Source organism: Mustela putorius, unplaced genomic scaffold (assembly GCF_011764305.1).
Source record: "Mustela putorius furo isolate JIRA1106 unplaced genomic scaffold, ASM1176430v1.1 tig00000224_pilon_pilon_pilon, whole genome shotgun sequence".
Taxonomy (NCBI): Eukaryota; Metazoa; Chordata; class Mammalia; order Carnivora; family Mustelidae; genus Mustela; species Mustela putorius.
The window spans coordinates 27048058-27120146 of NW_025421321.1; the positions used below are offsets into that span (position 1 = coordinate 27048058).

Consider the following 72089-nt stretch of genomic DNA (forward strand, 5'->3'; position numbering starts at 1 on the left):
ATGGCCAGATTTTTAAGATTCCATGCCATATGAGTCTTTTTCTTTGGGTTGAGCCTTGTTACCATTAATTAGTGACTTCACTTGGGAGTAAATGGGTATCAACCATCTGACTTCCATTTGTCAAGAGATTTCTGATTAAAAAACCAAAAAACAAAAACAAAAAATGAATACATGGTAAATTCTGGACTACCTGTGCTCCCCAAGGGTTTGGCATATGACTAAGCAAATACACTAGCCCAACGGATCCACCTTTCTAAATGAATGGGCCTGGCTCCAGAAAACACAAATCTTATAAGGTTGCCTGGACTGCCAGCTGCCTCGATTTTAGCACAACGATTTAATGTATTTTAAATAAATGTAACATAAGGAAAAAATGCTTTGTACAAATTGGTCATCTGTTGTTTTTCTGGCTGGCACCATGATTTATGTAATATATCAGTAGAACGACATCTCTCTATCTGTCTCTTGGATAACAAAGTACATATGCAAGTTTCTTTATAGTGTTTTAACCCCCTGATGACTAGAAAGGTCCTACTGACTATTTCTTAAACAGCATCTATGTATGTTAAAGATGCTGTCAAATAATTCAAGTATTTTATGTTTTGTCTATTCTACTCCCTTTATCCTGGATACCATCATATTCCTCACACTCAAGGCTGCAGGATTGTTTTTCTCATTGTGTACAAAAGTCAGCACTCAAGACTTGGGTGATATTCATCTCTACTCAAACTAACATCAACTAAATTGTTATAATATCCCAAATTAGTCTTTATTGATTTAGTGCTCATTATAAGGGCCACATGTGTATATTTACTTTCCATTCCTTCTTTTCTCCTCAAGGAAAAAATAGAAATAATATATTCCTCCAGTTTAGTGAAGCATAATGCAATTCTTGTTTTTGGTAGAGTACCAACACCAGGGATGACATCAGCACAAATCACTGGAGCATGAAATAGAACAATTTTTTTTTAACCTATTTTGGATCATACACATATATTGTGAAAATCTTAAGAAAACTTGGAGCCCTCTCCCCAGAGCAATGTATATTTGCTCTTACATAAAATTTTGCATACAATTTCAAGAGGTTCACAAGCCAGAAGAACATAACAATATGATTTTGTATGTCTTTCAAAGATAAAGCATTGTTTTAGCTCTCTAATTAATCCCACAGGAATAACATGGTGGATTTGTGTTGTAGCTTGCTTGTAACAATTGTTTCTGGGCTAGTTAGCTTTTTTTGGAGCTAATGAGGAAGGGGGTCATAGGTTCAATTCATTTAGGGGTCAGTTGGTTGTCATACAAAGAAAAGGCCTTTGCCATATTGCTGGCCCACCATCTTGCAAATTTATGCATTTTTCTCACCAGTGAGAGAATGGATGGCTAAGAACAAATGACCATTTCTTTTGGAAGGAAAACTCACAAGTGTTTTCCTTACTTTGAGGATATCAATAATTATGTAATTACTGGAAATGGCAATGTGTTATAGAAAGAAAATGAGGGTCAAGAGACCAGAACAAAAGTCTGCCATAAACTAGCTAACTCTGTGACTTTCAGCAAGTTATTTGGCTTTTTTATGTCTGTGTCTTCATTAAATAGGAGGATTAGACTACATAATTGAAATATTTCAACTAAAAAACTCTAATACTAAGGATCATTGTATGTGAAGGAATAAGAACTGCATATAGTAGCAAAAATGAAAGTGCATGCAAATGGGGAATCCCTGACAGTAGTCAAATGATTCCACAGTAATACGAAGTTCCCTGAATTGAAGCACTCATATCACTGTCATTGATTATGGGAAAACCTAATTCACAACAAATGTGACATACTGATTTACTTCTATAGTTAACCTACATGAATTTGCCTATATATATAAACAACATTTTATATATATATATATATATATATATATATAGAGAGAGAGAGAGAGAGAGAGAGGTCCATGCTCCTAGCTCCTAAGGAAGAAAATACACATGCACCAATAAGTTTACAAAGGAGGAGAATGTAATTCTTTAAATATCTAAAACCTCATTGGCTGAGTAGAAAGGGGCAGGAGGAGATCCTAAAAGGAACCCATCTTGTCCACAGTTAGAAAAACCAGACAGTTTCTTTGTATAGGCTGATGAAGCAAAGTACAAATTAAAGCATTTAATTACTAAACTCACACGGCTCATGGTTAAAACACTACCTATGTTTAAAACCTCTCTGTATTTCTCTTTTTAGATATAACACACACACACACACACACACACACGCACACCTAAAATGAATAGACACTTAAGTCATGTTTCATGGTTTGGGGTTTCTTTTTTTTTCTTTTTTGCAACACCAAAAGATGCCCCTATTTTTATTTTTTTTATAGTCTGCTAATTTGGCTACGGAGCTAATGCCCATTTAAGGGAATATGGTGTGGGACGACTGTGCAGCAATATTAAGTGAGAAAGCCATATGTTTCTTAGCCCCACCATACTGCCTGCGACTGCCCTCACCCCTTGTGGGTTAGCTTTTTCATCCAATAGGCCAGCAGTGGGTGGGATGCCTTTTTTACAGGTGTTTGGTGGAGATCACACACAAAATAAAGATTTCTAAGGGGAGTGAGGTGTGTAAAACATCCAGAAATAGCAACTTCTTTTCACTTAAGATGCAATCCACAGAGGTCTGCTTCAGACTCTTAATTTATGGTATTATCTGTATATATAATAACTGACTGATAGCTGACACAGTGCCCAGAATATTCGGAGCTGTTTTCGATCATGGTATAGTCTAGGAAAGTATTAGAAGCAAACTTACTGCTCCACGAGGTTCAGTGACCAAAACTGAAAATGCATTTTATCAACCAAGTGTTTCCTGTTAAATTCCAAGGGTACACTTGCCGGCGAAGGGATTAAAAAGTAGTAAGTCATTAAATACGTCCACGATACAAAAATGCCTTTTTATAAATTGTCAGTGTAGTCTCCTATAATTTGCCATTTTGGGGTACCATTTAAATAGAGCGGCAAGGGGGCAGAAACGTACAATAAAGTCAAGAGGGCCCTCAACTAAGCAGAAGGTTAAACACGGGCCCTGACAGCTCCCATCATCTGAAATTATATTATCGTGGTTTCCTTGGGCTCGAGAGAATTCTCTTCTACTGACTCATTTGCTGCCCAAATTAAAGTGTAGGTGCACACAGCCTCAAAGAGGAAATCAAACAAGAGAGAGGGTATAAAAACAATACAACTGGAGAAGCACGAGGTTTATATTTTTATGCTAATGTGCTGGTAAGAAAAGGCCTCCATTTGGGGAGCAATAAAGAAAGGGGTGGGGGGAAGGCTGTGAGCAGATCTCAGTAAAAAACACAGAGCCTTTCTATGCAGATGGGGGATTTAAAAGAAGTAAAATGATAACCACATAGTCAAGAGACTAGAAAAGAGACCTTGATGTTTGATAGTTGTAATAACCTGCAGAGTGCTCTAATGGCTCGGGGATCAGGTGCAGAGCTCCAGCAATAACGAGAGCTGAATAATTATCTCGGCCGTATCTGTATCACCAAAGTCCCAGCGTATGAGCTATATAAGGAGGCTTCTGCTGCCTCTCCAAGATTTCCTGAAATGTTAAATCACTGATTTGGGAGCACTTCCAGCATTAGTACTGCCCAGTTAGAAAGAAATAAAGCCCAGAATTCTCCTGTGACAGTTCTAATGTCTTTGTTAATTATGAATTATGGGTAAACATGCAGACTCACAGAGGTCATGGCTGTCAGCAACAATAGTTTTCAAGAAGGATTTTTACGAGGGTCTTTTTCACTCCACCATAATGTCCATTTTATATACATAAACAGAGCCAGGCATACAAAAAATGGTGTTTGCTTTTTAGGGGAGCTGTATTTTTTTTTCTCTTTTTTTCCTCTCTTCCTCCTCCCCTTGTGTGGAGGCATGTAGCCACAGCCAAAGCAAAGCGGTTCCTAACTAGAGTTCTCCTCCGTGACTGACAACAGCTGTACCATTCCAAGGACTAGACAGAAAGTGTCGCCGGGGCTGAGGCTGGGTTAATGATCAGACACTGAAAACCACCTCTTTCTTGTTAATCGAGGAAGCGGGCAGTTGGGTAACCCATCAGCAGTGGTCACCTTTCACATACAATGGAGAAACAAAAGCTGCATACGGTATGCTTGATTAACCTCTCTTAAATGGCAATGCTAATCTCAAATCTATCCCAAGAGTGTATATAAACAGGATTAAAATTATATTATGTGTGGATCCAGCCCAACAAAAGCAACTGGCACAAAATCATTTTAATTAGGGGGTAGCGGCTGTAACTCATGCAACTTTGGCATTAATTCTTTTTGTCCCATCAAAGAACTTCAGGGCTTTACTGTAAGACAGCGTGAATGTGGAATAAAGGAGATGTTCGGTGAGGATTAGTCAGTCACTATCATGCCTCAGCTTCACACATAACGTGTTGAGATATCAGTGGTAGCTTAGACAGAACAACCAGATCAAAAGTTGATTAGAATATTCAGAAAACCTGTGACAACCTTTGTCCCTACCTTTTTCTAGGTAGACAACATATCTAGAAGAACGAGCTGGCAAATTTTACCATGCTGACCTTCAAATGTCAGAATATGGTAGTATTAGAGCTCACCTTGGAGGCTATTTTCTTTGCACAGAGCAAACTGAGAAACTACGTTAGCCTCTGGGTGCAGGAGAACCAGATCTCAGGGCCAGGCCCCCTTCACTTCTCTTTCGTCCATGAAAATGACATTTTCTCGACATGGGGCCTACGAGCCATCTCCAGGTTCTAGCTCAGAACGACGTCACAAGGCAACCTCCCACTGACCTTTCTTGGCGAAGGTCTTTTGTTTATTGGAAGTGATTTTTAAGATGAAGGCCAAGCAAGGTTAATCACACCCCAGGTCATAGAAGAGAAGATTCATTATAAAGACACTTTCTCTTCAGTTTTCCAGGGAACACAGAAATGACATGGAAGAAAAAGACCCAGAGAGCTTCAGGTAACTCCAATTTCTAGAAGATGGTTCTGTCCAGTCCAAGTGCTTCCCAACAATGAAATCTCACTGTACACCTCTGAGTTATCTGCCAGCCCTTACACTTTAAAAAACATCATCCTGTTTCAAATCTGTTTCCTAGTAGAAATAGTAGTTAAGAGTGGCTTGATCTTTCTCAGCCAATTCAGAAGGAAACATCAAGAAGAGTCCTCCAGATGTCTTTCTCATTTCCAAACTCCCCCATCCCAACATTCCCAAGACCTAGACGGGCCCCGTGTTTCTCTCTGCCCTTGCTAGAGAAAGCGCAGTTAGAGGCATGGCACATTTCTCTTATTAAGAATTCAGAAGAAATTTAGGAAACTAGTATGTATTAAAATTTTACTATCCACCTTGGAAGAGGCCCTGCTTTCCCATGTACCTCTAGCACAAGACTCCTCAACCCTGGGGAGCTCGGATATAGCACTTGTACCCAGGGCCTCCCCCCATCCCCCCACTAGGATACTGATGCCACTCCTTATGCAGTCAACACATATTTATTACTATTATTATGGTTATCATTATTATGATTAACTTAACTATATAACGTGAATTAACCAACCAGGATGAAAAAGGGGAATCTGTCACTGGCTTTAACTGAAAATTTCTAAAATAGAGAGAAAGATAGAGTTTTCTAACTTTGAGAACAATGACTTGTAGAAAATCTGACCATAAATATCTGCAAGTTCGGGGGGGTGGGGTAGTGCTTAGTAAATAAACTGGATTGTTCTGAAAGATAGGCCAAAATGTAAAAGTGGGAAGCAAGAGAAAAGTGAGTTCCATGATGTGCAAACTAAGTGAGAGTCGAGGCAAAGTCTGAGTGACACTGGAGAAATGCGACTTGGCTTCGTGGAGAAACTGCATGGGCAGTAAAGAAGGTAGTGATGAGACAAAAAGCCAGCATAGCAGATAAAATGAGCTACTTTGCTAGCTGATTTTTGGATAAGGAAAGAGAAATTGTTTTACTGAGTCAATAAACCAATTCTCATTTCATAATTTCTTAATTCTGTTTGGGTTAAGAAACCAAATCCTGTCTCCTAGGGGCAGAAAAATTTTTACAGTGCTTTAAAAATAAACCTTGCTATATGTTAAAAAAGAATTTTTTTTTTTTAAAGTTTTAAACAAAGTCAGCTTATGCACCAGACTACCAGGACTCAGAGAGGCTCAGATGTCAGGAGGAAAAAAGTAGGGTTGATCTGGAGTCTGGCCATGGCTATCATGAGGGATGCGATTTGATCCACTCAAAAGTCTCCTTAAATCAAGCTTCTATTTTCTCTCTACTCTCATTTTCACTTTTGCCTTTCAATGTTGCCTGAATCTCTTCCAAGTGTCCTTTGCCATGGCAACACCTGCAGGTGAAGGCCCGGCTCCTCGCCGCCAGCCTCGTCAGTCAGGAAGAGACAACTAATCATCACACAAGGAGTGGAGCGTAATCTCCAAGACACCCACGAACAATTTGAGTACGAGGGTGTCCCTGAAGCATCCTCTTCTCACAGGTGTTTAACCTGTTTAGCCATATATCAGGAAAAGGGAACGTAAACAAAGACCTTTTCTTTCCCTGGTGTTTACATTTTATCATCTCCCCCAAAGTGATGCATTCTCTAAATTTGTATTAACTGTCCCCATGGTGTCTACTCTTTACGCAGCATGTCGGAGCGTTCCCAAAGTGGAGAAGGAGCTTGCTCTCTCTCTGCTTGCCCTCCTGCTCTTACACCTTCCAGCCCATGTGGGTCTGTGGCCAGCTCTAAGGCTGTCCCTTGGATGTCAAGCGACAATGGCCAGGACCAAAGTGTACAACATCCCTGACTTCTGGGCCTCTGCCAATCATTCCCCACTTCTGAAAAAAAACTCTTAAGCAGAGATGTTTTCAGTCAAATCACCTATGCTTCCCACTCATGCCATGCGTAAAAGCAGAATGTTATTCACTTCTGTTTGATGTCACAGCCTTTCAATGTAGGCTCTTAAAGCACTTCATGAACCTTGTCTAGGTGCCAAGTACTGCCTTTCTTCCCCTTATCCCAAGGGACAAACAGGCACACTAGAATCAAGAACCTGACCTAGTGTCTGCCTCAAATGAGTCAACACCAAGGCTAGAAAGAGCTCTGAAGAGCAGATGTTCCAGCCACCCACTTACCCAGCCTGTCTTTGTTAGCTATTATTTCTACAAAGCTTTCTGTACCTTGGCAGGTCAAGGAGACTACACGTGACAAAGTAGTGTCATCACTTGGTGAGACTTATTGCGAGGTGTTCGGTGTGATATAAAATCTGTGTAAACTTGCTATTCCTTTTTCTTTACAAAGTCGACATAGTATTCTCTAAACTTTGCAATAGATGGAGCTGACACTTATCGGACTGGGCAAGACAATTGCAGGACCTGAGCTTTATGTAAAGCCTCCAGATCTAAACTCACAATAGAAAATCTCCATGTCTAATTGTTTGCTCTCAAGAGCTCCCTTCTATGAACAGAGATGTCGGTAATATTACATTCATCCCTCCATCAAATGTCAAATCAAAACTTTCAAGAGGAAATTTTGGAAACCTCTGGGGCTAACGATCAGGAAGTTAGTAGCCAGCAACCAGCAGTCATAAATCTCATGAATCATCTCGATGGTCCAAAGAGTGTCCCCAATGACCAAAGACTCCCCTCCGCTCTATCATCAGTGTCCACGAATCCAGTTTGACTACCTTCTCCCAGCTTTCTTAAGTAATACATTCCCTTTGAGGGGGTGATCATACTACCTCCTTTTTAAGGTTGTTACAATTATCCCATAGATTAACACATTGCTTAGGAAAATTTCTGGTCCACAGTGATCTTTCAATAAATGCTTATTTAGGGGAAAGAGGAATTAGGGAGAAGGAGATAACATAAAACATCTCTGATAAAGATGACATTACTCACTTGAGGACACAGTAGTATAACCAAGACTATAATTAAAGTTTCCAGACCTCCTATACACAGTCTGACCACGACCACAGGATACAAGTGCCCAAATGAATTACAAAAACAGCCACATGGGAGATAGCAGTATAAACACAGTCCAGGTTAAGAGAAAATTTAAATTTTGAATTTAAAATTCTCCTTTCGTCAGTCAGATCCCAGCAGCCGCTGCAGTGTCTCTTGTCTTTTCCGACTCTCCTTGCTCTCTCCGTTCATATCCGGAAACATGGCCTCTGCTGTGGTGGTCTCTGGAGGCTTCATCAAAGTGCTGGATGACATGAAGGAGTGAAAGTCATCAACACCGGTGGAGGTGAAGAAGTGCAAGGAGCTGGTGTTGTTCTGCCTGAGCGAGGACAAGAACATTATCCTGGAGCAGGGCAAGGAGATCCTGGTAGGTGATCTGGGCCAAACTGTAGAAGACAACATCTATGCCACCTGTCCGGACAGTCCAGATAAGGAGTGCCACTCTGCGCCCTCTGATGCAATCTGTAAGACCAACGAGACAAGCAGGAGGACCCAGTGTTTATCTTCTGCGTCTGAACCCCTTAAGAGCACAGAAATCTATGTCAGCTCCAAGAACACCATCAGGAAGAAGCTGACAAGGATCAAGCATGAATTATAACCAAACTACTACAAGAAGGTCAAGGACCACTGTACCCCAAGCAGAACAGCTGAAGGAGAGGGAGCAGACAATGCCATCGTCTCCCTGGAGGGCAAGTCTCTGTGAGACCCCCACCAGTCCATGCCCGGAGCATCTGGCAGCCCCAGACCTAACCTTGGGGATTGCAGACTTTCCCCTTCCTGCCAGACTAGAGGGGCTGGGGGGATCCCAGCAGGGGGAGGACAATCCCTTCACACCAGTTGCCAAACAGCCCCCCACCCCCTGGACCTTTTTCTTGCCTCTCTCCCTGGCAGTTCTGGCCTTCCCAAACTGCTTTTGATCTGATTCCTCTTGGGTTGAAGTAGGCCTGTTGCTCCCAGGCACCTCAGTTTTGCGGGGGGTGTTGTGTTTTTTAATGACACCCAAACACCCCACCTATTCCTCCCCTTTCCCATGCTACCAAATTCTTCCCACAGTAGCTGCTCTGTGCTTATGTGTTTTGTTCTGTATATAAATGGAATGTCGTAGAGCTGACTCCTTCCTTGGGCTATTTCCCCTCTGCTTTTCCCCTGGCTGCTGCCACTGATGGAAGCAGGAATAGGAAGGGAACGTCAATTAAAAATAAATAAATAAATAAATAAAGGAACACACATAATGATACAGACTCATTAATGGGAAAATAAATAAATAAGTTGGTTTAGTTTCCCAATGTATGTAATTATGCTGTATATTAGGATAAAAAATAAATTAAAAATGAGTTTAAAAAAATATATATATATACACACACCCACGCAGACATACACATAGAAGTTCCAATACTTTCTCATATCCAAGGATCATCTTGCACTCCCCACTGAGGAGATACCTAGCATTTTCCACCTAGAATTGTAGTTTCGATTCCACATGTCTACTTCTAGGCTGTGTGCTAGTGGAGGACAGGAGCAAAGCTGTGTGTGAAACTTTAGATTTATGTGTCATTGCCTGACATCATGTGAATACTTAAGAAATACACAATGAGTATTTCTTGTCTTCAAAAAGAATGTCTCATTAGGGTGGAAAGGAAGAAAGGGTGGTAGTAAGCGTCAGCTTTCATGGAAATCTGAGCTGATTCCAAAAGCCCCAGCTGAAAAGGAACTCAGGCCTCCATATTTCCCAGAGTTCCAACTACAGTGACTTATACATAAAAGATGCTCATTCAAAAATATGTTGATCTCTGCATCTGAGGGGAATGTACGCATGGCAATTGTTTTTTTTAGAAACCTGACTCATAAGATTTTAGATTAAGAGATGAAGATCACTAAAGTAGAGGTTGGGAATTATTTTAAGTTGCTCTATGGAAGCAGAACCCCTTGTCCAGAGCTATGAACACCGGCATTAAAAATCATAAGCTAAGGGGCACCTGGATGGCTCAGTCAGTTAAGCGTCTGCCTTTGGTTCAGGTCGTATCTCGGGGTCCTGGGATCAAGCCCCACATTGGGTTTCCTGCTCATGAAGGATTCTGTTTCTCTCTCTGGCCCTCCCTCCTTTGTGCTTGCTTGCTTGCTTTCTCTCTCTCTCAAATAAATCTTAATTTAAAATATCATAAGCTAAGAAGACATCAGTCATACAGAAAAAAACCATGGCTAATTCCATAAAACACAGCAACTTATTGTTAATATTTATCCTGTTGGAAAGAATTTAGATCCACCATTTTAGTTACACTAACACTGACAGATGAAAGATACAATACGCCAAAGTATTTTCTTGGTAAACAGAGAAGGACTAGAAAGTTTTGAACCCTAAGCTATAATTCCTTTACATTTCTACAAACTAGATTTGTCTAGTACTGAAAGTTAAATGTTCAAAACTGGAGCTTTACTTTAGTAACCGCTTAATTTTTCACAGTAATGCCTCTTCATGGATGTAAAATGGATGGATTTCACTTTAAAAAATACTTCTTTTTTCTTGTAGTTTTTTTTTTCTAACTGTAATTATTTTCGTGTCAGAAATATAATTGTACTCCATATTGAAAGCTAACCCAGTGGGGAAATAATTTTGCACAATTACAGAAAGTTTTAATAAAAGACTGATAAGTAAAGTTTTGAATTTTTAATGCATTCTGCAGGCGGTTGAGTGCCTTTTGCCATCTCTGTCACTTATCATTAAAGCTGTGTGAAAGGGAGACCCACCTGTTATACTTGACTTGATTGGCAAAAGTGTACCCTGACGAATAAAAGTGAAACAGACAAAAGTCAAAATGAAAGAAAAAAAATTAAAACCAGTCACAATTTCATAGCTAATTTAACATTAATGCCTCCCCTTCACCCAGAAAAATTTCTTTGTATTTAATATTCTGTTCTTACCTACTTATTAGCCTACCATTGTGAGTGTTAAATTCCTGTATAGCACACAGCAATAATTCATTTCTGTAAAAGCACATCCCATTTCTAGGGCATGCTTTTTGGCTTAATTTGAAAAAATTACCCTCGTTTGACAGAGAAAACACTTTAAACACGCATAACCTACACATTTATGTGCAAGCGAAATCCAAAGAGTGTAATCTATCTAAGCTTTCTGTGATGAAGGCATCATGAGAGCCATCCTGTGAGCTGCACTGAATTTGCTCCAAGGCTACAATTTGAAGTCTTCCTACTGGTGTATCTTGCTAATGTTTGTTTGTTTGTTTACCCTAGATGCTGCCAGACCCTAAACAACCCACCGAAATCTTCCTCCATTTCTTCAGGTCAGTGTCCAGTGAGCGGCAACAGCCTGATGGTCTGGGAGGGCTGAGGGCTGTGGATGGAGCCCCGCGGCCCCTCTTCACACTGGCACGGGCAGTCTCGTGGCAAACATCAAACTGTCACTTGGTTTCATGTGTCTGTTGTCTAATAAGTTTATTTTGGATCAGACTGATTCGCCAGCATATGCTCAAGATAAAATGTTCAAATGATGCAAAGTGGGATTTTCAAATTACGATCCTGAGCACTTTTTTTTTTCCCTTATCCACTTACATGTAATCTAAAAATAAATACCCAGGCTCCACCAGGATGTGACAACTTCAGCAAACAAAATTGAAAATAGCTGCCTTACAATCGTCTCTCCCTCCAAACGAAACAGGGGAAAATATACCTTTAGAGAAAAATACAGCGCCTGCTAAGGAACAGACGAGCTACTCACAGCAGGTTTGTGAAGAGAGGCACAAGGACATAAACAGCTCAGGATGGGTATCAAGCAAGAAAAAAACCAGCCAGCAATCACTGTGCTGAATCCCGGAAGGGGCGCGGGGAAGTGGTCACAGGTGATTGTCATGTGTGATAATTATTATTACTGTACACCTGCTCCTCCGCACTAATTAACTTTGGATATGCAAATCAGTCCTATTGCATCATGCCCCTGCTCTCCTCCCCTACAGATAAGAAGATGTTCAGCTGCTGGATTTAATTAGGATAATGAACGCCAGGCCCACGGTGGCTTGGCAGGGGAGGTGGGGGGGGAGCTGTGACTGACCTTTTCTCCCCAAACGTTGACATTTTCTAAGGCTTCTGAACACTCGAAGTCACCTCCATGGCTGGGACATTGATAGGAGCGGATTGATGAGGTGTCATTAGAGGAGAGACGCTATGGCCCCAGTGTTTGCTGGGAGAATACAGCAGGTGTTCTGACAAGGACACACACCATCACTGTTATTTGGCAAACAATTCTCTTGATTCACTAAAGTCAAGCATGCCAGCATTTCTTTATAAAAGAAAACAAGGCTGTTTTTCATAACCACCCAAAGGAGAGGTCATCACTAAATTACATTTCTGAATTACTTTTCATTTAGCATCAATATATTTAAAAGGTTTCTATTATTCCTCTCCCCTCATCCTCCTCCCTCTGCTCCCCTCCAGTCCCCGCCCACCTCGCCCTGCCCAGATTTCTCGTGGCATGTAAGCCGAAAACATTGCGTGACGGTAAGTTAAAAAGGGTTAAGTTTGTTCATATTAATCCCTACAATTCCCCTCCTGTAATATAAGGTAAGACAAGGGCTTCTGTGATTAAATGGAAAGAGGGCAGAGCAGTGTCTTCTTGTTTGGATATCTGGTCTGCTTGTTTATCAAAAAATTGTTTTCAATTATATATATATATATGTATATATACATATATATATATACATATATATATAGCCTTATTTGAATTTCAAATTCAAAGACATGCATACAAAATAATACTGAGGAACATAGACTGTAATACAATTCTGTTTCTCTCTCTCTCTCTCTCTCCCTCTGATCATTTACTCGGCTTTAACTTTTTAGCCATCTGTGTGTAGAGCCTTTCCTGTATTTTCCGTTCTGACAATGGAGTTTTATGTAGTCATAAAATAATACCATATTAGATCTCTCCTTTTTTCCTGCTCTCTTCTTACTGTGTTAAATTATAATAGAAGAATAACTTTAGGAAACCAGCCAATTTCACAAAGAGGCAAAATAAAAGCCCCTTGGTGTAGCTGAAAAATCAACCTGATCAGAGCCCAAGAAGGCAATGCTAATCCCATTTCTAAAGTAGAGCAGAAAGTTTCAAAAATTAACCAGGATTTAAAGGAGAAATAATAGAGGATCATTCTGTTTCTATAATCTTGATAGGTTGCACGTTGCATGAGGTTTCATCTAAGAAATCAGAGTTTTGTGATAGGTTACTTTTTTAAAAAAATATATATCCAGATGATCTATCTACTCTTTATCTCTGAAAAAAATCTCATTAATATCATAGGGCAAATATCATAATTACTGTGATACCATGTTGGTAGGTTAGAGATATTTAAATGGATCCTTTCTCCAGTATTTAAAAAAAAAAAAAAATTAGGTAGCCAAACTGGAGAATTCTCAGATAATAGAGACTCTCATCATCTAATATAAAGGAAAATAACAAGTGCATACAAAGGAAAAGACTAGTATCCTTTTTTTCTATGAAGTGTTACAAAATGTTGGAATTAAGTAGTCAGTGTTTGTCTCCTGTACCAATAGTTACTTGAATGCTATAGGTTACAGCTGGTTGCAATAGTCGTTTTTTTCTGATCACATCCTTTCATAATGAGATTTCAGCATACACCAACAGTTAACATTTGGCAAGGTACAGCTTTTAGAGATTATACACAGGGACTATTAACATGGAGCTAAACGCATCCCATAAAATGAGGGCGAACATCCTAAGTTTGCTTATGTGTGTGTATTTCTTTCTTTTTCCAGATCAATCACTTCGCCATTTGCTTCTTAATCACAATTTTACTTAGACTAGTTCTGCGAGTACTAGTATGGGTCCTTTTTCCTTCTTGCTCCTTCCTTTTCTCCCATGCGTTTCTCTTAAGCTTCGTACCTTCGGTCACAAGGCTCCCATAGTTGTATCTAGAACCATTTTGGGCAGCTCTGTCTCCTTCTTGTTTCAGTATTCATTTCTCTGTGAAAGCTTGTGCTGCTGATTTCATTAAGAATATTCACAAGTATGTTGGCATTTTTATTACCATCTTTATTTGTTGTCAATCTCAGTACTAGAGAATAAGAGCTGCTGAACCAAGAACCTAGAGGCAGCATTTTGGGGGAGGCAGCGTCTGACCATGGAGAGAAAAGCAGGGGCATTTCCGACTTTGTCCTTCCCTGGCTCAGACAACTCCAGCCCCAGACTCCTGAGACATGGGGCACTGGCTCTTTCACCCCTCCAGTGCTTGGTGTCAAAGGCAGAAAAGGTCAACACTGCCCCAGCCTCATGGCACGAAATTATGGTGGAAATTCACATCTAGATAAAAGATCTAATAAAATCAGAATTTATGGAATTAGGATTCAAAAGTCAGACTCACTAGTCACAACATTAATTTGGAAGATAAACTCTTTATTCCTCAGTCAGTTTCATCTTGCTGGCTGTGTGTCTTTGGGCAAGTTCTTTTCCTGAGGGTCATCATTTCATTTCTAAAATGAGGATAATAGTAGTACCCCACAGATTTCTAGTGAAGATTAAATGGGATAATAAGTTACATAAGTTTGTAATGCTCAGCTCATAATATATGTAAAAAACCACTGCCACTGTGTCTAATAACACACTGGCAAATGTATACAGTACCATATATGATTATATATATGTGTATATATATTCATACATATATATAATATGTATATAGAATGTTAAACTAAATAAAGTGTTATTTCTCCGAACTGCTTACCTAGTGTATATATCTCATCAGGGAATTTTCAGCATATTTCAGCTATTGTTTGTAAAATCCTTTTGCACCTCTATTTGGACATAAAACTCTGTGTATTTCAGTTTGAATGGGAGAAATAAATACTTATTTAAACATAACTACCTCTTTTTTCTATTCAAGAGATTATAGTAGCTAGAAAGTTGGATATAAATAGAAAAATGGAATACTAGGACCCTGTGACCTTTGCACATGTATTTTATCTGAATTTCAGAGCATATTCTTAAATTCTTTAATTTGAGAACTTGTGAACGTATCTACAGAACTTCATGAGTAGAAATCTTTGGGTATTCTAGACACTCTTCATATATAATTTAAGCTCAGTAACACAACCTATTATTTGCTTCGATTTTTATTTTCACTATCTGACCAAGTAAAGCAGAAACCAATGGCTTTTCTGACTTAACTTATTTTGTTTTTTTATTATTATCTTTTATTTTATTATGTTATGTTAGTCACCATATAGTACATTATTTTAAGCTGCAAATATGTTGTCCACTTTTGAGCCTATGCAGTTAACCTGAAATCTGTCACACAATGAAATTAAGCATTGCTTATTTTAAAGTGGAGGCAGCATGAATTAAAGAGAGTCAGAAGCCCTGGGCTCTCTCGTCCTGGCTTAGCTCTGAACACACTGCATGGCCTCTTGTGAATCACTTTGCCTTGATGATTCACATCCTGCTCATCCTCGAGGTAAGCTGACTCTGTCAGGGTTTCGCAGTCTTTACTGTGCGTACTCATCACATCGGGATTCTGATACAAGGAAGAGTCTTAGCAGCAGGCCTGGGGTGGGCCAGTGATTGTGCATTTTTAAACAAACTCCCAGGTGAGGCCAGGGCTCCTGGTCCACAGACTCCACTCTAAAAAACAAAGAGCTGGGTACATTCTTGGACAAATGCTGCATAGTTAAGGACTTCTCTATGTGTGTTCACAAAAAAACATGTCACGATGGCCTCAAAGAGGGATCCAGCACAATCCCTTACATGAGGCTAGTAGTGTATTCCCAAGCAGCGGTGTATTCCCATCCTCTTAGTCATCACGGCATTTCTGAGAGGAGCCTAAACTCAGAAAAGTTGAATCGCTGTCTCGAGATCACACAGTCATATTGCCAATACGTAGGAAACCCAGGAGCCTTGTCTCCAGCCAGCCGTGTTCACATAACCATGACGCCTTCCATGGTCCCCTTTGTGTCCACCAGGCCCCAGAAGACACGAGGCCTAACAACGCCTGATGACCTCATTCAGTATCATCCACAGCCCCGCACTTACGTATTTCCTTTAAGATACCTAAATATTGATAAAATCTAGTGGTTACCTGTTAGAGCCAACTTAAGACTTCCATTTTCTTCCACATCCTTCCATTATTCTAATGCTGCCTTCTCTTCACCAACTTCAGAAAAGCCTCTCTGGCCAGCATGTACATTTCCAGTTTCAATTGCTACAGTACACGAGTTCTAGATCTTAAAGGCCAAAAAGCATCTATTTGACTAAAGAGCTATAAGGCAGCCATAAAAATTATGGATCACAGAAATAAGCAATTAGTGTTATCTTCAATTGCTTTATTGGCAGTATTCACTCGTTAGAATAGAGGCAGCCGTAAAACAGATTGCAACATACTGTATAACAGCATATGGGATTTTACATTATAATGCTAGTCTCTGCCAAGAAGTCATATTTTCATTTGAATGCATGGAACAGATTATCACAGGGTTTCCAGCATTAGAAGTGGATGACCCTCACTTTTTTCTGTAGTTGTTGTGGAAAGGCAAATCCTGAGGTTACGCCTAAATGAAAATACACACAACGGCGAATCGGCCTCTGCTCCGTGCCTGCATCCTGGGCCCCTGGAAACTGGGCATGGCATGGAGCTCCGGCAGATAATAAAGTCAATCTCTAGCGTGGTGGATGGAGGGAGAGTTGAGGGTTTGCCAGTCTTCCAAACCAGCTGGCTCCAGTTCTGGAGGAAACGGCTCACCCGCCCATCTCATCACAGCTGAAGTGTCACAAAAGGCACCACGCGCACAGGGTTCGGAGATAAAACAATAGGAATAATAATACGAAGTAGAACAGGCTCTCTGCTGAACGTTGGGAGATGTTCTCCAGACGTCCACTCTGCCATTTTACAAAACGTGTGTGAGCATGTTTATACGTAGCAGATAATGTATGTACAGACCTTCAAATACATAGACCCTGGAATGTGTTTTAGCAGGCCAGCCTCTCAGGAATCACCCACAGGCCAATAGTCAAAGAGTTTCCCCAGCCCTTTGCACACTTGACAGGGTCCAATATGGCACACCTGGAAATGCGGCTCAATGCCCACTCTCCTGTTTCAAGTTGGAAAAGGAGTAGGGAAAAGTACATCGAGCAGATTCTCTTTCCAAGATCAGCCTGTGATATAGCAAATGAAAGGCTTTGAAAGGCAGGATTGCTGAAAAGGAAGCTTGTGTGGTTTCAAATTAGAAGTCATATTGTTGCACTCACAGTTGATCAAATAAATATTAATCACCAAATGTATTTATGTCACTTCTCACGCAATTGCAATATATTTCAAATGTGTTTTTAAATGGTGGATAAAACACACTGGGAGGGCAAAAAAAAAAAATCTCCTTTTACAGAACCTCAGATACTAGGCAGCTAGAGGCATATGTAGTAATTTACCAGAACAAAGGAATATGTTTGAATTCGTTTCTGTGTGTTTTCTGCTATTTATTCAAATCTAGTATAATCCAAATAATTTGATAGTCTTCAGAATCTAAGTACAATGATGTCATGTTAAAAGTAAACTTTAATCTGACATGTTAAAATGAATTAGTGCATTCACGAAATTTTTTCTAGTCTCAAGTCTGTAGAAATTATACAACTGTAGAAAAATTAATTGTAACGAAAATTCTCATAATTTTTGACAAAGATTATCCTCAATGATTACAAATGCAGTTAAATGCAACCAAATGATGCAAAAAAAAAGTATTGAAAAGCTGCAGCTTTTGATATCCTTTGGTTACTTGAACTAACATCTTCAGTTCTTAATTTCCATATCTGTATGTTTAAGGACTCCTCCCTTTCTTCATAAAGGGAATTGGTGAAAAGATGATTAGACTAAAAATGCAAGCGTGTTACAACCTAATCTTGCCTATGCTATGTAGTAGCCTGTGTATTGATCCACCGTTTAAATTCTGTGTCAGCTGTCATGGATTCATCTGGAACATTGCATAATGACCATAACACCTAGAGCCTCCTTCTAATCTGAGCTTACAGATTTTTTGAGGTACTTCTCACGTGATTAGAGTAATTTCTCATGAATGAGCACCTTGTCTTCTTTTTAGAGTAAGAAAAGTTGGTAGTTTTCCAGGAGCCAAACTAGGGGGGGCCTTTGACAAACTGAACATGAAAACAAGAACCAAGACAGTGGCTAGTTTATGCTTTTAGAAAATGCATGCTGACAGACTGAGGGTGTTTCACCAATGTAGAACGTACAGTGAAACATCTGCCTTTTGGTTCAACAGTATTTTCCTCAATAGCCCACCAATTTTCTTAATTTGGCAGCTGTGGTCTTGTGATTGAGGCGACCTTATTATATAGAAATGTTGAGAAGCAAGCTGTTCCTTGGGTCTGTAAAGTAGAAAACTCAAGGGATTACATATTTTTAAAATGTCAGTGAACATGTGAGTGTGTGTGTGTGTGTGTGTGTGTGTGTGTGTTTCACCAAAGAGGGTCTCACTGAGTCAGACAACAGTGACACCAAAAGTTAATGGAGAAATGTTTTTTAATATATTTATCTTGTTATGTAGCCATGTTACTTAATTCAGCATTGTACAAAACAAACCAACGATGAATAATATCTTGCTATATAATGACTAGTTTTTCCTCTCCTTGCAATAAAGTAAAGCATTTAAGAAAAAAAAAAAAAAACCCACAAGCATCTCAAATAGCCTCTGCTTTGCTGCAAAAAATAGACTGTGATGAGAGTAACTCTTCCAATCAATTATGCAGCATGGTTTTAAGTGAGGAAAAATTTCAACATACGTATCACTTCAAAATATATACAGCATGTATCTATATGTACAAACTGCGTAAATTTTGAAGGGCTACGAAGCATATATTTTGCTACACCAAAGCTCTGACTGTTAAATTGATTGCAAGAAAACTATAATTTCTTTTGCTGAAAAACTTGAGCAATATGAATCTTACTGGGATTATTTAAACTCAGTGGTGTGTGTATACATCTATATGTGTGTGGGTATAAACAACAGGATTTCTACAAATTCTCTTCAGTAGGCTCAGAAGCAACTCCTCTAACTAAAATATTGCTCTGAAATTGTTTCCTTTCAAAATGACTATAGTAAATGAACATACTTCGAATTCCACAGTCGATACATATGGACTCTGAACCTGAGCCCCATAGGGGAGTCACTTAATGTCATTCACTCCCTTTATATACATGCAGGGTTAGTGAATGGTCTCCCTTTAAGAGCGCCCTCTAAAAGAATGATCTGCCACATTAGCCAGAGCAATGTGACTTCGACTTTTATATATATATATATAAATTTTTTTTTTTAATTTTGGCTGAATTCAAGAATGAGTCTGTAGGCTAAAAGAATTGATCTGTCACAAAGCAACAGATTGCAGTTAGAGACTGCCAACAAATCATAAGCAACAGTAGGTAATGACTAATTGTAACAGGAATGAGGGAACAGAGGGTGAGGATTGTTTCAGAAAAGGTAACGGGAAAAAATGATCTTTCCCAAAAGAAATCAAACATTTTTGTTTTGATATTTGTTGTTAAATCAAAGAACAAGCCCAGACCTCTGGTCTTCTCAATAGTTCTTACTGATGCTGATCAATTTGACAATTTCTAAGAGATTTGTGATTTTCCATCACAGGTTGTTTTTTCTGTTCTCTTATTCCTGTTAATATTATTCTAAGATGCACTTTTGAGGTTTCTCAATGAATTGCTATTTTAACACACTCTTTGGAGCTACACAGTCTAAGACTTACAGAAAACCTTAACCATGACTTTCACTTTGTGGTAATGAATATACAACATGATCTTAAAAAAAGGATTGGGGGGAGGAAAGGGATTTATGAAGATTTACAAGGTCCAAGAAATAGAATGGCAAGAACAATCATATCCATCTTTTTTATTGATTAGAATGTTGCAATTTTTAATTATCTATTCAATCTTACTTCCTCAGATTTTCACAAAATACTTCTTTCTAATTATCAATGTACACAAACATAAATTTGTTTACAGCAGAAACTTAACCTTTTAAAGCTTTAATTTATGAAATTACTTGGAGCTTGAGGTGCTTAAAGAAATTAAACTTTGCACTAAGTTCAAATGCTTTGGGGACATTCTGTAACAACAATTAAGATTTTTTATGTAGTTGAAACAAGAATTTTGTGGCTGGCTGTGACTGCAGAAATTACAAAGCATATTAGGTCAAGTATAATATATTTTTAAATGTTATCTATTTTGTTTAACCTTAAGTTTTTATTTTCAACCAACAAAGGGCAACAAGATTGCCCATATACATATTCCAAATGTAAAAATAACAAATTCCTTAATTGATGTTGTAGACTAGTTACCCCAATCGTTAGGTGATTTAACCTATTTATCTCACTGATACTCTAATTCCTATTTTATCTGATACCTTAATTATCTGATACCTTAAATATCTGATATCTTAATTCCTATTTTACACAGATACTGTAATTCCTAAATCCTCTGCTTTCTACATCGTATCTAGAATTCATGTCTATTTAATAACTAGATCTGATAGTCTTTGCCTCCGCCTTACTCAAAGAAGAAATAAATAAAGGAAGCTAAGAACTACCCTTCTTGCTTAAGTCAACATTGATAGATGTCCCCAAATTGTTTCTCAACAAACCCAACTCTTCCTTTGCTGGAAAAGAAAAGAGCTGTTTCAGAATGTCAAATTCCAAAACAATTAGCCATTAAAGTAGAGACGTAGAAAAGAGAAAGTAGTATTTGCAGAAACAAATATCAGAACCAAATTCAATGGGAGGAGGATGAAAAATAATGCACAATGAGCTCTAGATCATTGAAGCAGCACGTCTGAGGGAAGAGAAGGAGCTAACGGCACAGGAGATGCCCTAAGGACAGCAGGAACCTTGTGAGAGGGGCCAGAAACAAAAAAAAAAAAAAAAAAAAAAAAAGAATAGTAACAGGAAAAATTTAAAGCTCTGAAAAAGAAAAGTAAACCCTTATCAGAAACCCATAAAACACCAGTAGAAAATCAGAACTATACTTTGCTAAATTTTAAGTATTTCCCTCTAATGTTCCTCTTTCATGCTCTGATTCTTTAATACTGATAAATAGCTCAGTCTAAATCCAAGCTGGTAGGGGTCAATAGGCTTGGAATTTCCCATCTCTACGCATAATTGGTACGCACCTAAACCATTCTTCTGTTTCCAAGTATTAGGATATTTGGGGGGGAAAAAAAACATGTATATTGATAAATGAAAGTCCCCTAAAGGTATTCATATTTACCATCAAACTGTTTGAATCTCTCCCAAGGGGTAAAGTACAGATGACTTCATGCTCCAGATTTCAACCCATTATCACCTATATTCTTTACATGCAAACACAGAGCAAGGGCCCAGCCACTCGACAGTGGTAACCCAACTCCGGCCACACTCAGACTTCAGGCGGTGCTTAGGGACTGCTATAGCACACAGAACCAAATGCCAGGGTTACAAAGGGCACTCAGTTCACCAGGTACAACAGAAATACCACCAGTAATTTTCAAGGACTGATGAAACACCCCCCAAGGTGAACTCCTTCAATCATTTATTCATTTGTTCGTACATGAATCATTTGTTTATTTGTTCGTTCAGGAAATATCTAACAAACATCTACCTACCGTGTCCCTGGTACCGTACAATGCTATAGCCTTGTGTCTTAACATTGTAAATACTATACATATATTAGGGAAAATAATATCGTCTGCAACAATACCAATCATAAAACTTGAATTACCACCTCTTTTTCCCACATTCTGAGTATGCCTGGGCTTTCATGTGGGACATGTTTATAACTACTTGATACATTTGAGTCATTTCAGGTAGATCTCTACTTACACAGAAATACTTCATTTAATAGTCAAGCTATAACATAAGCTTACGTGAAACATTGTCCTCTTAAAATAAAATATTCCTGGAAATACTTCACCTTAATATGAGTGAAATCACCTCTCAGCCCCTCCACCAAAGGAAAGAAAGCCTAGCATGAAAACACCGGAATACTGGGTTAGAGTAAGGCACTGAAAAGGGGAGACAGAGGTACAGGAAAACAGACATGGCACCCCCATTTCATGATGGTGTCCAGGACTAGCTTCACTTCTGCTCCAGGATGAGTATTTCAAAGTAATTCAGAATTGAGTGAGTTGATTATTCATCTTATTTGTCTTGCCCAAGTTACTATGTGAGATTTCCCATAATTTCATTCTATAATTCGAAGTGCAATCCTTCCAATTGATGAATTTATAGATTTCAGCCAAAATGAATAATTTCTGCTTCTGTTTTCTGTTTGTATCACCAAACTGCAGGCTCAGATTAGACACTGCCCTACATATGCCCTTCTTTCTATTTTCTCTAAGTTTGCTATTATTTTTTTGAGGTGTTTTAACCAGAACTGCATATTCTATTACATACAGATTCAAGTTCATATGTACAAATATATATCACATATTTCCAATATATATTAAAATCACTATTCATATATATATATACATATATATATGTATATATATATATATATATCTACAGCAGAATGTTTTCCTCACAAAATTAACTTAGAGTAATCTTAAGAGTTTGGTCAACATCATTATTCCATGTGTTAAAATAAATAGGTAACTGATATACTTTCTATCAATAATAACTACAAGCACAATTTGTGGCAGATTTTGACTAATAAACTCAAAAATTACAAATACTTGGCAGAAACCTGACTACAGTGATTATTTGATGTAAATTAAGAGTTAGTACTTTAGCTAGTTTTTTTTTTTTCCCTAAATGAGCTTGTTTGTAAATGTTGGTAGTTGATTTAATAATTGTTTTAAGAAATGACCATTTCTTTGGAAGGCCCATGTGGAAAGAAAGCAAATCTCAGATTTAATCACTCTAGGCCAAAATTCAAACTTTCCTTTGGGCTGTGTAGACTCAGACAGGATCATGGCATAATTGAGCATTTACTGGGAAAAATTTTCCAACCAACCCCCAACTGTTCCCTTTTACCATCTCAGAAATCACCAACTCTGATTTTAAGGACAGAGAAAAGTGGATGAGGGCCCCCAGGTTGCTATTGATAGTAATTCTCACAGGATTCTTAGGCGCATCCTCGGTTTTTTCAGAGGGGACCATGGCTCTTGTACCAAATTTTGTGTGCCTGTGGTTCCTTCCAGTTTACACCATGGCACATTCGACTTCTCTGTGGAGCTGTCCTTAGCCACGGCGACCTCGGTTCCTGCAGGTGACAGTATGGCTTTCTGCTGATTTATTAAAAATCTCCCGTGTTATGGCTCCCGTGTACTCTCTGGAGTGCGATCATGTGACCAGTATAATCACAATCTGTCTCCCTGCTAACATTTCTCTACTTTGGTTATTTGTTTGATAAAGTGAGGAGCTTCCCTTTTGTTGCCCTTCATCAGAGCTTAATGTCTTTACTTTGGGATCAATATACTTTATGAATAATTTTATTTCCTTCTATTTTTATGGTCTTTTCTCCTCATTATCATACTGAGTTTATTAGCTGGTGCTGTCAGTATCTCTACCCTGTCATATGTTCCTGAGGTACAGTAAATATCACTTGTGTTGTAATTAATATGCACACCCTCTGCAGTAATTAAAGTACAGACCCCTTCAACCAGCTGAGCTTCCTACACTAATTCCACCTTATCTTCATAATGAACTTATTGTAATCTGAAACTACTACTGAATATTGTTCAGTAAGGCTGGAAGAATGAAATCTAACGAGATGCAATAATATTTGTGAACATGTTAATATAAAAAATGAATTTAATTAGTCTAAATCTAATTAAATTTCCCATACAATTAAAAGCCTCCCCTTCCTTCCATTTTTAAAATCTAACAAATGCCACATTATTGCCCTTTCAGTTATTTCTACAGAGTAGAAGAGTGGACAAGGGATTGTTTTTCCCCTAGAAGATACACACACAGGAAAGCTCACAGGAACCAGACATTGGACAGTGACATAGTAGGGAAATAACTGAGTCCCCCTGAGGAATTACTATCTAAAATAGAAGACTTACAAGATTTAGACAAATCAAAAATCTGACCTTTCTTAAAAAACAAAAACAAAAAAACTCGAGCAAAATAGTTTCTCAAACTTATCAAAAAAAATCTGTGAACCAAAAAACAAGTCTTAAAAATGCCTAATGCCACACGCACTAATGCAAGGGGCACTGAGGCACAGTCCCTGTCCCCAGGGAGCTTATATGTTCATGAAAGAAAGACCTATTTCAATCCTGTAAATATTTATTGGGCATCTTCTAGAAATAATGGAGACAATAGGTGTCACAGAATGTCTACACAGGATGGAAAAGGAAAAGTCTGGCACTAAACTCACACCTTGAAGAACAGGGGAGAGAACATTCTGGGCAGGACACTAGCTGCTGCTGTACAGATTCAGTTTTGCTGGAGAAAAAAGAGTCTGTGTAAGTCAGGAAAAAAAATAGACACAAAAAACTAAATCAAGATACATAATTGGCACAAAGGAGAAGCATGGTGAGGAACTGCATGCACATTTAATAGTACACTTACGCTGTCAGGAAACATGTCAGCGAGAAAAGTGCATGCTGGAAGGACAGAGCTGCACTAGGCAGACAGCTGGCAAACAAGCCCTAAAACTGGGTGACGGGTCAGGCATGACCACAACAGTGCCAACCAGTGGGATTATTTCAAGGAGGAAAGATGTTACCAAAAGGGTAGAGCCCTGCTTCTTTAATTATTCACAGGAATGACTTGGATCTTGGAAGAAAAGAAATCATTCCAAGACTGTAGATGAAACTAAATTAGCAGGCAGCACGGCATTAAGTACCAGTAAACACACACACACACACACACACACACACAGAAAGAGAGAGAGATAAATGTATCATCTTGAGAATTTAGAAGTGGTTTAGTGGTCAAAACACTTGTCACTGAGGACAATACATTTATTCCCACAGTTGTTTTCTTGTTTTTGTTTTTGTTTTTTTAACTACCCTAGCTGATGAGAGATTTATAAGACATGTTACCTAAAGGATCACTTGGAAGGAAGTTACCAAGTTATGTCATCCTTCCAGAAGTAGAATCTAAACTCTACCCTTTCTTGGCACCCGTTCTGGCACGCTCAGGGCAATGATGGATGGGCTCCCCAAGAAAAAGCACCATCTCCCATTCTACTGGACTTGAAATGAATTCAGTTGAAAAAGAATAAGAAGCATTTAGAGCAGCATCAATATGACATTCTCTGCAAAATTATCAGGGCCTTGCTTTTAGGCATGAAATGTCCCTTGGCCAGAGTACCTATCCCTGTGCCTAAGGGATACCACTACCATTGCTAACACCACATAGGATTCTTCCACTGCCCTGCCCCAATTTGGTCTAAAGCGTCTCCCTTGAAATGGCCCTTTTTTCCCTTAATGCAGTAAGTACACAGAAGTTTGAAAACCTAGAATCTTCTCTGGCTATCCCCTAATATAATACAATGAAGACAATTTAAATTGTATGTAAATTACAGCAGTCAGAAGGCAAAGAGTTCTGAGTAGAAATAGGATAATCTAGGAAGTTATCCCAAAAAGCAAACTTCTGAGAACTCTTTGCAACAAAGAGCTTCAGTGATGAAAACAAATAATATGTTGAAATGTATTGCTACAGCTATGCATTGCAAATCAAAGGACCTAAAATAAAGTGAGGCATTCTCTAGAAGAGTGCTCACTATATTTTAAGGAAGATTTAAATGTGCTTCAAAAGGGCAGCATGGAGAAAATGAAATGATACTGATACCAGGAATAAATTACAAAGAAAATCTGGGCTGTTTTGCTGTTAAAAAATAAAACTAAAACATGTTGACATCTACCTGATAGCAAATATGTTCACGTTGAACCTGACCATCAAAGGGAACCTACGTCTATGTAGAAGGAAATCTGATAAGAATGACTAGAGCTCCTAGAAGATATACTTTTAAAATTCCTGACTGAGAAAGTTTTGGTTATGCCCCTGAAAATCGGTGAATCCAGAATGTCAACCCCTTTTTAGAGAAGTCAAGAGAAGTCAAGAAGTGGGTGTCTGTGTCTGTGTATGTATGCGTTTGGATATATGAGAAAGCAAAAACTGGAACTCAGGAAAGGAAGTAACATGACATTTCCTTCAGTATGCTCTTCCAAACTATTAACTGAAGATCTGATCATTTATCTTAATTTAGGCTTCTTCATCTTCAAGCTCTGTGTTCTGTTCATTGTAGGAGTGAACCTGATGCTGAAGGATAGTCTCAACGGGCAGGAAAAGTTCTAAAAATTTTAAGCAAGTGTTGCTCATAAGTCTGGATTTCTGAAAATTGTTCATGTGAAGGATGGGCTTGGCTTTGTAGCAAATATTTTGTGACTCATGATTTATTTTGTATACTCAGCATAGCTTGGGAGCAATGCTAATGTTTATGGATTATTGCGCTAACTTGGAAATTATAGTGTAGTATTTGTAATTCAATAGGAGCTTTCTTAGAAAGCAGATGTACTTATATTTGCACATTGGTGAAGTTAGTGACAAAGTGTAGGAACCAAAGCAGTAGACAGATGTCAACTCCATGCAGGATTTTTGCACCTGTGATGTGTGTGTATGTCGGAGGGGGGGGGTCAATTTCAAACTTCCATTTGGTGATATACTCTTGATTCAGTAACAGCTTGTAGGCATGTTGTGTTCATAAGGAAGTGTCAGTAAGAAAGGTTTCGTCATGAGCCTCCTGGTGTCTTCTCTAGCTCCTTTCATCAGTGTGTTTATGTACTGGACCATCAATCCCTTAACATCACCCAGCTGAAACAAAGAATCAAACATGACAACTTAATGATAAACAAGTGGAAAACAGAACATGCTAGGATGCTTACCTGAAAAACTTCCTTGAAGGAAACCACTGATGATGAAAAGAAAGTTTATATATTCTTTAATCATTTAATACTACTGACATCGGTATAAAACACAAACAGCAAATTCCTCCTTCCTTTATTTCCACAGCTACTGTAGTGAGTTTGGTAATGTACATAAAACCTCTTAATCTACTGAAAGTTAGAATTGTCATCATTTTCTTCTGTAGTTATCACTTTTCTTTGGTCCTAAAAGCCCTAATTGTATTACAAGATGTCAAAGCAAAACCCCAAACTCCAATTTGCCTTCCTTTCTTTCTAGGCTTAACTGAATGGGATCCTGAAATTAAATTTCCCTGGTTTGCAAAACTCTCCTCTCAAATTAACACAGAAGTGATTAAAGGCATTTTTAGGTATAAGCATACCTATTTTTAGGTATAGGTATATCTCAGCTACTGTTTTAATATGAAAATGACTTAGAAATTGGTAGATATAACAACTATTGTTGGTATGAACTAGGGCATGTCTCGTAGTATGGATAGCTCAGGTAGAATCCATCTTGAATACTCTTATTCTTCCAACTCTCTTTGTGTCTAGCTTCTGTGTCAAATAAAGACTTAGGCCCAAATGCTCACTGGATGCCTAGCGTGTGTGTTTGTGGCAGCTAAATAACCTCTGGAGAAATGGTATAGTTAAAATATAGAGGGGCACCTGGGTGGCTCAGTGGGTTAAAGCCTCTGCCTTTGGCTCAGGTCATGATCCCAGGGTGCTGGGATCGAGCCCTGCATCGGGCTCTCTTCTCAGCAGGGAGCCTGCTTCCTCATCTCTCTCCCTCTGCCTGCCTCTCTGCCTACTTGTGATCTCTGTCTGTCATATAAAAAATAAAATCTTAAAAATAAAAATAACACGTAGAAAAATTATTCTCCTGTATGTATTCAGCATTAAGACAGATATTCATTGGCTTACCTGCTTGGCCCCTTTCCGCCAACATCCCTGCCAAGCCGTGGGCCCATGTTGTAAGCTCTGGCGAGTTGCAGCACCCCCAGCCAGCTTCCAGCACCTTGAGCTGGTCTGTCACCAGGGGCCAGAACTTGGCCCAGGAGCCATGGTGATGAGGTCTGCTGCGGAGCTGCAGTGAGGGCCACACAGTGCAGTTCTAGGACATCTCCAGCCATGGCACCGTGGCCACAATACAAGCTTAGCATAGCTATCCTCTTCCAGGAGGACTGCAAGCATGTCCATAGCCTGGCCAGTCACAGGTAGGAGATGACTGGTCACCCTTCTGCAGTTTGCACCCAGAGTCTGTGGCATTCTGCAAGAACACAGCCCAGATGGTGGTGATAGGCACTGCAGGCTACGTGTTGATGCTGGAGCTAAGCAACCACTAGAGCAGGTGGTCAGCGCGGCTAGTGTGGTCCTCCTCCAGGACCACAAGGGCTTCACATATTAGGGCCACCAGTGGCTGAGCTCTCATTCTCTGGTTTCCAGCCCTATGTGCTGGTTCAGTGTCTGCCATCAGCTGCTGTCATATCCGTCATGCTCCATTTCAAGTGATGCCTTGGGAGCCTTGTAGCCTTTTGCACCAGTCATGGCTATGGCCTCTTCAACCACCAGTGCTAAGAGCCCTTTGCTGGCCAAGTGCATCCTTCAGCTGCAACAACCCCTTGGCCACCGAGGGGCTGTGCTCCTGGGCGAAGGTGCTCAAGAGGTCACCGTGCCAGTCTTTCCTGTGCAGCCATTCACCAGGAAGAGCCACGTTTCTGGCAGGAAGCGGCAGCTAATGCTCACCTCAAGTGGCAGGAGGTCCACGGGTGGAGCAGGCCTGCCCCGAGGGCGAGATGGTGATGCTCACGCAGCCCCGCAGTGAGTGAGCCCTGCTGGCTGAACAGTTCCTCTCCGGCATCATGCGCTGCCTCTTCTTCCCGACACCTTCCTTGGATATGCAGCCCACTCTGTGTGGTGCGAACTCTGGCTCCACGTTTGCCTACGCGATGGCGGTGCAAACGGCGGGCACAAGGCGGGCACGGTGGGAGGAGCCAGCAAGGAGGTGTAACCTACACACTGCGCACCCACGGTGCGGGATGTGTGTGACCTCGTGCTGCCTGCCTTCTGGGTGGCGTCACCGGACCTGGTGCAGGTCCCTGACATACAAGGCGATCACGCCTTGCACACTGCCTCTGGGGAGCAGTTTAAGGTGTTCAAGGTGAGCCCAAGTGAGCGCCGAGTTCAAGGTCAAGACCGACCACAAGGACTGTTGCCTGCCCAAAATGGCACTGGCTGCTTTTGCCAGTGTGGCCGATAAGGCCTATACGAAGACCTTCCAGGCCTGCCTCACCAACCTGAATGCCATCTGTGTCTTCTCTGTACCTAGTCCGTGCTTGCAGAACCACTATTCCTGCATCTGGAAGGAGAACATCAGCGTCATTTCCTTCTACATGTTCACACGTCGGAGTCCAGTCTTTTACCCGATTTTCCCAGTCGGAATCTGAACACTTCTCCTTAAGTGCCCAGAACATGACAGAGCTGCTCACCTATCTGGACATTAGCAGGCTCCATGATCCCGCCCGTGCCAGCTACAGGTTCCCAGAGTCACCCAAGCTGAGCCAGGCCAATGGGACCCCGGGAATCATGCTGGCCCCATGAAACTGTCATGGGAGCCCTGGTCCTATCCACAGCAAGGCAGCAGACAACTCTAGAGCCACCAGAGGCCATCCTGTTGCACATGTCCATGGACTTGGCCACCAGTGTTTGCACCACACCTGGACACAACAGGAGATGGCAGGATGAAGACATGAAAGACTTCATGGGCTCCTCTGAGGATTCCGAGAAGAATCTGGGGAACCTAATGTAAGAAGAGGCTCAAGCCTGCACTATCTTGGTCAAATGAGGAAGGAAGGCGCGCTACCAGCCACCTGCCTCACTGAGAGCTAGGATCCAGCATCCCTGGCTCTTGTGTGGCCCTTCCCTTGAACAAATACCTGCTAATCTGTGGGCTCCAGTCAGATCTGCCCACCCCAGCCTCAGAGTGTGGGCTCAGTACTCAGCCCAGAGCTTCTGGGGCAGATTCAGACTGGCCTCTTCAGAGGACCTAGTGCCACAAGGAGAAAAGAGCTGAGGCTAGCAGGTATGCCATCTCCTGTTCTACACACATCCAGCCTCAGGATGTGGGCTCAGTACTCAGCCCAGAGCCTCTGGGGCAGATTCAGACTGGCCTCTTCAGACTACCCGGGGGCCTAGCACCACAAGGAGAAAAGAGCTGAGGCTAGCAGGTATGCCATCTCCTGTTCTACACACCATTCTTCCCACCTTCCTTTACAAAGAGTATTTTTCTAATGCCTGTGCTGGGCCTGGACAGTCATTTCTAAAACTATTTTGATACTTGCTCTTGAGCCAGCTGCCTCCCACATCCAGCCTGTCCACGAGGGCCCGCAGTATGTACATATCCATATATGCGACTGGGAGCACCTCAGGGCACACAGGTCTAGAACCTGTTCTGGCGAGGGGCTGGAGGGCAGGATAGGTTTCCCTTAGATGGTACCTTGGGGTCACCCCTTTTTTGTTAAAATCTGAGTTTTAATGTCAAAAATACTGATTTTTTCATATCGAAAATGAAAGTATATAATGACTCTTAAAGGGGGGGAAAATGAGAGTACCAATAGAATGAGCCAGAACAAATATTTTAGTTATGATTTTTACATTCCATGATTCTCTATACCCAGCATTGCTACCCAGAAGGTTGTGGAAGCTATGGGAAAGGAATCAGATACTTATTTTTAGCTAAAACATTATGGAGTTTAGGCCTGAATTTCCTAAGTGATAAGGTTACCCATGTGCCTTTGAGAAAATGCTGAGAAACTTTTCTGGGTCTCAGACAGAAAATATAAGTTGTGAACTTCTTTAATGGCTGTGCCTTCCAAAGTAGAACAAAGGGAAAGAGTTATTGAGGTAACTAAAACAAAGCAAGAAATACTGCAGAAAAAGAGAAAAATATTTTTCCCCAGGTCTGAATCTAGCAGCTCAGAACACATGAAGGAGATGAATGAACTGAAAAGGTATTTGCAGCTGAAGAGATAGATGCTGAGCTATTATTTCTTGTTGATGCTATGAGATATTTATAACAACCAAAAACCTCTTGAAAATAAAATCAGCACCCAGTTTTCAGCAACAATATTCAGATTCCTGTAGCAATATTATACCTAAAACAGTAGTTCATGTTTAAATATTTTAATAATGACTTACATAAAAATTTGTTTTCTATATCAGCTGTGTCTATATTCAGATGCCATTTTCAGAATATTTCCTTTAATAAGCTTCTTTTCCCATACCTATTATAATAAACTTAGAGCAAAATAGTTTTTCAGACTGCTTCCCTGTCCTAAAACCCTAATCAAATCATATTTAGAAACCTTTTTTTACATGTGCTACTTAATTTTTTAAAGGAAAATGTTAAAAGTATGTTTTTTAGAAGTCAAAATTTTCATAATCCCCAAAGCATTTTGGAGTCCACTTTGAAAACATGATCTGCTACCTTTCCAGTTTAAAAACTAATAGTACACATACAGTGGTTGACATCTCCCTTTGTGAGGTATAAGTTCCAGAAATCAGACAACATTACTGAAACATCTGTTATTTCACATTTTCCACTAAATGGCATTTGTGGTCACATGATCACAAGAAATTACCACCATGCTTCTAGTCATTAGAGGTATTGTAATTTATATGACTGGCTTTCATTGCTGCTACAGTTTGTATAGGTACATATGAAGTGGACGAGGGGAAGGATGCTGTTCAGAGACATCAGGTGATATCCTGCTGGCCTGAAATATACCATGTGTCTCCCAAAGCTTTTGGACTCGAGAGATTCTTTACGTGTGAGCTAAAACAAAACCCATTTAGTTGTAACCCTTATGCAACACTTTGCTAAAATCAAATCTGAGATGTATTCTTTTTCAAATAAGACTTTGTCTTCTATGCCATATCAAAGCAACTTGTTGACAAGTGAAAAGTAAATTATACATGTGGTTAAGTTTTATCTTGGTTTGCTTCTGGGGATTGCTTTTGTGTGTGTGTATTTGTTTTTCTTTGTTTCAGTTTGTTTGTTTTATTGTTGTTGTTATATGATGCCAACCAGTTAATTTCATAGATTAATTTTTTGTTCTGGTAGTGACTGAATTAAACAGGTTCTTTAATTTGCTGATGCTTAGCATACAATCTTATAGACACAACCTAAGTGAAGGTTTTACATATTAAAGAATATGCATTTAGGAGAAACTGAGTAGAAATTGAGAGTTTCAAAAGTAATCTATACTGACTTCTGATTCCAAATCCACTTCTAAGGTTTTTTTTTGTATTTCATGACATATTCCTTAAAACAACAAAAAAAGGCAAAAAAGAATGTTCTATAAGACCACTACTTACAAAGCTTAGAAACTGAATGCACTACAGTGATTTTTATTTTTCATAAGTAGCCACAACACCTCCCTCCTGCTTGCTCATCTTAGATGTAACTTGGACACTATTTCCAACAAGAGATGAGGTCTGTGTGCCCTCTTAAAAATTGACTGGCTTTGTGACTGTTTCGACTGACAGAGTGTGGCCAAGTTGCTAAAGACCATGAAGCTTCTGCCTTATTAATGAAAATACTTCTTCTTAAAAGCTTATACAAAGCCCAGTTGCACAGAGGCCACTCTGCTGTGAGGGAGACTAAACTAGCACCCAAAAGAAGGAACCGGGTAGAGGTTGTGAGATGAGAGGGAGAGAGGGATGTCTAGGACCCCTCAGCTGCTGGGGCCTCTCACTTCTCTAGTTCTGGTCACTGTGTGTCTGTACCCCCAATAGAGACCCTGGGTGACAACTCTCCAGCAGAGCCCCTTCTAAACTCCCACCCACAGAACCCATGAGAAATAAAACAATGGTTGTTTTAAACCACAAAGGTCAGAGAAATTAATATATTTAGAGATCATGTATTAAGCAAATGTTTATTGAATGTCTACTCTGTGCCAGGCAATATCCTGAATACTGAATCCTGCAAAAATTTTTGCGGCCCCAAAAGTTTAATTAATACCTTCATCATCTGCATTTCCATGACTCTTTAGATAAATAAAATAGCACTTATTTCTTTCGTGCATATTGTCTCAGTTGTATACATGTTTGATTATAAACCTCTCAATTCAGGATCTGGGTCTTAGTAGACTTTGTTTCCCTCTGTAGAGCACACAAATGTTCAGTGAATCAATCACTGATTGATTCACAGCACCTATCTGGATAAGAAAATTCAGTGACATCATCATCCCCCACGGTAAAAGTGAAAAGCTAATAAAGGTTTTAATGCATGACTTCTTTAAAATAGCTGAAGTTTTCAACTAGAGGCAAAAGAAGTACTTTTTTTTTTTAAAGAAGTACTTTTTAACACATTTGAGTATGTGATCTTTATTATTAAGCTATTTCTGAAGCAGTCAAAAAAAAAAAAAGACTTTTTCAAATACTCCTAGTCATTAGTAAATAAGCCTTATGTTATTAAAATAACTAGCCCTTTAACTAGTTTTGTTTTGTCAATTGGTCTGTTTCCACAGCTCTAGATTGTTTTGTTCTAATTGTAGCATAAAAACGGGCCTTAGGTATGATGAAAAAGTATGCGGTGTCCAAGACCTCCAAGTTACGATCTTCCTTCCTGCCACTAGTCTATGCTGTTGCACTAAGTACAGAATGTTCATTCAGTGTCCGTGGCATGTTGAAGGATCACTTTTGTCTAAGATTTTTAGCTCAAATGGAAAAAAGTCAAATGCCTGATTGTTTCCTCAAATTAGAAGCAAACAACTTAAATTTTTTTAATTCATAAATTTAAGTATTTAAAACTTTGTCAATTCACAAAAGAAAATTTTAGGGGAAAAAGATCTATTTTGGGGGAAGGGGGACCTCCCTTTCTAATTTTTAATAGAGAAGCAATCCAATCTTCATAGCTATACATTCCCAAAACTTTTAGTTTTTGCTACTTTCTCCTGGTCCTCTATCCCAGTTTGATCTACATTTAATGATCAAATGAGTTTCCAAATCCCATGAATTCTGCCTCAGCACTGCTTTCCCTACCTAACCCATTTTCTCCCCTTTCTGTTGAAAAAGAAAAGTTCAGAACCTTAATGTCTGGAAATTGAATAATAGTGCAGGCAAACATTTGTTTATTTATTTTTTACTTTTTTTGTGGGGTTTTTTTGGTTGTTTTTTTGTGGTTTCTTGTTTTTGTTTTTGTTTTAGATTTTATTTATTTGACAGAGAGAGAGACAGCAAGAGAGGGAATATAAGCAGGGAGAGTGGAAGAGGGAGAAGCAGGCTTCCCGCTGATCAGGGAGCCTCATAGGGGACTTGATTCCAGGCAGACACTTAACAACTGAGCCACCCAGGTGCCCCACCAGGCAAACATTTATTAAGGACTTTATTGTTTTTAGCCCTGTGCTAATGGCTTCATAGATGCTACCCTGTTTAAATCTCTTAACCGTTTATACTTGATTAAGTTTATTTCATCACATTACTGTGATGAAATGGATTCTAAAATTACTTCTGTTTTACCCATGAGTAAACCACGGAGAACTTGAGAACTAAGTAATTCGTCCAAGGTCATAGTCAGTAGTGGTGGAACCAACATGCATATTAGAATGGGACCCGAAGCCCAGGGTACTAATCTACTTCTCTAACTTTTGGCTAGAAGAGACTTTAAAATCTAGTCCACTCGCTGTATTATGCTTCATTTTCCTTTGACATTCCTACAGAGTTTTCAGCAGCCTATGCTGGAATGTCGCCAGTAATTGTCATTAATAGTCTCTTCCCTTTCAATTCCAATGCACCTCTGCTCTGTACCATATTAATTATTATCAAAAGGGTTTTTGTCATAATCTCCCCTGTGTTCAGATAAACATCTCACATTCTAAACAAGGCAACTATGATCACGTCAAATATACTAAATCTCCTCTACACCTATTGATACTCTTCACTTCACAACTTGTGTCCAGAATCCTACCTACTTCTATGGTTGTCCTCATAGAGATAATACGCTGTTTCCTCCATTCTAGAATATGGTCCTCAACGTACCCATATTCTTCTTATCTTTCAAGAGTCTCTTAAAATGGACACAACTTGTGCCACACGTTGTTTTCTATGGTCTATTATAACCCCATGTCTGACAAAATTCAGAAATCAGCAGCTCTGACTTCGCTTGTCTTCCTGACTGATTCATCAGCTATTTTGAAAATAGCCAGTTTTGTCTTAATGTCCCTCTGAGACATCTGCAGTATTTTATTATAAGATATCAAGAAATACTCGATGGACACATATATAATGGATAGATGGATTAAAGCATTAAAAACAAAACAAGTTCCATTGTTTCTGCATGTATAAAGTAATGCTTCAAAAATGTTTGAGTTCAAATGACTGGCTCTTAATAAACCCCCTAGAAGTCCTCACACTACTATGGTGTTACTAATTGAACCAAATGTTGTCACTGCACTTAACAGGTCTTTAATAAATTGAACCACAGATTTGACTTGATTTAAAAGCTGGTTCTTTAAAGTAGTTTGTGACAAAACTGTTTATACTTGATTAAGTTTATTGGTCAAATTCACTTGATTTGGTATAAAGCACATCTTATGAACTTTAACACTGTCATCTGTTCAACATTTTATTATTTACACATATAGACTGCACACCTACTGTTATAAACTGAAATACCAAGGGTAAATTGAAGGTTATCAGGGGTTATACACAGTGACCAAGAGGAAGAAAAGTGAGCATTACTCTTTTACTATAATTTGTGGTGATTTACATTTGTAAAGGTAATAGAAATGGTCAGTAAATGTACATGTGTTTTTTTCTTTCCGAAAGAAAGAAACACATGACCCAAGTATTGGATTTAAAAAAAAAAAAAAGGACTACTATTTAATTCATGGGGGAAAAAAAAAGATTAAGATTCCAAACTGAAATATTTGAGAAATAATTAGCCTTTGGTAAAATTCATCGTCAAGTGGAAATTCATTTTTAATCATGAAATATATTTTTCCTGTGCTATTTCAGCTTTGTTTTAATTTGCTATTTAGCAGCGCCCTGAAATATTAATAATTTGTTTAATAAATTCCTTCTAACTCTTAATAGATTTTTAATGAAGAAATTTATCTTAGAGATCTGTGTGAGAATTGATATTACACATACTTTCTGAAAGTGTTAAATTATTGACCTCCTGAATAGTTTCATTTGAACCTCTATCTTTTGCTCACCATCATCTATGTTCAGATCTTAGAAGCTTTGTGAAATTAAAAAAAAAAAATGAAAAACTATCGATCCTATAAGCCATAAAAGCAGATATTCTAGAATTCAGAAGAAGAATGTTTTATCCACAGAGTCCACCCTTAAAAGAAATAAAAAGTTTTTTCCAGATTATAATGTCAAATCACTTATAATTAGCCTGATGAGTAAAATAAGCCCATAGTACTTAAAACCTTGGATTGGTGTAGAAGGAAACAGTCCTATGGGGATTCCATCATTGGTTTATTTCCTACAAAATACACACCTAGCAGCAACTCCTACAGTGTTGCCTAAATGCCAAGGCTGTAACAGCTCCAGATAAATCCCTCTCTCCATGCTGACCTTCAGCACACAGGAAGGTCAGGTCTGGAGTTTGGCAGAGTCAAGGTGCATTCTGTCAGAATTGCCGGGATGCTGACTCCCCTCATTTCTTCTCTCCCAGATTATGACAATAAAACACCATGCTCAGCTTTGAAAATAGGTAAATTTGTAGAGAAAGGAAATTTATGGCACTTTCATACCCCAAGCCATTCATGCCCCAGGGAGAAATTTATACAGGGATTATCTGTGTAGATTTTGGAGACAAAATGGTTAGTGAAAAGCTTGTGGGCTTTGCAGTCAATCAGATCTGGATTTGATCTCTGGCTCCTCTGTTTACTACTAATTGTTTAACTTTTGATTATTGGTTTAATTTCTCTGAATCTGTTTCTTTATAATCTTACCAACTTTATAGGATTGAGAGGAAAAACTAAATGTGATAAAGCATTTTTGATTATAAATTTTTTTTTAAGATTTTATTTATTTATTTGACACAGAGAGAGAGACAGCGAGACAGGGGATGCAAGCAGGGGGAGTGGGAGAGGGAGAAGCAGGCTTCCCCCTGAGCAGGGAGCCTGATGCAGGGCTTGATCACAGGACCCTGGGATCATGACCTGAGCCTAAGGCAGACACTTAACAACTGAGCCACCCAGGCCCCCTATAAATGTTTGTTTTCAAACCCCACATATAATAAATACCAGTGGCTTTGGTAGAGGTGGTGGTAGCAGTGGTGGTTAAACCCACTGTCGCTTCCAAAGCCAGTCCTCCCATCTGGGCAAGAAGGGAGGCTGTGAATTAAACTCTTGGGAAAGTTCTCTAGTTGATGTCATCCTGTGATACCTCAAGGGCTAATTCCGCACTGACATTAAAACTCGGATTTGGTTGTACATCTGCTATGGCGTGTGAGCAGGAGGGGTGTAGACTAACAGTATTTCTCTGTCCTGAATGCCCAGGGAGAGCCAGTGACAAATGCACAGTATAGCGGAATGGCTGTCAGATCCGGTCCGGCAGACCTAGGTTCTTCTTGTTTGTTTTGTAACACTTGTTTTGTTTTGTAACAAAGAAACAGAGAAACCATGGGAAATCTAATTGTATTGTCTATATCTCAGTTTCCTCATCAGTGAACTATGAAAATAAAGACATATCCTTAATTCACAATAATTACTTCATGCTACATATTACACCATGTAATATTAGCAGCATAGCTTGGATTCAGATTCTCAGAGAACCTCTTGATACATGGTATGCATTTTGTGGCCCCTGTTTCAGAGTCCTCAAGCAGAGTTTCCAAGTTTCTTTGAATACTTGTTCTTAGAGATGCTCTGAGAAAAAGAATAATAAAGAGTTCCACGGTCAAAATACATTTGGGTAACACTAAACCTTATATCCCTTTCTTGGAGAGTCACAGTTAATACTGGCATGTTAAAAGCCTTAAGAAATTATTCAGCAAAGAAACCTAGACAGCTCACATGTCCCCTGTGTGTGTTTTCCAAAATACTAAATATACAATAAAAATTATTAATTGTATAACTTCCTCGCCTTTCTTTTTCATAATACCTTTTGGGATGGGTGTTTAGCAGAACACGCACCGGGAAACATCAGTTGCCCTGTTCTCCTCAGATTAGCTACAGTTTTGTACTAGGAGCAAAGGATGTGAATTACCAGATGATACCGACATCACAGATGGAGGGAGCTGATACTTCCTGATGGCTGCAGAAACCAGCTCTGTCCAACCCACGTCCAATGTCAGGGGTCTCTTGGCGCCACAAAGTGAATTCACTCTGTAACTAGTAAGTGGACTTGCACTTTTGTTCTCATCTTTTAAAGCTGCCCTGTCACATTGAAAGAAGTAAACCCTGGGAAGAGGGAAAGTGACACATGCAAGACCCAGAGAAACTTGATGGAGGCATTAGCATAACTAATATGCATCACTGAGCACAGATATCTTGCACTGATAATCACATACACTTATGGATATGATTCGGGACTCTATGAACATTTAATTACAGGCAAACTAGACCAAAATCTGAAAAACAAATCAGATCAAAATCTGATTACTGCAGGGAGGGTCAGAGGATGTTACTGTTAAATTTCTTAGCACCTAGCCAAGCAGCAAACCTTGTCGACTGACCTATTACATATAAGATACAGTATTACTCGCTGGGTATACTGTGATTCATAAGACACATACATGCTCTCCTAGAAGAGTGTCTGGCACTTAATAGGTCCTTGCTAAGTAATTATGGAATGTATGAACAAACTAATACAGGGAGCTTCACTAGGTCCTATAAAAAGGCACGGATTTATATTACAAAATGAAGATAAGACTACACTGGTATTATTTATGAATGCGGTATTAATTGACTTAAGTTCATATCAAACAGATTCTAAATTGCTAGTTGTATAAAGAATTAAGGATGAGGCTAGCAAAAGAGCTAGTTGAAGTTTTGTGTGGGAAAAACACTGAAATTTGGTGTAGGTCTTCAGGGGAAGCAAGCATGTAACTTACCTAAAGAAGTCAGACATCTAGGGCCATACTTTGAGTGAAAGGACATGGTCAACAGGGAACCTGAAATGTCTCAGGGAAATAAATCTGTAAAAGAAGTCTCGGTAAATCCCTGGAGTTTGGGTTAGAACTCATCAGAGGGATAGCATGGACACTCTCCACAAGGAAGAATTTTCTCAATGGAAAGGCTACAGTTTGAGGAGAGAGTGAAGTAATGAATCTGATTGGGAAGGGAGTATGGATGCCAGACGGAAGAGCATCCCTTAAGTTAGGGACAAAGCTCCTTCTAGAACCACAGAAGGACTCAGGGAAGACATGAGAAGTGTGCATTTGATGCACACCAAGTAATTTTGTATAAAGAGTTCCTTCTAGTTCAGGTGGACATGAGTCATTTGACTAAAGAGCAGTGGCTTTTGTTACCACAATATTTTATGGCAGCCAGCTAGCTTCTGACGTACTGAAAAATTCAGGCACACAAATTGCTTTGAATGAGGGGAATGATGAAGGAAATGCATTTACTCATGGAACATTCTAAGATCATCACAAAAGGAGCCAAAACACACAGGATTTGGGTAGAGAGACCTGGAACTCAGTCTCAACCCTACCATTTATTTCTACTTATATGACCATAAGTAAGTCATTGAGCCTAATGAGTTTTTAAAACTCAGCTGGTTGAAAACAGACATTTTGGGAAAAAAAAGAAAGAAAAAAAAAAAGAAAACAGACATTTTATAGAGCTTGTGTGAAGAGTAAATGTTTTGTCTCTAAAAGTGCTTAGCTCATTGTTTCCCATGTGCTGCATTGTCCAAACTATCAGCAACTTATAGTATCTGATAGAACTAGGCCAACATATGTATATCTTTGTTTTCCATTTTCAGTGAAAATTTATACCACTAGATTACAAGAAAATAAAGTCAAACAAGGAGAGAAGTTTGGTGCATTAGCTAGGTATCTCCCTGACTTTAAAATTTTTCTGTCTCCTTTGATCATATTACATTGCACCCAAATATTTCTAAAAGTTGAGATGTACTCTAACTTTACTGCACCATCCAGAATTTTTGTATATTCCATATATGTTTATACTGATGTGAGAATATTAAGATAAGGTGTTTTCACTAGTTGTGCTTACTTTTTAAATTTTGTGATACTTCAGGGAGACATACAGAATGTTAACACCAAACTGAATTTTTTTCATGCAAAACTATTAAAGTATAAAGAACGTTTTTATGTGATCTTGCCATTAATAAGACTGAGGAATGCAAATCTTTATTTTCTCTCCTTACTCATATTTCTTAAAATACTGTTTCTACATTAAAGATGAAAGCACTTTTGAACAGTGCCCAATAATATTTATATGTGAGTATGTACTGAAGCATTAGTTGAATGAGTCATGTTAAAATAAAACCACAAAAACAGTTATTAGCTTTCCTATATAAATGCCAACAAAAGGAGTTAATGTCCATTTACTTTTGCTTTCTGAAGTCAGCCATGAAATTCCTTAGTTAAATATTTAGGTCAATTTAATATATGAGGAGAAAAAATTCCAACGTTTGCAAATTAAAAATCCATTTCATTGACTATTAGCATCTTAAAATTTCAAGAATGTTTCAGAAAATGAATATCCCCTGTCCATTAATTGCATTAAATAAAGATGTACAATTAAATACATGTGTACTAGTTAAATACATATGTACTAAACATGAGCCTCTAAAGTCAGATAGCCCAGATCCCAACATTTACTATTTGGGGCAGTAACCTCTATTTGGCTTAGAGTCCTCATCTGAAAAGAATGAAATAATCTTAATAAATTGTATAAAGTGCTTTAGCCCAGGACATTGTGCATAGCAAGGCTTCAGGTAATGTCAGTGTTATGTTTAGTGGTAATAATAATGGGGCTCTATCCTGGCTCTTTTTCCTAACCTATGTGATTCAAAAATAATTTAAATAACATCAGGTCCTAGACCTGGACTAAAATATTTTATACCTAATTATCAGTCACCTCTGCTTTGAGTCTTTTATAAATGTATTGCTCACACTTGGTCTCGGCCCTCATGTATACCTTATAGCCTTAGGTAAAACGGCTTCTTCATTCATTCACATATCTGAAGAGATGCTAAATGACTCAGCTAAAACTTCTCCTTTAAGGTCATTTTAATTACAGCAGCAACAACAGATGCATAGATGTTCATTAATAAAAGTGTAATTTGTAGATGTGTCCCTCTGAAAATTGGGCCAGAAAATTATAGATTATATTGAGACACGAGAAGAAACACTGCTCTCTAAGTCAGACGCTCTATTATTAAAAAATGTCATCCCTTATGAATTTCATAAATAGTAAACCCAGGAACAGAGTAACCATTTTAAAAAGTCTGGAGGGGATTCCATAACAACATTTAAATGCATTACTACTCAAACAATTTGATTGGATTATAAAATATTTAAAACTGCAGCTGTAGTTGTAGTGTTTACTGTTGATTATTTTGATTTCAAGATCTTCACACAGAAAAAGTACAAGTTTACAGAAGTATTTATGTTGCACTGACAAATAACTGTGCTATAAAGTGAACTGTACATAATGCATATTTAGATAAAAAGGACAAAATTGGAAATAGCAAAATAAAATGGTGGTTCCATGGAATTTTTCTGTCTCTCAATAGGAAGTCTGTTAAAAATCAAGAAGAACAAATGTATGTTCCAGGTGACAATGAGATGAAAAACTAAGCGAAATACATTAATAGGAGTTCTGGTGATCATAAAGCTTTACAGTAACTCACTACACATGATTCTACATAAATCTAAGAATACTTTGCAAACATGAACGCATTTATAGCTTAACAACTACATAGTAATTACCTGAAGAGATTGACTTCACGGTGGCAAGTTTCATCAACATATATTATCATTATATGTTTAAAGAAACCCAGTGAAGGAACTAAAAACATAAAGGAAAGAGACAAGAAACATATTCATGTATACGTGTGTGCATGTAGCTATACATATGTGTATATATACATTCACTAGGGTGGTAAAATAATACAGAAACAAGAATGCACCCGAAAAGAGTTTCTACTGAGCTGAACTCTACCTCTTCTCCAAGACAGAAATGGCACAATGAGGGTGACCCAAACTGACGAACAAAAGTGAGTTCCACTCTCTGACTGAAGTTCTACCATGCAGTCATCTGTGATAAGCTCTGTTTGTCACAGGAAGTTAAAGCTGCAGGGACGGCTTCTATCATCAACAAGACCTCCCAGTAAGTGGGAAAACACCTCTGCTGCAAAGTCTCCATTGTAAGACCACCCCCCGAAGAGCCACAGTCTTGTAAGCGCCTGATTTTAACTCCAGGTTAGTCCATGATTTTGAATATTTCCTGTATCAATTCACCCTCCTTAACCCAATGCTGATAATAACAGTACTTGATCAAATAAGTACTAAGTTGATATCAAATAAGTACTTATCAAGTAAGTACAAGTAAGTACTTTGCTTATATGATATTGTTGAATGGTCAAAATTTTTAAAAAAAGCAAAAAAACAAAAAACACCTCCTTGTGGTCCCTATTCCTATTTAGCAAATAAAGAGGAAATTGATGCACTCGGCCAATTAAATACTCTGTCCAAGGTGGCACAGCTCACTGCGGTAGAGCAGAGCCATTTTTCAATGTGGGGAGGAACTCTCCGGCTCTGAAATGGAAGAGAGGTCAGTTCAGATCCTCGCTCTGTCACTACGGGAAGTCGCTTGAGTTCTCTGAGCCTCTGTTTCCTTGTTTGTAAAATAAAGATCAGAGTAGTTAGTGTCTGCTTCCTGAAGGCTGTCATAAGGTCAAAGGAATGGATGCGCGTATTATTGAAGGCTAAATAAATGAGAAGGTGAAACAAACACAGGCAATGATGTGGAATATAGAAGCTCCAGAGCACATTCGACTTGTTGGCGGATCTCTAGGTCCTAATTAGGTATATAACTATTATCTACTAAAATTAAGTTGGGGATCATTTACGTCTTAATGTTGATTAATAATCCAGCTATCTAGATAGATTAGAGAAAGAAAATGCCGATAGCGTGGGACAGAGTTGGTTGAAATACTAGAAACAATGTGTAGAAAAGAGAAAGGCTGAGAAGTTAGTCCTGTTGCTGGTCCTGCTCTCTTTTTCTTTTGATCAGCCTCTACCCTCTTGCTTCCCCTGCTTCCTATCCTATTTTAAAGTAGATACTTGTGGTAGAAATGAAAGAAACCCAGGCTGTGATTTCAGATAACCAAAGTTGAAGACCAGTTATTCATAGAGTAATCTTAGTTAATATCACTGAGCCTTCATCTATTCATCTACAGAACAAGGGTAATAGTACCTACCTGTTTGCCTAATCAGACATGCGAGAGGCAGTCATTATACAGGGGTGTGCATGTGTGTGTTTTATTGTTTAACACTGGGCACTGTCGTTGCAAATTGTGGACTTTGGGCTGGTTTCCACCTTTGGATCAATTAATTACTGAAGTTTGCAAAATCCTTGCACGTGTATTTTTGGATAATCGTATCTGGATATTTCCAAGCTATTTCAGGCTAGTACAGTGAGTTTCTTATCTTCATTATTTTGACATGATCTTTTTGACAAAAGGAATTTTGATACAGCTTTGTTTTAATGGCCAGAAAAAGGGATGGTTTTGAATGTGCGGTGGGTACGCATGTACCCTTTAGGTTTTACACGTAACCCTGAAATACAGAGTTCTTGTGTATGATAAACAGTTTCACTATAAATAGAGAGATGGACTCATGAGTCACACAGGAAAAGCCACTTGCAGCTGCTCTCTGTATTCATGGTCTAGAAGATGTAAGTAGACAAATATAATTTGGTAAGGTTGGTAATTTCAGAGGTGAATGTAAACTTTGAGCTCTATTAACTGAAGTTGAAAATTAGACCACCAGATTTCAACTACCCAGCAGTAATTAATTCCAGCATGTGAAGCTTAATTAAGGAAAAACAAAATATATTGCAAATTGTCGAAAAGGAAAGCCACCAACTGATGACACAGGACTATTTAAATATATTAAAGAAATGGTGCAGTATGTTAAGCATGTAATTCCGCCAAAATTCTCCCAGCTTTATTTTGTCTTCCTTTCCATATCCTTGGCTCTCAAAAATTCATTCTCAGTTCTTTGGCAAAAGAGACTGGAAGAGACCAGAAGGAGGAGAGGGGGAGTGGACAGCTCATGCTAATGCCACTCTTGATTTCATATTTTTGTTAAAAAATCCTACTTTGTGCATATAAAATATAGTTCATTTCTTATCCTGAGAGTTACCCTGGCATATGGCTCAATTGGAAACATCAAGGTTTTTAGTTCTTTTTTAAATGGCTTGCCTCTTTTCCAGACTTTTCTTCAGATGTATTGTCAATGCCACTTTTAGAGTCTATCACCCGTGTATTAGTAAAATCTTCTTCATTTGCTGGCCAAGAGGGTCCTGACCATGATGGTAGGAGACTAGCAAATGGACCGAGTCTGGGAGTGATTGTGGAAGCAGCCATCGCTTTTCCACGTATGACCGATCTCATGTGCTTGGACTTTTTTGTAATATAAAAGACATGTTCTCTAGACCTAGAGAGAAAACTCTTTCTTACTTTTGCCTCTTTCGTTGAGTTCAATAATCCAAAGGCATCTCTTTAACTCTATAATCATGCACGGAGGCCTCGTTGCCCAACAGAAGTTCTGTGAGTCCAATCTGAACCTGACTCTTCCTGATAAAATACAGTGCCAAGTAACTTATCTGCAAGAGGGTTCCTGTTTATCTGAGGCCTTTCAAAATCATTGTTGGGCTGCTGTAGTAATAACATGACTAAAATAGCCAGTTCTCTAAGGTTGAATGTGGACTGCGAAAAATAATACCTTGTTGTACTACCCATCCTGGACAAGGTTTTCAAAGTATAAAAATACTTACCCAATTTCATTCACCATGACTAGTCTACACTAGTCTGCAATGAACACTGGCTAGACCCAATTGAATGCACTGGAATTATTAGATAAGGCAGATCCTGCCTAAAGAGGAAAAGAAAAATAATCTATAAGTGTGCCTCAAATAAAGAAGTGTTACCTGAGTAATAAAGGTGTAGGTTAGAGAAAACTGGAAGGAAGGAAGCAGTTAATTCTTCATATATTTCTTTTATTAAATAGGTATAAAAAATATAAGAAATAATATTCTTTGTTTGCAAAGCTAAAAAAGGTTTCAAGGATACTTTATAAAAGTGACTTTCGACTCCTGGCTGACTATAATTTCTGAGGCCTGAGGCAATTGTCAGTCACTTTTTCAAATTGGAGAACATAGTAATAGTTTTAAGAGTGTAGCTCTACTTCAGCTCCATATGTATATTCTAAACCTAAATATCATTTGTAAACAACATCCATTGAGAACTTTATGTGATAGAAAAACATTACAAGTTATAAAAATTCATTCACAATCAGAAACCTACAAATGTCTGCATCCAGACATTTTGAAGGACTAAGCAAGGTTATATTTTTCCTTAGCAAAGTCTTCATCTATTTTCCATTTTTCTTACCTGGCAGGCAGCTAGGGGCTACAGAGTCAAATAATGAAGTTGTCTTTCATTTGGATATAGTTTATTAATGGCAAAACACTAATCCATTAATCAACTTAAAGCAAGTCAGTAAACCAAAAAAAAAAAAAAAAAAAAAAAAAATTGGTATCTCCTTTAGTAACAGAGATCACATGCCTCTTAAAAAGGATCCATTATCTCCGTGGGTTTCTCAGCTGAAGTTAAAAATCTAAAAATGAATTTCATTCATTTCTCATTAATATGCAAAATTATTCAAATTAGATAGTAATTAACCATCTACTCAGTAGAAAACCTTTTCATGTTAATTTATGATAAACTCAGTTGCTGCTTTGATTGAGATTGATTTTTGGTGTTGAGAATCTATCATGAATACAAAAAAGCACCTGAAAAAATATTTTTAAACACCTTACTTATGTTGCTCAGCTAATTACATGGTAGCTGTGTTCGCAGACTATTCCAAAGACAGGCTTATGGAACCAAGACCAGCATGAAGAAGCTGTGCATACACTCTCCCTGTGTGTCTATTGTGACTCTCAGCCTAGAGTACAGTGTCTTTGGATGCCTCAGTTTATCTGTTTCATATGGCTTCTGGGCTTATCATTGTTTAATTCGACCAATGGACATAACACTGAAGGAGGGTGCCTAGATCATACAGAAATTTCAATACGTGGAGAAGTAGAGACCTTTTTACATATTCGCAAGATCAATTGATTTCACAGGACACTTTGCTCAGTGGACTCAGTCTGATTTGTAAACAGACCAGTTCATTCTGCTTTCTGTAGATGAGAAACTGACCTCAGTAGTAGACGATGAAAGGGTGATTATCATGTGCATGTCAGGCCAGCGGAAGTCATTTTCATTCTCAACAACAAAAGCTGGAGTTGAGTACCAGTGACCATAGGGTATGCAACTGAATCTAAACCCCGAAGACTGCTATTCAAAACGTTGCTCCCTGGGAGTGAGAAAACCATGGGGACACAGTGACCTTCTGTTAGCACTTTTAAAGAGTACACAAAGGAAAACACCTACTACTTTCAGGACCTATTTGGTTGCAGAGATCAGCTATGGGTGAGAATTCCTGTGGCAACAGATAAAAAGAAAAATCTAACTCCGGCTGGGTATAGATGGCTGCCTCAATCATCCATTTAAAAGCATGTTATTGTAGGATCACAATAGTACACATTACATTTTGGCAAGCATTTTACCTTAGGTTTATATTTGTATGCAATAAGATTTCAGACGTTATTTCACTTGCTCCTCTGCCAGGTGTGCTGGACAGACAATAGACTCATTTTCCAGGTAAAGAACACGAGGCTGAGCAGTTTGACTGTCAACAAGTTAATCATTCAGTTCGGTGAGGAAGGACCGGGATGGGTGTTCTTTCTACTTTTCCCCACCAGCTACCTTGTGTTTTTCAAAATGTCTCCAAAATCCAACAGGAGCATCACCAAGGGGCTTCACCAACGTGCCAGCTGCCAGGCCCCCTCTCAGCTGTGCTGTGTCAGCCTCTGCAAGAGGAATCTGGGTATTTCCGTTTTTAAACTAGCTACCCAGATAATTCTTAATCACACACAGAGAATTTCAAATGCACTGCCTGTACCTCTGCCTCACTGAACAGTTGATCTCCCACCCTGGCGAAGTATACATTGTATCTTCAGGGAATGGGGCAAATGGGGAGTGTGATACCCGTATGTATGCGGTTCCTCCTGGGGATTTTCTGACATGGTGAAATATAGGGTAATTAGTAAAGTATCCTGAAAACATTGTTCTGAATCTTTCCAGCAATGTCTGAGAAGGATAATTATAGAATAATGAGCATAAGCCTAAACAAAAAGGAGAAAAATTTGCATTCAAAAAAGTAACACCTTAAGAATTTTTGAAAGGTGTCTCTACAAAACTGAGTGGTGAAGTAATTGAAATTTGAAGCATACTGCTAGTTCCCATAGGGTACAGTAAGCTCCCACTCTAGATAATATGCATGCATATTCTGATAGGATTCTAAAGCAACAGAATTAGCCAAAAGCTAAGAGTTGCCATGATTTATGTTTTTTAATAGCCCCTCCTTTCCATTTCCTGGTCAGCGTTCTGGATGATTGTTCCATTTAGCGCACATTCTCTAGTTTGTTTCTTTTGCTTCAAGTCTATTTTACATTTTCCTGTACTGAACTGCGTTTGCCATCTGCTGATCCAATTACTTATACAATCCAAATCCTTTTGAGTCTGATTGTTTTGTTCCTCATTATTTGCTCAGCCTCTAGTTTTAGTATCCTCTGTAAACTCTAAAATCTTGTTTTCAATACCTCATCTGAATTACTTATATACAATACAACCCAATTAGCTCAAACTTTAGGTTTTCCTAAGGCTACTTGTGTCGGAGGGGATTTAGATGAGTTGAGTGGATTTGGATCCTAAGAAAGGCCTGACAATTCACTCATCTGAGGACAGCTGATCCATCAGGAATTGAGCCATTCTCTTTAAATGGGAAGGGGTAGCAAAGCAGGAAAGATACAGATTGCAAAATGATACTAGGTGTAATAACAATATTACCATCGTTGGTCATCATCATCATTATTATTGTTACCGATCACTAGTATCTCATCAAATGTTTATTAAGTTCCCATTGTGAGACCATCTCTGGGTAAAAGGGTCAAGCTACCGAAGGACCAGATGGAGACTATGCCAAGGAGACAAAGTGAAAGCTTTCACTGCCTACTTTATTCCTTGTTCACGTCTGTTTCGGTATATTATATTTTTTCAACCAGATCTGTCTTTCATACTTGACACCTCAACATAGTTTCTCTTGAACCTTATAGGCTGATTTTTTCCAGTATGTTATGGGGCAAATAACGGTAAATTTAGGAATATTTAAGTGGCTCAAATGTTGTTCCCATGTTTCGTTTTCCTTACAAAAACCCTAGGAAGCCACACAATGAATAAGCAGTCAAGAACTCCGCGTTTCCGCAGTGTGTGCAAAACGAAATAATTGAGCTTTGACTCATTGCTCTCTGAAAGGCCCTCTCTTCTCCTCCTCCTGTGAAAGCCCATCATCTTTTCATATCTAGTTCAACGGTCACTTCTTTTAGAGAGCATTCCCTGGCCCCCTCCCTGAGGCAAAATTATACACTCCTTTATTTCTATTCCCATTGTACTTATTAATTTCTATTGTAGCACATGATACATTTTATATTGTTCCTTCTTTAGATCCCCAGAGGGATCATTAAATATAGATTGGATGAATGAATGATTGAATGAGTGAATATTAAGCACTCAATTAAAAGTTTATAAAAATTGAGATGTTAGTTATCCAGCTCTGCCTTCAACGGTGGGCTTAGGTCTTATTGCAATTAGCACTAACGGGATCACTGCATTCTGCTGCTCTGTTATTAGATTCCACATCCTACATTTCTGTCCCGTGCCTCTCTCATCACCGTTGTAGCTGAAGCATCTGCCTGCCCCAATAGGATTCCTGGCTTCACCTTCTTCCTCCTTCCAGGCAGCCCATCTTGCTGTGATAAAATCCCTCCATCCTCTTTAGGCACACCATGCTGGCACTTCCACACAGCAGAGGGAAACGTGGCTTCTGAGTTAACCTTGGGAGAAGGAGCGTAGACCTATTGAGAAGACACAAAATTGAATACATTCTATTGAATCTTTTAATCAGAAAAAAAGGAAGTCTCAAATACTTCATCACTTTCGGAACTCCACATGCTGCATTTTGGGGAGTGTTACTGGTATTTGGAAAGCCAGAAGAAGCAATAGAGAGCTGCAAGAGAGATAGAAGAGATCCATCCATACTTTCTTTACTAACTGACTCACTTTGGTAGCTTCTTTACCCCCTACTAATGCCACTTGGTGTTTATCAGATGCTACCTTTCCTTTAAAGTACATTTGCCAACTCAGAGAGATTCTAAACCCTTAAGTGTTATTCTTTTCTTTTTCTAGGCACAAGCACACAGGACTTTCTCCATAATAGATGTTTAATAAATGCTTATGGAAATAGTATCTTCATTTTATTTCAACAAATATTTACTGAAAGGCTAAACTATGTACTTTGGGGAGGAGCCTGAGCAGGACCTGGTCTTTGAACTCTTTAAGTGATTTTAACTCAGCTGAAAAATTAAATACATGGAAACAATTATACAAGGTGATAAGAGGTTTAAAAGAAGGAAATCCAGGGTAATTTTGTAGTTGAAACCGCTATTTCCAGACTACAGATTACACATAATGCATCAGGTTGATGATGCAATAGGAGCTTACTATTACTTCCTCTGGATACAACTCCTACTATGAACTGTGGTGGTTTCTACTATTTTTCTTTTAGATTACCCCCACTTAGTAGCTGGATAAGGCCTCTGTGAGAGTCGTAAGCTCTAATAGAAAGAAATTATCACATGCCCACAGTGCCCACAGCAAAAGCTTTTGCTTTTTGGGTTTGTTTTTTGTTTTTGTTTTTAAGACCAGTCTTTCTTCTTCCTTTCAAATTTCCTTATGACTTTGAAAAAAGAACCAGCTTTCCTCTTCTTTTGGAGATGGCTCTCTGCTTAGGCTGACTTTCCTTACTAATAAAGATTCTTTATTCCAAGATACAGTAAAGTGAGGCATTATATGTGAGAACCTTCATAGCATGAACAACACCGGCAGTTTAAGCCCAGAGAACACAGAAGAGAGAGGGACAAGAGTGCATTTTAGGTGGAATCTAGAAGAGACAAGTGTAGAGAGAGGAAGAGCAGAAGAGAAAGCAAACTAGGTCCTACCAGAGAGTATGTATATTCGGAGGCAATTCTCTTCGTTTTATTGGCTCATAATCAATGTTTTCAGGAAGAACTTTGCATAACTTTACCCAAGTCTCCATTTTGTGGCTTTTATTCTCAAGGGTTCATTTTCCATGAATGATTTCCAGATTTCAGCACTTTCATTATATTTTCCAATGTAGGTGTAATTTTTATATGCAAACATGTATTGATCCCTCTCAGAATCAATTTTTGTTTTGTATAAGGCTTCACTTCCACTTTTCCTTCAGTGCTATTATTATTCTTCTATCATCTCCAGTTGCCTTTTTATATAGTGAAAAGACTCATTACTTTCTATACCAGATACATATTTTGTAATATATATATATATATACATATATATATATATATAGGATGTTCATGTGTTCCAAATAAGAAAGTAGGCACACAGCTCCAAAAGAACATTTTCTTGGTTTGTAAAATTTTTTTATAAGATGTCCTATAATGCTATAAAAATTAAAACATTTTTTATAAATGCAAAGAATTGCCTTCATTAAAAAAGGATAAAATTGTGTGAAAGTAAGTACACATTTCCAAAAAATTACATATATCAGTTACAATAACATTGCACTTTATTTTGTCCTTCATTGACTGTTGAAGTTGATAGCATATTCTTCTGTTCACATTTGCTTGAAATTGGATAAATTAGTAATACTTAATTCTTTTTAAATGTCCACGAGCATCTCTTGGAAAAGGTCAGAATGCTTAATATGGATTATCAAGAAAAAGCTTATTCTTGTATTGACCATTGATAACCTCTTTGACATGTGATATGGTTAATCAGTGAGGACGCCTATTGCCTCCTTTGCATTTGATAGTGAGATGTTGAGATTATACCTTTCCTTTATATTTGAAAGAGTAATCATTCTCAAAATAGAAATCTTACAGTGCATTTGAATATCTTATACTTTCAGAAACACATTCCATTTAGAAGATCACTGTCCAGGGGCGCCTGGGTGGCTCAGTGGATTAAGCCTCTGCCTTCAGCCCAGGTCATGATCTCAGGGTCCTGGGATCGAGCCCCACATCGGGCTCTCTGCTCAGCAGGGAGCCTGCTTCTGCCTCTCTCTCTGCCTGCTTGGGATCTCTCTCTCTCTCTCCCTGTGTCAAATAAATAAATAAAATCTTTAAAAAAAAGAAAAGAAAGAAGATCACTGTCCATACTGAAAAATATTCCCATACAAAATAGAAAAAAAAATTCTCTAAAACTTTCCCCAGTCTTTCCTTTTTCCTTACCTTCCTTCCTATATACTATTTTATATGCATTTATTCATGTTAGTTCCTTTGAAAGAACACAACTAAGGATATTTGCTAGTTACTAAAGGAAAAAGACCAAATTTCTGTTCTCATGGAGTGTCACAGGAGACAAGGGAACACAATAAAGCTAACTAAACTATTTCATACAAATTAAATTTGTATCCTGGACCTCATCTGTGACCTGCTCTTAAAAATAAAAATTACCAGCAAGAAGGTCATTGATAACATTTCATACAATTTATTGTATAGATCTTAGAAAGAAACATAACCATGCCATCTGGATCTAAATGCCTTCTGAGACCAAGTCCTGATTCTGATTCCCTCAATAATGACTCTTAAAGTGGAAATTCAGGTTTAATACAAAACTTCTCCCTCCAGTTAACTGGAGGATCTTCAACTCACTCCACTATAAGGAATCTGGTCACTGAAGTGCCACAAAAGATAACCCTGTTGTTCATAGGTAATGTGTCCTCTAAACAGGAATCAGCTAATTGTATTAAATGGAACTGTCAGTGGCTTCACATTGGGTCTGCTCCCTAGTCTTTTTCCACAAAATTTACCTTTATTGACAGGAAAACTGTTCAAACAAATTTTCTTAAATGTTTGTTCTCAGAATGCTCCCAAATTTTAATGCTGAAAACATATTAAGAGTGGCACACAAGTTACATACTTATGTTAACACTTTTTTTGTTGTTGTTGTTAACTTCTAATAGGATATTGGGAGCAGGATGACTACACTGGCCATACACTGTGTTTTAATTTGACCCACCATGAGCATTTGGTATAGAAATGATAAAAAATACTCTTGCTTTAGAAACATATGTGTATCATATTAAGAAAGGAAAGGGGATACTGAATCAGGTCTTTTTTATACACCATAAGGGTATTTCTCAAACCACCTTTCTGACACATTTGTCTGTATCGATTAGATGCCTTTAGACTGACATTATCCGACCTGTCTAAATCTATCAATTGCTAAGCTCCTGATGCCCGATTCCCAGGGTACTTTAGCACCTAGCCCTAAATATGAATATTATTCATAAGCTTTTTTACTAAAGAGATCAATAATTATGTGCATGTTAAATATGCATGATTGCTGTTGTTAACAGTGCCCTTTAGCTGGCCGCAGATTACGCTTTTCTGCTTAGGCTGCCATAGATGATAAACATTTCATTAGCAACACTTAGAACGCACACCGGGGATACCATATCCCCAAGAGAGTGTATGTGAATTATAAGGAACCCGTTTAGTGTTAGGGTAAGTACATATTCCCTCTAGTTTCCATTGTATTTTCATTCTGGGTGCCACAAACCCTACCATTAAATATGTTTTGCCCACTTAAAAACTGCTTTGTGGGGATGGCATGTCTTAATTGTTCCCAAGACAATGCATAATGCACGGCTGTGATGGGCCTTCAGTTAAACTAATAGGCAGGCAAGTTGCCGCCTGGTTTCAGCGGATTTTAAAGCGCTAATGAAACACACTGTACTAAACAAAAAAAAAAAAAAAAAAATCTTGTTATCAGAGGAAAAGAAGTAAGATTTCCAAGAGCCTTTCTGTGTTTTAGTCTCTACAAATAAAAATAGACAACAAATGCATTTACTGACTGACTGCGAAGCTTCCATTGTCTTCTATGCCTAATATATTTTAGGCCTCTGAACAGAGAAATATCAGTGCCAAATTTTCCAAAGCAACTAATTTGTACATAAAAATTATGCAGAGGAAGACAAAATCAGCTAGTTGCCCTTACAAATCAGGCGGCTGTGCCTGTAAAACAGGTAATGGCATATTTTGCACCAGCAATTACCTTTCTTGCACCTGTGAGTGCCTGTTTTGCATATGTAAGTAGGTCCCCGTTTATTGCATTTAAAGCTGCCACCTCAGCTTCTTTAGGTAAACTTTATGTTTTTACTAAATGTCACTCTGAAACAAAAAAGGGGGGGGCGCTTCGACAGTGGGTTTATGTATATATGTGCACGTGTGTGCCGGTGTGTATGCTTTCTAAGTAACTGGAAAATTGATGCTAACTTCATTTGATTTTAACTACTGTACCTTGCAGGGCTGTGTTCAGTGATATAAAATATTTCATTTTGGTTTTATGACATCAATGTCTAAACGTCCTGCTGCTGAGATGTATCAATCAAATCAAAGGTTCAGATTTAATATTATCCAGGTGCCAGGATGAGAGGGAAAACGATACTTCAGTTCACCGTCAACCGATACAGAATGTCTTCACAGTCAATAACAGGCTCCTGCATGTATCTCTTGTGAAGCCATTACTTCAGGGTTCATAAAGTGGGATGCAGCATTTCTGACAATCCCGCAGGGTTTTTCCCCTTACCTATGTATAAAAAAATTGTCACTTGCATGAAAAGGGGAAAATATCAAATGCACCGTTCATAGGATCATTTTAGATAGGCATTATAAGCAATTAAAATCCACAGGGTTTCAAGGACAGTTCACAGCTTTTTGATAAACTGAACCAAACCCCAAATCCATTTTTATAATCCCGCTGCATAGAGTAGCTTGTCATTCTGAAGCCATCAAACTGAATGCTTGAATACTTCTTACTGGCCTATTATTTATCATTAACTATCCAAGAGGGTGTACAAGACACGATCAACCCAGCAGAGCACACCACTAGGCACAGGTCTAGGAAGCAAGAATATCCGATCGGATTTCATTATTCACCAGCTTTATGGCAAATGGCATACTCTATTTGTCGATCTTCATCTAGCCTCTTGTATGAGGAAAGTTTATGGTCATGAAGATAGATTTCAGACTTAAGAGTGAGGAGGTCTGTTTCGAAATCAGGGAAGGGAAGTTCTGTCTTGCTTCTCTCTAGAGGCTCTCTAGATGTTGTGACGTGACTGCCTAATGGTCACAATACTTTTGGCCCTTCCATAAGGATGAACTTTGCCACAGATATATTGTAATCTGTCAGGTATGGTGGGAGACAAGTATATACTACTGTGATTTAGAAGCTGACTACCAGAAGGACAGATTAACAAAAGGGAGATAAGAAAAGGAAAGTTCTTTTCTCTCTCCAACTGTCTTTGGCCAAGAGAAAAGGGTTAGAAATAGTTCGCCTTAGAAATTAAAGAGACAATATTTCTCTACATGTACAGAGTCGTTCCTCTCAATGAGGGGTCATCAGTTTCATTTTGTAAAGAGACAGATAGTGAACATTGTAGGCTTTGCTGGCCATATGGTGTCGTTCCAACAACTCAGGTCTACCATGGTGGCAAAAAGCAGCCACCAGATGAAATGGAGGATGGGCGGGGGACCCTGGTGGCTGTGTTCAATAAAATTTTATTTACAAAAACAGGAAACAGGCAGTGGGCCAGATTTGGTTTGTAGACTGTAGCTTGCCTACACCTGCTCGAAATCAGAAACAAAAACAAAAACAAAAAATGTTATGGGTTTTAACAAAACCTATGTGTCTATAAGGCAACAGGAAATGTTTGCCAATGTCAACATTCACATTTTCCTTCTTTATGACACCCCGCTCGTGGAGGTGGTTAGGGCTACAGTCAAGCGTAGGGTCCTCAACTCCAGGTTTCCTTTTTTTTTTTCCTTTTCAACATTATATCCTTTATTCCAATTGTTAACACCAGATAAACAGTGGCTATGTGTGTTGGTCTTTGGAGGGAAGCGATGGTCATATAATAGATCCAACACATTAGCTATGTGTACACAAAGAATACAAAACAAAGCAAAGCAAAAACCCCATGAATGTTCTTAGAACATTCATGTATTTAAAAAGAAGAAAAATATCCATTCATTAGTTCATGTGTTAAACAGGAACTACATCAAAAAAAGTCACCTCTTCCTTATTCCTTTTTTTTTTCAAATATGAACAAGGAGGAGGAAGAAGAGGCTGAGGGGGGAGGTAACAATGCCTGACATGTTCCAGGCACTGCACTGATTTTTGTGCACTTACTCTAGCAGATTTATTTCTAGCAAAACGCCCGTGAATTTGGCTTTGTCACTAAAAGCCAGTTTACCCACGAGGAAACAGAACTCAGCAAGGATTCAGTAACTGGATCAGGGTTACCCAATTCGTGAGTGACATAACATGAATGCTCTGAAAATACTTGAGCAGGATTTATATGGAAAAGTATTTCTGAATTCACCAGTTCATGTATCAAATTTAAAAACCAAGCAAGATCAAATAAAACAATAAAATGCCCATACTTTCTAATTTGAAGAAGACCTTGTATTATGTTGACTATAATTTCTATTGGGTACTCTTTCTATCCTAAATTATGATCATACCCAGAAAATAAAAGTAAGCCTGTGCCTCTTCGAATTTCCTGCTGCAAGATTTCCCATGGATAGATTGTTCTACAAGATGACCGTTTTCAGACTTCCCTGATGGAGACCTTTTGCCTAGACGGGAGCCTGTGAATTATTACGATACTTACCAATATAAGGTCTGATATGTAATTGCCACTTTTCTGTGTGAATGTGTGTGTGTGTGTGTGTGTTGTATATAAACGACTCTAATCCAACTCTATTCCCCCAATAAGTTGTGCTCACCATACTTGTGAAGTATGCTTAGGGCTAGATTTCAGCTTCTGCTCATGCTACTCACCCTACTCAAAACAGCTGTGCTCTACCCTAGTCCTCTTCATGGATTCAAATCAATGAATAGAAAAGAAATAAATGGCTCTTCAAGCTTCTGCTCAAAACTGGCACCATCATTTCTACTTACATTTCCTCGTTCAAAGCTAGCCACATGGACAGGCGTGTGTGCTGCTCTGGAGGGAAGTCCCATGGTGACAGGCAGGAATGTCTAATATTCTCATATGGAAAGAGAGCATGAATATTTGAGAATGATAAAATCAGGACCTGTCAGGGCAAAGAAAGCTTGGCTAGGAAATGTAGAGGGGTTGAGTTGGGTTGAGCCTGGGTGGCTCAGTCAGTTAAGCGACTTGCCTTTGGCTCAGGTCATGATCCCAGAATTCTGGGATTAAGTCCTGCATTGGGTTCCTTCCTCAGTAGGGAGTCTGCTTATCTGTCTCCCTCTGCTTTCTGCTCCCCCTGCTTATGTTCTCTCTCTCTCTCTCTTTCTCTCTCTCTGACATGAAAGAAAGAAAGAAAGAAGAAAAGAAAAGAAAGGAAAAGAAAAGAAAAGAAAAGGAGCAACATTGAAATTCTCTTGAGCCTTACTGTCATTGCCACAACCCATACTTCTTGTCACTCAATATCCATTTTCCTCCTTCATCCTACACATAGCATATACTCAGTGTCTCTCCAGGGGAAAAATTCCAAAGTTCCCTGAAGTCATTGCCTCCAACGCAGAGGTCAGGAGTGCCAAGATTCTCTATCTGGTCCAGATGTGGCTTCTCTTTGTCTGGAGATCCACACTAAAAAGAAAAAGAAACCCTTCAGCATCTATGCCCTTTCCTCACCACCCTACTACCAGTCATGAGAGCAGGAACAGCAACAGGAATATGTACTAGTTTGCTAGGGCTGCCATAGCAAAATACCACAAACGAAGATGTTTAAAAAACATAAATTATTTTCCCACAGTTTTGGAAACTGCAAGTCCAAAACCAAGGTGCTAGCAGTTTGGTTTCTTCTGAGTCTCCTGTCGTTGGCTTGCAGAGACCCAACTTCTTGCTGTGCCCTCTTGTGACCTTTACGCTGTGCACGTATATCCATGGTGTCTGTGTGTCACATTTCCTCTTCTTCTAAGGCTCCAGTCTGATTCTATTAAAGCCCACCCTAACTGTCTCATTTTAATTTGTTTAAAGATTTTATTTAATTATTAGAGAAAGAGAAAGCACAGAGGGAGAGAAAGAGTGAGAAGGAGGCTCCCCGCTAAGCAGGGAGCCTGACGCAGGGCTTGATTCCAGGACCCTGCGATCATGACCTGAGCCAGATGCAGATGCTTATCCAGCTGAGTCACCCAGGCGCCCCAAAAATTCATTTTAAAGTAATGACCTCTTTAAAGGTTCTATCTCTGAAAACAATCACATTTTAACATACTGGGAATAAGCATTTCAAGTGTGAATTTGATGGGAGAAACAATTCAGCCCATAACCAATAGGAAACACATAGCAGCTCTGAAGTAATAGGCCTTTTACTCTTGGGTGGGAAGGTTCCCTGATAAGACCCTGATTCTACTGTGGAAGAAAATTCTTTGTCCATTGTTCTCTGTGGCCCCTGAGGCCATCTGCAAAAGATTCTTCCTTTTTCATTGTCCTGTTTGATACATCTTTGATAGCCATAGGAGAAGAGGCTCTGTTGGTAGCCATACAGCTTTGCAGCCCACCTCTTGCTTTGGGAAGATTCCGGACCAAAGGTGGTTTTAAATTTCAAACAGTCAAAGGCGGTCAAGATTTTATTGGCCATACATTTTCCCTTTTTTTTTTTTTTAAGATTTTATTTATTTATTTGATAGAGATCACAAGTAGGCAGAAAGGCAGACAGAGAGAGAGGGGTAAGCAGGCTCCCTGTGGAGCAGAGAGCCCCATGCAGGGCTGGATCCCAGGACCCTGGGATGATGACCTGAGCTGAAGGCAGAGGCTTAACCCATTGAGCCACCCAGGCACCCCCTCTTTGTGTTTTTTTTTTTTAAGATTTATTTATTTATTTGACAGAGAGAGACACAGCGAGAGAGGGAACACAAGCAGGGGGAATGGGAGAGGGAGAATCAGGCTTCCCACCAAGCAGGAAACTCCAAGCAGGGCTCCATCCCAAGACCCTGGGATCATGACCCAAGATGAAAGCAGATGCCTAATGACTGAGCCACCCAGACACCCTGGCAATACATTTTCCTTAAAAACATAGAAGGCATGTAATATTTTTGTTCCAGTAATATGCACCTGTAAGATCTCACATCCAAAGTTGTTTTCAAGATACTGTTCTCAGACCTACTTTATTTCCTAAGCTTATAAGTTCATTGTTCTTTCCTTCTCCTTCCACCCCCATGTTTCCCTATCTCTCTATAGTAAGTAGGATTATAAAATGGTACATGTCCTGGATATGTAGTACTTCCCTTGAGTGTGAGTGACACATCTGAATATGATGATGTAACATCTGAAATCAAGTTATGTTATATGGTAAAGGTGGAAGAATTTTTATACACACAATTATGTATGGTTCCTTATTTGTTGGCTTTGAGTTAATCCAAAAGGGACCCTATCCTGGGTGGGCCTGACCTAATCAGTTGAACATTTAAAAGAGGGTCTACAGATCAGACATGTAAAGCAGCAGAAGCTGTCTCTCTTCTGCTGGCCCTGAACAAGCAAACTGTTATGAGTTCTAGAGATGCAAGGAAATGAATTCTACCAACACTGTAAACTAGATGAGGACCCCAGCATCAGATCAGACCACAACCCCAGCTGACACCTCAATTGGCTCTTCAGAGACAAAAGATCCAAAAAACCACTGCCCAGACTCCTGACCCATGGAAAATATGAGACTAATCAATATATATTTCTGTTTTCTTAACAGCTTTATTGAAATACAATTTATATACCATAAAATTATGAGTGTAGTTCTACCCCAAATAAATTTGGATAATTTGTTACATGGCAATGGAAATTGAATACATTATCTTTCAAGAAAATGGTAGCTATTTTAAGGCTTTTATAACTAAATGGGAAAGCTCAAAGTTATTTTGAGTTTCAGCCCTAGTCATTTTGCCTAGTTGGTAGCTTTTGTTAGCCATTTGATCCTCAAAGCCTTTATTAATACTGTTTCTTGCTACTTAAATTCTAGAAGCAGTAGGCTTTTCCAGCCCTGCAAAGGCCATATTTCTGAACCCTGTATTTCCTCTTACTTCTGCTGCAAACCAGACAACTCTTTCTTGAGCTAAATTCATTAATACAATCCCTTACCACACACAGTACAATACTGATGTTTTCTTTTCCAATCCTGTGATGTGGCACTCCCAGCTCAGCGTGTAGGTGCACAGTCTGTTTCCCAGATTACTACTGATGACAGTTTCCTGGGATGTCTTGTCACTGTAGAATAAGGATTGCCTCTTTTTTCCCTACCCTCCAATATCTGTTTCCTTATTGCCTTCTTCCAAGCATTATGCTTGAGAAGTAGTTAACAGAACATATTCTGTGTTTTTGTGATGGCGGTCACCCATTTCTGCTACCAAGTTCTGAAAATTGGGCATGATAGGCTAGACTAAATCCAGAAATCTCTATCGAAGGCTTAATACAAAACAATGTCTGGTGTTTATTTTTGCCTGTTTAACATTATGGGTTTAACAATATGGGTTAAGCCACCATCTTCTGTCTTGTACCTTCACCATGAGAATTTAAGGTTGCTAGGATCACAGAGCAGAGTCAGAGAGAGGTGGAGGAGGCCCACTGTCTCATAACTGCCTGGACCTGTAAGTGACACCCTTTTCTTCTACTCACAATCCACTGGAGAGACCTAGTCACATGACTTCAATCTAAAATAAAGAAAACAGGGAAGACAGCAGTAGGAATATTTGGTGATCCCACTCTCTGCCACACGAGGGTTTAAACAAACATGTTGTATGTACTTTTCTAGTTAATCGGTGTCATTGTTGATTCCATATGGGAAGAGAAAGCACAGGTTTTAGAAAAAGGAATCAAGAAGCAAGCAGAGCAGAACCAGGGTTTAAGCAGAAGAAAATGAGGAAAGCCTAAGGGAAGAGGGGGGAAAAGGGAAAAAATGTAGAGGAACAGCTTATCCATATTTTGTGAAAACCCTTCTGAAGCATATGTGCTTCTCTCAGGAATTGAACATCCTGTCTCCAGAGTTCCTGGCTACCTGCTTTCCTTCTACGTGCTGAAGAATTATTGAAAAATTCAAAGCATGCTTCACTTAAGCACAGTGGTGCAAGGTTAATTTGATGTACCAGTAAAAAGTTTGATAGATTCACCTACGTGTACTGCTGTTCTTGTGAAGGATGAGATTGCACGCCACAGCTGTACGATAGTATTTATAAGATCATATAAATAACTGCTACAGTTTTTTTTTTTAATATAAGCATAGTTATGATAAGTATCAACACTGAACTTCGAGCAAATCACAAAGCTTCATCTTGGACATTCCTCTTTGGATAAGACTAATGGGAGCTCTCTTTCCGAGAGAGTGGCTCACTTTAGTAAATTCCCAGGCTCAGTTTCCATCAAAACAATGGTAAAAACCAAGAGGAACAAGTGAGAAAAATTAATTAAATATCCTAATATTACTGTCTTTAGATAATCAAATATACATATTGACTATTTATAAATTGAAGCTCTTATGCTGACTTTTTTGATTCTCCATGGGGCAGTGTGCCAAGTGTAGATGCTCTAACTACACAGACGAGAAGCATTTTATTCAATTGAATGATAGCATGCTTCAGTAGAAAAGATCATCGTGCTGGAATTCAGGATCACACGGTTTTTAACTGCAGAACGGTCAGTCCGATTGTATAAACTCTAGCAGGTCACTTCACTTTCTCTGGGCCTGATTTTTCTCATCTTGAAGATTAAAATATCAGTCCCTTTCAAGTGTTCCCCTAAGGGCCTGATGGTGCTTTTGTGGTAGGCTGAGTAATGGCCTCCCAAACATGTCCCTGTCCTGATTCCTGGAAACTGTGAATATGTTACTGTACCTAACAAAAGGACTTTGCATGTGTAATCAAGGTTAGGAACCTTAACATAAGGTGAATATTCTGCATTATCCAGGTGGGCGAAAGAGCCCTTAAAAGTTCTTTTAGCTGGAGTGGCAGAGACAGGTGAGATGTACCAGAAAAAGAAGTCAGCAAGATTCCAGCTGTGAGAACAGCTTGGCCTACCTTTGCTAGAGCAGGGTCAGGGGCTCATGGAAAAGCATGGAAAGGAATGCAGACAGCTTGCAGAAGCAAAGACAAACCCTTGCCAGACCTGTGACAAGGGAAGAGGGAACTCAGTTCTACAAAGGAAAGGAGGTGAATTCTGCCACAGACTGGAATGAGCCCAAAAGCAGATTCTTCTCAGAATCTCCTGATGAAAGCCCAGCTACCCAACACCTTGATTTCAGTCTTTTGAAGCTCAGAGCTTCTGACCTACAGAATTGTGAGATAATAAATAAGGGCTGTTTTAAGTCACCGTATATGTGCTAATTTGTTATGATGGCAATAGAAAACTAGCAGTATCCAAAAGCAATCACTGCACACAGGAATGTTTTTGAAACCTTGTGTACTATCTATCCAAAGCAAAGCATGGGATTTTACATAAAACATAATACAAAACAGTGCTATTTAACCCCAAAATGACGTTTCAAATTCCCACTGATAAAAAGTATATATTTATTGTGCACCATATTAGAGTTTCAAAAATTCTGTACCTTCCAGTAACCCAGGTACCCCATTGTACCAGACAGGATGACAAATTTCAGTTTGAGAAATAAACAATCAGATGGCCTTTGAGGTCTCTCACAGTGCTGTTACTTTAATGTGATTACATGAAATTAATACTAAAATATGTGTAAGTTGAAGGACATGATAAACACAATATGGTTTATTTACAACACAGACCAGGACATGGCAGACTCTAATTTCAGGATAAGTAGCCAAATAACAATAGAATTTACATTATGGCCCATTTGCAAGCAATGTTTAGCTCTGCCAAGTGTCTCAGCTACGTGGAAACTGTATTTCTCGAGATGATCTGATCTGAAGTACACCAAGACCCTGGTATGACCCCTTCCAAGTCAAACTAGGAATATTGTTTAATGCCAGATAGAATAGCAATAGTGTAAGCAGGATACAGATTATGCTCCTGGACTATAAATTACAGCAAATTTTGTGTCAATATATTTTTAAATAAAAACCCAGGAATACGTAGGCTCCATAGCACCAAAATTACTCTATTTTGGTTGCATTCATAGCTATAACTAGCTATATCTGTTGTATAGGAGAAGGAAAGTTAGTATAAAATGGAAAAAAGCAACTAAAGTAGAGCAGGTATACATAATGTTTTTACATAGCAATACAAGTTATCATAATAAATGATTTGGAACAGTTCTTCATATGTTTAGATCAATTTAAGATGGGCAAATATCCAGGTAAAATAGAGTTTGATAGTAACCAGGAAATGTCACTTCATAAGTGAGTAGGAGGGATAGGAGATTATACATCTATCTGCATTAGCAAGAAGGGTATTATTTAGTCGTATCAGAACCCAACACATACATGCCTTCTTCTAAATTGAAACATATTTGACACATAATATTACATCAGTTTCAGGGGAACAGCACAATGAATCAACAAGTCTATACAATGATCACCACAAGTGTAGCTACCATCTGTCACCATACAGTGCTATTTAATACCATTGCCTGTATTCCCTATTCTATACCGTTCATCCCCATGACTTATTCATTTCCTAACTGGAAGCCTTTACCTCCCACTCCTCTTCACCCATTTTGTCCATCTCCCCATCTTCTTCCCTCTGGCAACCATCAGTTTATCCTCTATATTTATGAGCTGCTTTCAGCTTTTGATTTTAAGATCCCACACATTAGTGAAATCATGGTATTTGTCTTTCTCTGTTTGACTTATTTCACTTAACATAATACCCACCAAGTGCATCCATATTGTAGCAAATGGCACAAGCTCATCGTTTTTAAGGCTGAGGATATACTCCATTATGTTTATTATATATATTCATTCATCCATTGACTGACACTTGGGTTGTTTCCATATCTTGACTATTATGAATCCTGCTGCATTAGGGGTGCATATAGCTTTTTGAATTGGTATTTTTGTTTTCTTTGGGTTAATAACCAGTGATGGAGTTACTGAATTGCATGGTATTTCTATTTTTAATTTTTTGAGAAACTCCGTAATGTTTTTCACAATGCTGATCCAATTCACATTCTCATTAACTGTATTAAAAAGGGCTCCTTTTCCTCCACATCCTCACCAGTACTTGTCATTTCTTGTCTTTTTGATTCTAGGCTTTCTGGAGAATATAAGGTAATAGCTCATTGTGCTTTTGATTTGCATTTCCCTGATGATTTGTGATGTTGAGCATCTTTTCATGGATCTCCGGGCCACTTGTGTGTCTTCTCTGGAAAAATGTCTATGTGGGCTGTCTGTCCATTTTTAAGTCAGATTATTTGAGGTGTTTTGGTATTAAGGTATATAAGTTCTTTATGTATTTTGGATATTAACCCATTATTGGATATTCCATTTGCACATATCTTCTTCCATACAGTAGGTTGTCTTTTTGTTTTGTTGGTGGTTTCTTTGGCTATGTAAAACATTTTATTTTGATGTAGTCCTAGCAGTTTATTTTTGCTTTTGTTTCCTTTGCTTGAGGAAATATATCTAGAAAAACATTGCAAAGGCTAATGTCAAAGAGATTACTGCCTATGTTTTCTTTTAGGGCTTTTATGGTTTCAGGTCTCACATTTGGGTCTTTCATCCATTTTGAGTTTATTTTTGTATATGGTGTAAAAAAGTTGTCCAGTTTCATTTTTTGTATGTAGCTGTTTTCCAAGTACCATTTAGTGAAGAGGCTATCTTTTCCCTATTGTTTATTGTTGCCTCCTTTTTAATAGATTAATTACCATGTAAGTGTGGGTTCATTTCTGGGCTTTCTTTTTTGTTCCATTAATCTGTGTGTCTGTTTTAGTGCCAGTGCCATACTGTTTTGATTATTACATCTTTGTAGTGTATCTTGAAATCTGGGATTGTGATACTTCCAGCCTTGTTCTTCTTTCTCAAGATTGCTTCAGTTATTTGGGGTCTTTTGTGGTATTATATAAATTTTAGGATTAATGTTCTAATTCTGTGAAAAGTGCTATTGCCATTTTGATAGTGCATTGATCTATAGATTGCTTTAGATAGTATGGACATTTTAACAACACTAATTCTTATAATCCATGAGGATGGTATGTCTTTCCATTTGTATGCAACACATACATGTCTTAAAATCCAGATATAGATATAAAATATTGTTGATTAAAATGTGCATCATAGGGTCCCTGGGCGGTTCAGTTGGTTAAGTATATGACTCTTGATTTCAGTGTAGGTCATAGTCTCAGGGTCATGAGATTGAGCACTATGTTGGGCTCCACACTCGGTGGGGAGTCTGCTTGGGATTCTTTCCCTCTCCTTTTCCCTCTGCCCCTCTCCCTGCTTGTGTGCTCTCTCTCCCTCTGAAATCTAAAATAAATTAATCTTTAAAAAAAATAAAATAAAATATGCATCACTATACATGTTAGGGTTAGCCAGATAATTCCCACCAAAACACAGATTATAATAAATATATATTTTATAATTAAGTATGTTTTTTTAAAAAGAACAACTATTGGAAGCCAGGAACAACTCAAGACAACTATGTTTTCTGCTATTTGCAAAGAATAGCAACTTTTTGTGAATATGGACACAAAATAATGTGCAGTAATTTGCAACATTGCGCAGTTATGCAGCAAAAAGATTTCTTAGTGTAATTCTGATTCACGTCTTTAATAAACACTATTAATGCACAAATTTTAGTAACTCTGTAGTTTACTGAATAACAGGCAAAGTTAGTATATTTTTTAAGAAGTCTTTGAAATTGCATTGTATTGTCATTTACCCACATGAACCAGAAAAAAAGAATTGTATGCCTTGATTGGGTTTCTTCTCCATTAAGAGAATTCTAATTATCAATCAATTGATATTTCTTGATCCAAGTTTTGAGAGTCAGAATATTCAGGAAAAGATAAAACAATTATACTTACAGTAAGTTTAATAAAAACCAAGGAATTCTCAATGATATTCTAAAATTTAATGTTAATACTTTCTGTTCAACCAGATTTATGCAGCTTTGGCTTCTTTAGGACCTTCTGTAGAACCTTGCTGACATTACAATACCAGTGGCATTATTCACAGGTGTGTAATAGGACAGCCGATGCCTGAGAGATTCATCACTTCTAATTTACTATAGCCTCACTATCCTGATCTATGAGTAGGAGAAAATTTTCAAATAATAGTGTTTGATATTCCTGATGAACACCTCACATACAGCAGTACATGTGCCAAAAAAAGGCTTTTCTTGGTCCTATTTAATCATACTTCACTGATAAATACCAATATGCAAAGTATTAAAAGGAAAAGTTACCATAGTAAGAATTTCAGATTTTTAAAGTAAATTTTTCAAAAATTTAGCATGTATCAGTACTTTCTAAAGCTATTTATTGCATCACTGCTAGAAAACTGGAATTATTAAATAAATAAAAGAGAGATGGCTATGATATATAAATAACTATTGCCCAAATCAAAGAGACCAGATTTTCTGAGGAATCAAACAGAACTGGGTCTAGAAATTTCAAAAATATAACTGTATGGAATAAGTTCCTTCTGAAACACATTGATGATTATGTAATAAGCTGTCAAAGGGCACCAAAAAAAATTATACAGATATTTATATATTTATATATTCCTAGAGACTCATCAAAAATTCATAATCCCAGTGTCCATACTCAAATGAACTCATAGGTTTAAGTTCTCAGAACTAGATTTAAAATAGTATCATTTATGTAATAATATTCTATTTTCAAAGTCCTATAACTTGAACTTTTTTTAAATTTTAACTCACCAAGCTGGGTTTATCCAACTTGATCCTGTGGCATTTGGTCAAATATCTGATGCCAAACTATTACATAAGTGAAGATCTGGTACTAGGGAAAACCTCCTTTTCACTATATAGTACTTTTTTAAAAAAAGATTTTATTTATTTATTTGACAGACAAAGAACACAAGTGGGCAGAGAGGCAGGCGGGGGGGGGGGGGAGGCGGTGGGAAGCAGGCTCCCTGCTGAGCAGAGAGACTGATGTGGGCTTGATCCCAGACCCTGAGCCGAAGGCAGAGTCTTAATCCACTGAGCCACCCAGGTGCCCCTATGTAGTACTTCTGATCAACATTTTCTTTCTGTCCTCATTGACTGGTGCCATACTTATTCAGTCAATTGCATCAGTGTATACTGCACAGGGAAACTTACTTTATTTTTAAAGTTATGTTAAAGTTGTTACTATATACTGTATGGTACATAAATCTTTAGTATAAAGTTTGATGGCTTTTTATACTTGTATACATAGCTTGTGGAATCATACCTTGATCAAGGTAGAGAATATTTCCAGCATCTCAGAACACTTACTTGTATCCCTGCCCAGTCAATATTGCCATGATTCTAGCTGTTATCACTATGGTTTGTCTCACCTGTTCTTGAATTCCACATCAAAAGAATCACACATTCTTCTGTGCAGAATATTCTTTTTTTCAAGATTTATTTATTTATTTGAGAGAGAGAGAGAGAGAATGTGCATGCATAAGTAGGGGTGAGGGGCCAAGGGAGAAAATCTAGTAGACACTCTGTTGAGCATGCAGCCCAGCCCAGGGCTTGATCCCATGATCCTGAGATCACGACCTGAGCCAAAATCAGGAGTTGAATGTCTAACCAACTGAGCCACCCAGGTACCCATTGTGAGAACCTTTTATAAGACATTCTTTTATAATTAATATAATTAAGATTTTATAAGCCAAAATCAAGAGTTGAATGTTTAACCAATTGAGCCACCCAGGTACCCGTTGTGCAGAACCTTTTATAAGACATTCTGGAGGGGGAGAAAAAGGAAGACCCAGGCATTTAGACTTCCCCTTCACTTTCCTCCCCAGAGCGTCACAGTGACCTCCAGAAAACCTTTCAGTTGTATCAGCCCTGCAGACATGCACACCCAGTAGTTAATAATATAGCAGTTAATGCAAAGAAGCTTTTCTTGTTTCTAACCTTTGGGAAGCCTCTAAGTGTGCCTTTCCAGTAAATAAATTATTTCGACTTGTTGGGTTTTACATGATGGCATGATTTTTAAGAAGTGATACATTGATGAGAATAGGAAATGTTCTTAGAGAGAAGGAAGATTTGGATATCATCTTTCTGTGTACTATAAATAGTGAAGCACACATCAGTTTTCTTGGCAAGGTGAGGGTCAGAGAGAAACAGGAGAAAGTTGAGTCCAAATAAATCATCATTAATAGGAAAGAGGGTAGGTAGATCCTGAACAAGAGACATGAAATGGTAGGGAAAGAAAAAAAAAATAGGTAGGAGAAGGCAAGAAATTACAATGTCATCAAAATTAAGTGAAAAAAGAGTAACAAGTCAGAAAGGAAGTTGATGAAATAAAATGCAGTAGAAAGGGCCAGTAGAATGGGGCTGGAAAGGGGACTGTGAATTTGTCCAGAAGGAATTCACTCGCAGCGTTGTTGGGGACAGACAAGGTAGCGTGTAATAATGGCAACAAAACTGCAAAGCATTAAGGAGTTAGTGAGTGGAGAGGAAATATAAATATTTGTTTTAGTACAACAGCAAATGATTCTTTATTAGGCAGGAAAAAGCATGAAATGATAGTTGGGGAAAAAATGTGGAAACAGTTTCCTATGGAAACAGAAATGCTGTGCTGAGCTAGAGAGAAAGCGCTATAAAGGGAGGAAGAGCCTGCTGGTACAAGGAAGAGGAGGGATGGGAAAGCTTTGGCTTCTCTCTCAGAAGGGAAGAAAGGAGAATGGAAGGGGAGTTTTCAACACTGTCAGTCATGGGGGTATAGAGGATGAGGAAAGAGAAAGGAGATGACCACAATGAAAAAGGAAATGCCATTTAGATGTGTTTGGTGGGTATTGCTCCCATACTGTGGTTGCTCAAAGCTGTTTGTTGCATTCAGGTTTAACTAACAGTCCACAAACATTTCTGCGCTATTTCACAAACACACTCATTTCTATATCCATGTCCTGTGCATTGATATTCTTACCTGGAAGAACCATTGTTTAGGAGGCAAAGGTACACAGATCAAACCAAATTAAAATAACATTTGTGTGAGTATTCTCATAGATATGATGTCATTTGCATCTCAGAATAACCTTAGGAGATAGATCAGACATTAATTCATTCTACAGAGGAGGAAACTTAAAATGAAGGAAATAGAATAACTGTCAACACTGTGGGCTTAGTTGGGACCCAGATCCAAGACTTCCAGGTGTGAGCTGAGACCATCATGCTGAAACCTAACGGTCTGTAGTGGATTTGTCTGTGAATGAGCTTTCTTCACTCGTTCTCTGGCAGCTTGGACCTTAGAATGATATGTTCACCAATTCCATTTTCTAAACTTCTTTCTCATCACATGCAGTTGGGCAAGGCAGGATTGTTACATTCCCCAAGGATGGGGGCAGGTGTGGGGTTGTGTGGTCACATGACAGCTTCATGCAAATTCCATCCAAGCAGCTCCCAGGATTGAAACTCTCCATACAAAAGGGTATGAGGAAGGAGTGAGCAGAATATCTTCTAAAAATTTATTAAGTGGGTGATCCAGAACCTGAATATTGTGTATTTATTTCACCATCTCTATTGCCAGCTTTGACCTGCTTTATAAAGGAAAAAAGACGTCACTTCATCTGTTATCTGATTTGTTGCAGTTGATTCTGTCTTGATGGTAAATATCTCTTTTCTCTCTGTTTAGGCTCATTTTGAGAGTTTGTCACCACATTTCTTTATGATGGATTTGCCTCCTCTTGCCTCATTGTCTCATATCTATGTATGGACTCTTAACTATTAATAAGGCACTTTTCTTTTGATTTGTTAGTCCAGGAATGATCTAGATAGTTACAGCTATTTAAAAAAAGGGGGGGATTGTTTTGGATCTTTCCCATGAAATATGACAATTTCTATTATATCATGAAAGAAATATTAGAATAGCAGTTAATAATATACTAAAAAGATACTTTCTTGCATCCTTTGGAAATTAACATAGTTCCTGCATTTCATCTTTCACACACATTTATTTATTCATTCTCACACTGTCTCGGTGATGTAGGAAGGTTGAATGTGATCTTCATTTATAGATAAAGAAAACAAGCTATGAGGAGTGACTTGTAGATGGTCACACTAATAAAGGAAGACATTTCCACCAAAGGCCCAGAGTAAATAGAAGGGGGGAGAGGAGGAAGAAAAGGTCTTCTGACTATAAAGTCTATTCTTTGTGCATCATAAAAAAAAAGGAAAGAAAGAAAGAAAGAAAGAAAGAAAGAAAGAAAGAAAGAAAGAAAGAAATGCAATGGATTGGTATCACTATCATAATCTGAATTTGTTTAAGCCAAAAGAATTCTTCAGAGACTAAATGGAAATTTATTATCACAAGGAAGATAACTTCGTAAGATACATAAGATAACTTCAATTCAGATCTCTTCAAGGTAGGACCTTTCCATTTTATATTCTTTTAGACCTTCCCCCATTCCATGGGGAATCCCCCATTCCCCATTCCACACTAGTTCTGCTTGTAATACTTTCACTTTAGATCTTTCTTGTTCTAATGCAGCATGATGATACTATTCCATCGCTTCAACACTTATTTCAGTGCTCAGGACACAGCGGCTCTTCAGCAAAATTCAACTGTTTGTTCATTTTCCTGCCATCTTCTATTTACTCCTTACTAATTTGAGAGCTTCAGGTCATGGACCTTCATTTCATTGGCCAGGTAATTAGTGGGATTTTTTGACACTCGAGATGAAATAATTATACAATACATTATTTTTTCCCACTCGTCTAGAAATCTTGAACCCTTGAAAAAAGTAACTAATATGACCTTAGTGATTCCATTCCATTTGCAATGAGTTGTTTGTTTGTTTTTTTAAAGATTTTATTTATTTATTTGACAGAGAGAAACAGCGAGAGAGGGAATACAAGCAGGGGGAGTGGGAGAAGGAGAAGCAGGCTTTCTGCTGAGCAGGGACCCTGGGCTGGGCTGGAGCCCAGGACCCTGGGATCATGCCCTGAGTCGAAGGCAGACGCTTAATGACGGAGCCACCCAGGCACCCCTTGCAATGAGTTCTATAAGTGAAAAGAGTGTTTAACATGGAAGGAATGGTAAATTTCACTTCATCCAATCTTTTCAGTTTAAAGATGAGGGGATGAAGGACTGAATAGGTGAAATAATCTATTCAAAGGCATTCAGTTTTTTTAAAGTGATGATGCTTTTTAAGGATTTATTTATCCGAGAGAAAGAAAGAGAGAATGGGAGGGGAGAGGCAGAGGGAGAGAGAGAAAAAAATCCCAAGCAGACTCCCTGCTGAGCACAGAGCCTGTTCTGGGCTGCATCTCATGACCCTGAGCCCAAACTAAGAGCAGGTTGCCTAAATGACTGCACCACTTGGGTGCCCACCCTTTTCTAAAAGTGATTATACCTTTTAAAAATGTATAGGCATTCAATTTTAATGAAATTTATTTAATGAGTTCATGCCATTTTAAAAAACTGATATATAACTGAAATATAATAATGTGTATTTAGATGTACAATGTGTTGATGTGATATCTTTATATATTGCAATATGATTACCACTGTAGAGTTAGCGAACATCTCTATTATGTTACATAATTATCATTTCTGTTTTGTGATGAGAACATTTATCTAGTCTCTAAGCAACTTTGAAGTATATAATTCAATATTGTCAACTATAACCACAAGGCTGTACATTAGATCTCCAGAACTTCTTCATCTTCTAACAATAAGTGTGTCACCTTTGGCCAACATTTTCTCAATTCCCCCAACCCCCAGTCCCTAACAACTAATGTTCTACTCTTTGTCTGTACAATTTTAGTTTTTTAGAGTCTACATATGTCATAATCATGCAATATTTGTTTTTCTCTGTCTGACTTATCTCACTTAGCATAATGCCCTCAAGATCAATCTGTTGTCTTCTCACTGGGGCTATTGAGTTCAGAGTGTTAAACAGTATGATAATGATACCTAGACTATAGATTCAGTTTTCTCATCACAGTTGGCATACCCCCAAGCCCACCTATATGTATCTTAAAACCAGGCTTGATTGAACTGGACATGTGATTCTCAGTGTATAAGGAAGGGTAAGTTTATCATGACTAGTGGGGAAGAAAAGGCAAGATACTGCCTATTGAAAGGCCATTAATATTCTGCACAAAGAGCATCATATGTAAAGGTTGAATCTCATCAAAAAATTACGTGTTGCCTATGTTTGGACCTTACGTAGATTATTAGAAACATTAAATGAATCTTATCCTTCCTCCCAACCAAGTAAAAGCATAAAGATAGTAGACTATCAATAAAGTGTTTTAGAATATATTTATGAAGACTGGGTCATGACCTGAGGGATATAGTCTATAGGGTTTTGTGAAGAACATCTCATGGCCTAAAATGGTATAAAAAATATTTAGAGTAGAAATGAAAAGCAATTATCTCAACACTGCCTTCAACACATGGAGTAAACTTAACTTTTATTATTCAAATAAGATTATACTTCATAACCATCTTATGGTCTTAAGTACTTTGAAATACAATCTTTGACACCATGTGTGATAATGAGTTCTAAGAGGCCTAGATATCCAAGTTATTTCAGAATGTGAAGATATTACAAATGTGAAGCTTCTGGATTAGATCAAAATCCCTGTAAACTGAATTTATCTCTACCAATTCCCAAGATCCATTGAAATGATAGCAAAATATAAAAATAAAGGTGAATCAGTAATTAGAGGAG

General features: G+C 38.5%; 2 pseudogenes; both read left to right on the plus strand.

The window, feature by feature from the left end:
* Window positions 1–8105: 8105 nt before the first annotated feature.
* On the plus strand, window positions 8106–8685 carry LOC123391398 (annotated as a pseudogene).
* A 6717-nt stretch (window positions 8686–15402) lies between these two features.
* Window positions 15403–29748, plus strand: LOC123391399 (annotated as a pseudogene).
* Window positions 29749–72089: the final 42341 nt, after the last annotated feature.